This window comes from Magnolia sinica, chromosome 9, assembly GCF_029962835.1.
Source record: "Magnolia sinica isolate HGM2019 chromosome 9, MsV1, whole genome shotgun sequence".
Lineage (NCBI taxonomy): Eukaryota > Viridiplantae > Streptophyta > Magnoliopsida > Magnoliales > Magnoliaceae > Magnolia > Magnolia sinica.
The window spans coordinates 11,049,778-11,121,866 of NC_080581.1; the positions used below are offsets into that span (position 1 = coordinate 11,049,778).

The window sequence follows — 72,089 nt, forward strand, 5'->3', positions numbered from 1 at the left end:
GTAGTCATCCTGCAGTGTACTTGACCCCGATGGATTCCTTATGATGGAACTATACTTGATATGTGGATTGGATATGAGGACTGACATTACTTCGCATTACATTTGCATCTGTATAAACCTTTTATTGCATTGTCTTGGTATGACGTCCAGTACTCACGTATTGCATTGCATAGCCTTGGTACCGCTTACTGCATTCATAGCTTAGCCTCGGTACGGCTAGTGATATTGGTATCATTCATATTTCCTTCTGCATTTTCCCCTATCTTCTTTTGAGCACCATTGTCACACACCTTATACGACCCTCTAAGCTTTCTATAAACTTATGCACGATTGATGCGTGCAGGAGATCCCAGGTCAACGCAGTAGCGGAGGAGCTGTGGATTGGATTGACCCGAGCTGAGGACCTGTTGTAGACCTTTTCTTCCATTCTTTCTATATTATGTATTTCTTTTTGAGTCTTGTACCTGTAAAGTTTAAATTCTTAGTGGATTTTGCAGTGTCTCCCTTGTTTATTTTATGAGATTTACTTGCCATGATCTTGGGTATGTTCAATTGAATTGGAATTGTAATATGGAAATCCTCTTTGTAGAATCTTAGGATCGGAACCTGAGCTAGAAACCGAGAATGGGGTACTACAGAGGCTGTTGCGGCTGGAACCGGCTATCGGGTTCCTTGTGGGTCTGGTCACCGAGTCTGGGGCGTGACATTAGTCAAGTAGCTGATAATCATACATGTAATTTGAGTTTATGCTCATATGCTGGATTCAATATTATATCAGGAGAGGTGTTTTGCAGCTATTCTTTATGATCGACTGTAAGAATCCATTTCTCATTTCACTTTATTTGTAATGAAAAGTCCTTTCATATGGAAGACAAAGGTGTAACCCATCATCAGATGACGAACCCTACTCTATGAATATCGATTGATCCTATTTACACATTAAGCGAGTGGCTAAATAGGCGATCGATCTCATCAAATCTCAGTCACACACTACGTGTCTTCCTATCTTAATGCTTGGGGTCATAACTGTTTGGTTTGAATTGAGTTGCAATTCCAATTATAGGACGCCTGCACACATATAGTCGAAAATCGATCACCAACATGAGATGGTGGTTAACCATCCAGTATAATCTCTATTATGGCATTTGCCCCTTCCATACTTTAAACTCAAGCAAGACCGTCCAAGTTTCAAGGCCTTCAGACAATATGCGGATTGGGTATTACCCTCGTCGAGGCCTAAGCTCGAGACGGTGCTGTTAGGGGCTTTGTGGGTCCAATGTTGATGTATATATTTTATCCATGCCGTTCATCCATTTTGGCATATTATTTTAGGGGACTGGCCTAAAAAGAAGTTCGATCAAAGGCTTGGGTGGACCACGCCACAATAAGTGGTGGTGATTACATCGCCCACTGTTGAAACCTTTATAAGGCCCATCATGATGTTTACTTTCCATCCAACCTATTCATGAAGTCACACAAACATGGTTGAAGAGAAAACATAAATACTGGTATGGTCTAAAACTTCCATCGGTCTTGTAAGAGGTTTTCAATGGTAGGCGCTCAATCCCCACTGCTACCTCTGGCATGGTCCAATATAGCCTTTGATCTGCCTCTTTGTTTTACGCATGCCCTAAATCGATATGTCAAAATGAATAGATAGCCTTGATAAAGTGAATGCATTAAGGTGGTCTCATAGAGCCCTTGCCAAAATCGCCCGTCCCTGGCCATATCTTGGTGGGGGTGGTACCCAACACCAGGCGGATTGCGTCCTACCCTCGCTAGACACTATCCATAAGTGGGAGATCTCGGGGAAGCAACAAGATATATCGGTTTATCCACGCCGTCCATCCCCTTTCTCCGATCATTTTAATATACGATCTAAAAAATGAGACAAATCCAACCTTCAAGTGGACCACATCAAATGTAAAGTTGGGGTTGCATTAAATGCAAGAGTTATTTGTGGGGTGGTCCACCTAAGCGTTGGATCTGCCTCATTTTTGGGCTCATGCCTTAAAATGACTGGAGAAAAGGGATGGCCTCCGTGGATAAACATATACATCACGATGCTCCCCGATAGATCTGCCGGTTCGTGGCTAGAGGTGGGTGGGTCAGGACGTAATACGCATCTGTACCCAATGTGCACCCCTTAATAATATAGCCAAAATGATCATTTCCACGGCTGTTGATGTTCCACAATTTCATTTCTAATAGAGCATTTGGCACATGGTATTATATGGGATTAGGTGGGATGGAATTGTACTTGGTCCGTGTAAATTGCATCTAACATTTGGGGAGGACGGGATGGGTTAGGATTAGGAGGGAGAGAATTACATTTGGTCTCATGTGGGATTTATGCTAATTTTGAAATTCGCTACACATGTGAGCCCACATTGATGTGTGTGCTTGTGTTTTATCCACGCCACACACACACATGCGATCATATATATATATAGCGGAATGCTCACCAGCGAACGAGTTCACATGGACTACCTACGAACTTTTTTGATAACTCATCATATTTGATGATTCTCGAAAATCTGAACAATCCACATGAAGCAGAACCTCATGATACCCTTTAGTACCAATTTTTACTTTGAACCAAAACTTTGGTGGGCCATAAAAATGCAAACAGTTTCTTCCTTTGATTTGAATTTCTCTTTACTATGACTCACTAGAATCTTAGATCAGGGTGAAAATTCACACCCTAAGGTTTCATAGGATTTCGCATCTTATGGACCGTTCGGATTCGACATCCATGACGTGTGGAAAGGTGCGCACGTCTGTTGGTGCGTAGGAGAGCATGCCTCTCTCTCTCTCTCTAACATCTATTGTGAATTTGGTCCGTAGATTACAATTTCATCTCCCACTGAAATGAAAGTTTAATTAACCCAGTGTCTTCCCCATGACAAAGTTTTTAAATTTGCATAACCTAGTATCTTTCCCATTACAAGATTTTTATCCCAAACATGGATCGGAGGTCCCAAATGCCATGCTATTTCTAGACATGCAATCATTAAGTAATAATAGCGTTAATCCATACATGCCCTAACAACGGTACCCACGACTCGGACAGCTCGTATCTCCAATGGTCACGCCACGTGTACACTAAGCGTCACAAAACGGTGATAAACTATCACGGTATCACCTCAACTTGTGAGAGGCTTCCTAATTCCACATGCACGTTGGAGGCGTTCACATTCACGCACGGAGGCACGTGCGAATATGAAACACGTGGCAATATCTGATATTTCCATTCAGTGATCTGTCTTAGCGTAATGGGTCCATTCAAAACCTTAGATGGGGCACACAATAGCAAAACAGATGAACGGCTAGAAAATCTCAGGTGGGCCCACCTGACGAAATTGTCAGATTTTTTAATTCGGAAGATTTTCCAGACTTTACGTCTCATTCACCTGTCTTATATTTGCACGTGTGCTCACGTGTGGAATTAGAAAAGCTCTCTGTATCCAACAAAAAAGGAACGGAAACGGATAAGGACAGCGACTCAAAATTCATCGTCCGTCGCTGATGAATGGTGCCCACATGCTGAGTGGTCCGATCATCACAGCCATCCATATTTTAGGATACGTCCTACAACGTCTATAACGAGATAATTATGTAGGACGGATGATTTTAACAATCAGTATCTGAAGATGAATTTGGGACGGTGAAAAAATCGCAACGACTACAGTTAAACCTTAAAATCAAGGTCAGGATGGTCGACGAAGTGCGATCATATGAAAATAGGTTATTTATCGTAGTAAAGAGGATGTGGACGGTTAAGATCACTGGAGTATATTAGCATGTGGGCCCCAGCGGGTGGCGACTCCTGGATGTCATTCCAACGACCCGATGTCCATATCGAGCGCACCTTATCCGCCAATTTCCTCCGCTTGTACTGGGATGCCTGCCTAAAAATGGGAAGCGGATTGCGTACTGACTAAATTCAGCACGCAAAACTCTGTGTGGCCCACCTTGATTTATTAATTTTATCCACTCCGTCCATCCATTTTACTAGATAATTTTATGCCTCGAGTGAAGAAACAAGTTATAAAAATCTAAAGTGGAGCACACCAGAGCTAGAAATGAGCTAGAAAAACCACTAAAATGAGTTAGAAAAACTGCTAAAATGAGATTTGGATATACTTAAGGTTTGGGTTCAACCACTAAAATGAGCTAGAAAAACCTATGGACGGCGTGGATAAACCATATATATTTATGGTAGGCCCAACACAGTTTACTCAGTACGAGAACCTTAACAGATCACACCATAGGAAATAATGAAGACCAAACGCCCACCGTTGAAAACTTACGGAAGTTTTAGATCAGGTCTATATATATATATATATATATATATACATACATACATACATACATACAGGGAAAAGGTACTATGCGCTCGACCTCACGAGTCCGTCCCATGAGGTCGAGCTGTGTGGCCCCCACCGTGATGCGTTTCGAAAATCGACCCCATCATTCAGATGCACCATTCCATCGTGGGTCTAGGTCTCAAAAATCAAGTCAATCCGTGACTTTTGTGGGCCACACCACATACAGAAGTGGGGAGGGACTGTGCACCATTAAAACATTCATAATCAATTTTTTGGGCCCAAAAAGATGTGTTTTGCAAATCCAGCCCATCCAATATGTGTGTCCCACTTGGATGAGGGTTCAGACCAAGTTTCAGAAGCATTAAAAACTCAGGTGGGCCCCACCAAGTGCTTTTATATGTTTTAACGGTTTCTTCACATGATTTAGATGGTATGGCCCACCTGAGTTCCGTATATGGATGATTTTTGTCATATCCCATAATTTAGAGGGGACCCATCAAATTCACGGTGTTGATGGTCGACACGCATCACGGTGGGGCCCACACAGCTCAACCTCATGGGAGCTTATTGTGAGGTCGAGCGCATAGCACCTTTTCCCACACACACACACACACACACACATATATATATATATATATATATATATATATATATATATATATATGTATATGTATATATATATATACACACACACACACGTACATCTAATTTTGTGTATTATTAACGGGTTGGATGACAATTAGACATCACCATGAGTCCTATAAGAAGGTTTCAACGATGGATGTCACTCTCCATACTTTTTCCTGTGAAGTTTTGGACCGGCTGATTTTTGTTTTTATCCTTCACCACACCCGGAATACCTTATGAACGGTTTAGATGGCATCTAAAGGATCACGGTGAAACCAGGAAGGTTTTCACGGTAAGCGTATCCATCTCCACTGTTTCCTACAGTGTGGCCCACTTTAATCTTGGATCTGACTCATATTTTGGTTCTTACCCTAACATGAGCTGCCGAAACTGATGCACGGGTTGGATTTCACACGGACATCGAGATGGGCCTACAGAGCTTTGGGATAGCGTCCAGCTGCAAAGGAGGGAAAACGATCCAAGGGCGGGCACGGATCCAGTCAGGTCGGGACCAGACCGAGTTCCGTCAGACCCTGATCGCGTGCCCCGCTGGATGTATTTGCTGTATATCCACTCCGTCTATCCCTTTTTTCCAGCTGATTTTAAGATGACTGCAGAAACTAAGTAGATCCAAATCTCACGTGGACCACACCACATAAAACAATAGACATTAACCATTAAAAACTTTTTGTGACCACATAAGTTCTAGATCAAGCTGATGTTTATTTCGCCCTTTCATCCATGTCCGTAGGACCTTATCCGCAGGTTCGATGGCAAATGAACATTATGCTGCCAAAGTTTTTAATGGTAGGCATTTAATGATCACAGTTTCCTATGGTATGGTCCACCTGAAATTTTTATATGCTTCAATTTTAAGAATATACATAAATGATATGAAAAAACGGATGGACGGTGTGGATATATAACAGATCCATCGAGGTGGGCCCCACCGTAAGTACTTGACGGAAGTCGGTCAGGTCTCGACCAGACTGAACCCGCGACCGTCTCCCAAGGCCAACAGCCCTAATAAAATTCTCCCGCTCTCTCTCTCTCTCTCTCTCTATTTGCATTTGCAAAATCCCTCCAATACCTAATAACCTCCTTCAAACCTCGCAACAATCCCTCCAATACCTAATAATCTCTCCGTCAAACCCCGCAACAATCCCTCCAATCCCTGATAACCCTCTCCAACCATGGCTGCCGTTCGTAGGCTCATTCCTCTCCTCTCTCATTCAATACCAGCAGAAGGTCTGTACATACATACATACAGACATACATGCATACATACACTCCTTTTTTTAGGAACCGTTTGATTTCTGGGGGCATTTTGATATGGTTTTGTGGAATTCAGGTATCGTAGTCGGCTTTTTGCGACGGAGCCTCACATCGAGCAGGTTCTCCGAGGAAAATGCTCTGAAATACGATGAAGAAGCCGATGACGGCTTGCCTGCCAGAGGCGAGATCGAGAAGATCCGGCGCGAGTTCCACAACGCAAAACGGAGCTTTCTCAACATCCCCGCCACACTCAAGGAGATGCCCAAGATGAATCCTGAAGGTTTAATTTCTCATTTCCTTTTCAAATGTTATGATTTTAGTAGCGTGCGAGGCCCGCCTTTTCGTGATGCTAACCATTCAGGTGGTGGGTCATGTTTTGGATGGGAGATGCTGAAGATCTCCCCAACTGGATCGCTAGACGTGGACCGTTGGATGTAACTGTCCGTTTGAAAACCGCCAATTAGATGGCTATGATTATATGTTGCTGTATATTGGGCATTGGCCACCACGTGATGTGGCCCACCACATGAACGGTTTAGATTGAAGGGAGCTGGGTTCCCACCTGGGCCATTGTTGGGCTGGACCAAAAATAAAAAAACCTTTTCTTTCAATTGGGTGCTGTAAAAACTGCTATCTCTGTCTGACACACATAAACATTCTTTCTTCTTTTAGATGTTGCAATTTTCTGAATTCTGATATTTGTTTTTCTAATCATGAATTTAGGTATTTACGTGAATAAGAACCTAAGATTGGACACTATACAGGTTTATGGATTTGACTACGACTATACGCTGGCTCATTACTCTCCATACTTGCAGAGTTTGATTTATGACCTGGCAAAAGAGCACATGGTTAACGAGGTTAGTAGTGATGGATATCAGTAATTCAGTAAACGGATCTAGTTTTGTAGTCCGTTGCAATGCTGGCTTCCTTTCTGATGTGCATGCCGTAGGAAATGAAGGAGCGATCAAGCTTTAAAAAGTTGGGTGTTAGTCATTCATTTCTAATGAAATGGGACACACACCCGATTTTTTTAATTTTTAAGTTTTTTATAAAAAAAATTGTTTGGTTTGCTGGAAAGTGCCACCACCTGATGATGATGATGAATAGGCCAATAGTCATGGTTATTAGACTTATCTTAGTTGTTGCATTGGTGGTCTATAGATGGATGATTGGAAAAGGCTGAGCAAAACATGAATATGGTCTGATTTTGATGTGCCAAAATTGTACCAATCGGACAGATGATTGTCCAATCATAGTGGTTTTTGGGCTATGATTTGTTCATGTGGTGTTCCATGAGCAAGTTTAAAATCTTTGCTGGTGCACGTATTGGTTGGCTTCAAAAGGGATGGTTGCGTTACGTATTGGATCATCCACAATTTCTATCCTCCTTATTTTTGTGTATATTTTGATCCAATTTCTCTTCTTGTTCTCTCTCTCTCTCTCTCTCTCTCTCTCTCTCTCTCTTTCCACTTCTTTCTCTTCATTATTTTCCTTCAAAAAAAGAAAAAAGGAAAAAAAAGACACAGTTCACTTATTGTCATTGTTTTTTTTTTTTTTTGGAAGCGTAATGGAATTTTATTAAAAAACCCGCAAGCAGTGTCATTGTTTTTACTGTCTATACAATCCGAGTTTACTATTCTATTCTGTGGTTGATGTCTTTGTGTCAGCTTCGTTATCCTGAGAGTTGCTTGCAATTTGAATACGATCCCACATTCCCCATCAAAGGTCTATATTATGACAAGCTGAAGGGGTGTCTTCTGAAATTGGATTTCTTTGGGTCGATTGAGCCCGATGGATGCTTCTTTGGACGTAAAAAGGTACTACATCTTGTTCGTTTTGAGTCATGTACACATTTCTTATGTGTAATAATAAGAAAAGAAAATTCCTGCATACCCAACTTGTTTATTTGATTGCTATTCCCAGTGATTCATGGAGTTGTGAAACATAAGCGACTGTTGCAAGTTGCGACATAATATATTGTTAAGAGTATCTAGGTGCTATTAATTTGAATCTTATGCATCCTATTCGTTCAACATTTCTTAATTTATTAAATGAAAGAATCCTTTATTGTGGGCCACCCCAGCATGAGAAATTATTTTGGCTTTCAATTGCATAAACTGATTTTGATGCCGTTGACTTTTAATGGCCTAAGCTGATTATTTAATGGCTTTTGTGTGTTCTTCTTCTTATTCTTTCTTGTTTCAAATCTTATTATTTTTTTTCCAGCATATATTTCTGCTTTCAACATTCTTCACCTTCATTCGGGCTATTTAACAATTGCATCAAAAATTTGAAAACCTCCATTCCTCTCTCTATTGTCTTATTTTCTTTTCATATTATTGACAAACAGCTCAGCAGGTCAGAAATAAAAGAGATATATGGCACGCGACATATTGGCCGAGATCAAGCACGTGGACTTGTTGGTCTCATGGACTGTTTTTGCTTTAGTGAGGTAGGATTCGGTTTTAGGTCTTTGCTTTTTTCCATGTAATACATGCAGGCTAGGTTGTTTCATATCGTACGTTTTAAGACATGCTGGGCAATGGTAGAAATAAATCTTGTTTACTTGTCACCAACATGTTTCTTTCATTTGTTCTCTATATACGTCATACAATGTTTTGTCTATTATCTCCATTTGCCAATGGTAGAGGAGAAAAGAGTGCACTTTTAAAGGTTGATAGTTCTTGAAATTAAGCCGTGGATAAAGAAACATGGATCAGATGGGCCAAGTCTCCTTGTCACTCCGTGCTAGGCATATATCTTCTTATGAACCTTCTATTTCAAAGGTGGTCACTGTTCGGATTCTTTTTTCACCACCTAGAATAATGGATTCCTTACTGCCCTCTTAAAGCACTGAGTGTGCCCATTATGTTTCTAATCCTGTTGGGTTGATAATAATGTTCGAAGCACTGTATAAAAAATGATCTTGGTTCATCCATTCCCCAATTAGTGCCTTGTTAAATTCCTATGATCCTATCTCGAGATACGAATTGCTTTGTACAAACTAATGCATTTTGAAGAATATTGGTAATTGATTGGCACAATTGTGTGCATGCATTTTTTGTTTTGCGTTGAACCAAATGAATCCTCAGCCTTTGCCTTGAGAGGGAAACAATGACCTGTTAAAGGTTGTCTAAGAAACCACACCAGACCACTCATATAAACAACAAGCTGCCTTTCTCTTCTCTCTGCAAGTCTAAATGGCTATGAACTCAATAACCTGTTCTCCATTTGAAACGTTGCCCTCTCCTATCATACCTGGCCAGATAATCTTAGCTTTTAGATCTTGACTCTCTTGTGTGAGACATGACCACCACTTGCCAAGATAAGAATTTCTCAAAAGCGTTCAGTCTTCGAGAACGCATTTGCCATTCCTGGTGAGAGATGTTTGCCATATTGTGAGATTTGGGTTTCAAACACGTCGATTCATACCTCCATGGCTGCATCCAATACACATAGATATACTCGAGTAACGTAGTTATCATCATCATCATCATCATCTAAGCCTTACCTCAATGGCTATATGAATCTTGTACCACCATCTCTCTATCGAGGGCTATACCTTCAATTAGACCATAGGTCATCAAGTCTTTTCTTACTACCTCAATCTATGTCCTTTTGGGCTTTCGCCTTACCTTTTAGAGCCTTCGACTTGTACCAACTCACTCCTAACTGCGCGTTTCTTGGTCTCCGTTGCACATCACCACACCATCTAATTATACGTTACTCCTCTTATCACCTATTGGTGATACTTCTAAGTTCCCTCGGATGCATTCCTTCCTAGTTCTGTCCTTCCTCATCTTGCCACTCATCCATCTTAACTTCGTCATTTAAGCTACACTCATCCTATGACCATGTTGTTCCTTAACTGCTCAACATTATGTCCCATAAAGCATGGTTGGTCTTATAGCTATCATATAAAATTTCCCCTTTAGTTTGAGCAGCATACGATGGTCACACAAAACTTTAGTGGGACATCCATTTCTTCCACCCAGCTTGCTAGCTTGAATTCTATGGGCAAAATCCTTCTCAATCTCTCCACTCTCATGAATTATTGACCAATGTATCAAAAGTGGTCATTTTGGGAAACTTCTTGGTTAAAATCTTAATTAATTCCTCATTTTCACTCCTATTGTTACTAAAATTGCACTCATATGCTCTGTTTTAGTCCAGCCAATTTTAAATCCTTCAGATTTTAAAGCATTCTTCCATAAATCTAGCTTTGTGTTTATGTCTCCCTCATCTTGTAAATCAAAACTATGCCATCTGCAAACAAAACACACCATGGGATATCTTCCTATAAATGCCTTGCCAACTCGTCCATAACCAATGCCAAAAGGTACGGGCTCAATGCTGCCCCCTGGTGTGAGCCTATAGTAATTGTGAATTCATTTGTCTTTCTAGTAGTGGTCCTCACATTTGTTACTGGTTCCCGATGCATATCTTTAATCATGTCAATATTTCCTCTTGAAACTCCTTTCTTTCCCAACACTCACTAGATTTCTCCAAGTCAATAAATACCATGTGGAGATCCTTCCTCTTGCTACCTGCGTAATGTAGATAGATCGATAAATATGTTGAACGGTAGGTTGTGGTCTTATGAGAAATCGTCTTAATAGTAGGCCTGGCAATGGGCCGGGCCCAGGCCTGGATTTTGAACTGGTCCAGCCATGCCTTCGCACTGGCCCTGCTCAAAATATTGATTTTGCTGGGCCTAGGTATGGACATTGCCAGCCTTACTTTAGACCTCAGTAAGTACTGTGAGTTATATGAGATTTCATTTGTTAATCTTATTTGTCTCTTGGTCTTGATTCTTTATTGCCTTGTAGGCATGTCTTATTGCAGATATTGTACAACATTTTGTCAATGCCAAGTTGGATTTTGATGCTTCCTATGTCTATCAAGATGTAAATCAAGCAATTCAGCATGTTCACCAAACTGGGTTGGTACATACGGGAATTCTTTCTAATCCTCGAAGATATCTCATGAAAAATGTAAGTGCTACAGCCCTATGCTTTCTTTTTGTTATTGGTTAAATAGTATTTTCATTCATGAAATTCTCATGGGCTCGACTTCATTGTCGAGATTGCAGTTCCTTTACTGTTTGAATTCAAAGAAGCTCTAACAGATGCCACTGTCTAGGAATTTAATTTAATTTATTTCAAAAGGTGTCTTCGAATTTAATATTGTCTCTCTTACTCTAGACTCATCGTTACATGTGTGAATACTCCAGGGACAAGTGCTACGCTTTTTGAGAATGCTAAGGGAGAGGGGGAAGAAGCTTTTCCTGCTAACAAATTCTCCATATTATTTTGTGGATGGAGGGATGCGTTTTATGCTGGAGGTATTTTTATTTTTATTTTTTAACGTGATGCCAAGCTGCATTCATTTCTCCTATTACTTTTGCAAGTCATTTTCGTGTGCGGGCCCCCGTCAATTCCTTTTGAGTTTCATTCTTGCGAACGTACTCCCCAGGGGGGATACTTAACATGTTAGCTACAGCACTGCATGGGTCGATGTGCACAGTGCCTAGTCACTGTTCGGTAAGTCCGTAAGCTCTAACTAACCAGATTACAAGGAAGCCATCAACCCGTCAATGGATTAGTTCGATCCAAAACTTGTTCTATATTCTATTTTATTTGGTGCTTTCGAGGTGCATTCTTGTCTAGAGGAGGAAACATACAGTGTCAGGCTGAGAAAGTGGATCTTTTGATGAAGTAAGAAGCTTTTAGGTTTTGGGACTACCTCACCGTGATATAGATCTGGTGGACTCCACATTAGCTATTCGCAGAAAATATCCCCATTACTATGATCATAACCACCTACCTTTTATTTTCTCTGTTAAATTCAATTATCAGCTATATTTTCGTAACTATCCATGTGCAGGCCATTGTCAGCTATATCACAATCATTTGTTTTTATAGCCTCATCTCAGCTATTTGGGGTTGGCTTTCTCATGAGTACTTGGCAAAAGTTTTTGACCAACTGCCAAATGACATCAGTCCTTTACCATGATTTTAGACCAGCTGGCGCATAGGTTTTGTATATTCTAATGTACCTTGAATCATGGTTTATTTCTTGGCTATCAATTTTTTTTGTTACTTATATTTAACACTCTCACAATTGTTTATTTTGTGACTTTTTGATAATTCATTTCCTTTGATAACTATTCTCTATTATGCTGAAACTTCCTTTGTGTTTGATGTTTTGTTTATCTTCTAAATTGTTTAACAGGATTCTAGTGGTAGTGGCGACTCTTGGAGGGAGCTTTTTGATGTTGTTATTGCTCATGCCAATAAGCCAAAATTTTACACATCAGAGCACCCATTCCGGTTCGTACCTTGAACTTCCTATCTTCTTTTATCTATCCTTCCCAGATTTAGTGCATAACTGCATATCTGACAGAGATAGAGTTCGCTTTCTGCTCCCCTTATGGTCAAGAATGATTTTTTGTCTTTGTAATTTACATCCATTTTCTTTTCCATCATATCTAACTACAAGCGTCTTGAATGCATTTGATGTAGATGAATGTTGGAGCAGATTTTGTTTCTTGGGCAAATTAATTCTGTTGATTGTGCAAAATTGTAACTGTAGTTCCATGTTGTGGCCAACATGCTCTTAAAACTTTTTTTTTTTCTGGTTGCTACAATTTACATTTTACATCTCTTTGCCATGCCTTCTGGTTTATTAAGAGAATTCATTTGATTGATGTGAATGAGACAGTAGGTACAACTTAATGTTCATTTGCAACAAGTCTGGAAGATATATGTATATGATAATACATACAATCCGTGAGACACTCAAATTATCAAATTAGACCTGTGGCAATAAATTTAGTGAATTAAAAAAGAATAAATAGGTAAAATTGCTATATTATATTAGATTTTGTGCTATTGCAAGTTTGCAAAAGGCCATGCTTGAATTGTAATGGCAAAATTATTGGGGTGTTTGAATCAGGCCTGATTCAACATTTAGCATCAGGATAAGGCTTAGTTGTGCAAATCTTCTACCAAAATCCTGCTCCAACTTTCCGCTGGGAAACGACATTATATGCTGCGCCATCTTCTGCTGCAACCTCATGGAGGAAGAGGTTCTGTTGGCTGAGCAGCTGCTAAAGCGACTGCATTTGGTGTGCATTGCCATCTCAGACGTTGACAAAAGAACATGGATGCTTGAATTAGATGACACCTACTCAGTCAAGTCCTTGCTGCAGTCTCCTGGTAATGTTAATACGCATCGGGATGCTGTTTTCTCAAAGATTTGGTCATCCCCTCTTCCCTTGAAAATCAGACCCTTTTTGTTGATTGCATCCCTAGATAGAATCCTCACAATAGACCATCTTAAAAACTAGTCATTTCTCTCTTGAAGAGATGTGTTCTATGCTAGAAGAATGAGTAATTGGTAAGTCACATGCTCCTTCACTGCCTGTTTGCTAGCGTGATTTGGAGGAAAGTCCTTAGCTTTGGCGCTCAAGCTCAATTTTGGAATGTTTCAGGTTGTCTGGTTTATTCGGTAAGAAAGAAATGACAGAATTTTCAAAGGAGCGTCTGCATTAGCTGATGCCACCTTTAGAGAAATACTTAGAAATCTCGTTAGTTGGGCTTCTGTTGATCATAGATTCAGGGTTTCTCTGCTTGTGATTTTGAGTGTAGCTGGTCTGAGATTCTTGGTTGTAGCTGGGAGTAGCCTATGCTTTTGTTCACTGGGTTCCTCCCCCACTGAGCACGTTCAAAGCAAATTTTGATGGCAGCTCCTTGTGCAACCCAGGGCCTGCTGGTATGGGTGTCTTTATTCATTACAATGGTGGGAGAGTGTTGATTAAATTCTCTGGGACTGGACCGTCACACAGACTCAAGCCATGCGGAGGCAGCTGCTGTTCTAAAGTCTATTAAGGTGGCTGTTGATTGTAGTTTGGTCCCTATCATTAAATGGGATTCCGGATGTGCCATATCTTGGTTTAATGGGGGTTCATTCCCTTGGAGATTAGCGGACTTGATTGAGGAGGCCTGTTATCTTGCTGCCATATTCCCATCTCTTTTGCTCAAGTCCCTACTCCCTAGAGAGTTAACGGGGAGGCTGACTTCTTGGCCAAGCTGTGCATGCTCAGAATCGGGAGTGTAGGTCACGGCCTACATCAATCTGACTTATTTCTGTAACGCTGCTGTTTTTTTTTTTCCCCTTCTTATGTGTTTCTGTATTTCCTCATCTTTTGGGTGCTGGCCTTTTGTTATGCCCTTTGTCCTCTTTTTTTTTTTCCTTCTTCTTCTTCTTCTTCTTTTTATTATTAATATATTTTTTTTCTCAATAAAGTTGCATTAATCCATAAATAGGGCTGCTCCCACTTCGAATCATGCTTTAGATTTGTGCTACTGCTCTCGATTCCTAGCTGTTTATAATAATGTTTTGAAACAGACGCGCTTCTTCACTCCCATGAACCTTCCATTGCTTCATTCTTGGTGCAACTATAGGATGGGTTGTAGTTGATTCACCATGTACTGTTTACTCCATGGCTTTCTTGAAGTATTGAGGTTGAAGTATTTGAAAATTATGGAGTGAATTACTATTTTACTAGTGCATGTATTGGTATCCATTGGACGCTTTTGGACAATATGGACTAGAATACCAATTATTAGTCTAATAAAGTGTAAATAACCTAATTGTATTTTCTTTTTTCTTCTTCTTCCCTTTTTTTAGCATTCAGCATTCTCGTTGAGGGCTCCAAATTGCAGTTATGTTGCTTTCAAGTTCGAGTTGAAAGGAATGTGACTGCAATCGTGAGGGCTTCTATGTCATCAGAATTATGGGAAACACCATTATTTTTTGTAGTTCCTCTCGATGAACTTTAAGTTCATAATTTGAATCACCTGTGCATCCTTATACAGCCTTTGTCACATCAATTATTCATGTGACCACCATGATATCAAGTAGGACATAAGCGTTATTTAAATTTTCTTTGAGTAGTCTATGGCTAACTATATCCATCATGCTAATGTTTCATTTGTTGACTTGCCTTTGGGCTTTTTTGTAGCTGCTATGATATCGAGAAGGACACATTAGCTTTCTCAAAGGTGGATGCTTTTCTGCCAGACCAAGTTTACTATCATGGATGCCTTAAATCGTTTCTGCAAATTACAAAGTGGAATGGACCTGAGGTATACCTTGTCTACATTTGCGTTGTGTACTTTGCATGTTTGCATATTTGACATACCTAATTGAAAGAAGACTTGTAATATGAATTCTCCAAAAAAAAGAAGACATCATTTGTTCGTAACTGTTTTTCTTTCACCGTTTACGTGAGATGGCTATATTTTATTAGTTTCCATTGAGACATGGTTCTCACTTCAGATCCTTGATTACATTTTTCTGTGATTATATAACTGCAATTTATTGCTTGTCTTTTACATTCTTCTCCATGCTTTCCTGACACCTTTTAATATATTTAATTCAACTAAAAACCACGGTAGTTGTTTTAGGAAGTCTCATGTGGTCTGGTAGTTAGAAATGTTCTCAGGGACGTGATTGTGCATGCCATTCAACTCAAATTTTTTGGGAGTCTACCATGAAATTCACTTTTGTTCAAAATCTGTAAGGGAGCACTCCTTCCCTAGATAAGCAAATTGTTTGGCCAATTCCCTTGACAATGGTTTATTGGATCTCCCATGTGTTGGGCCCTTGTACCCATTGCCTTGATGGATCCTTGCATCTTTTTGCCTGCTGGCCTTTTTGATAAAATCTGCTGTCATTGGTAGTAGTATTTGTCTCAGCGAGCATGTTGCTTGTCTGAAATGGAACGGGTTGAGCATTGCTGCTGCCCTTTTGGGTGGGTCTTTCATTGTCAAGTATGTTCGCATTTCTTTCACATATTGGACTATATTTGACAAGTTTCAAAATTGTGTGATATTCTGGTTACCCAAGTGATGTTGCTTGAAGGCGCTTCATTTTCTACAACATTGCCATGTTGGACATGTTTAAAAAGGTCGCGTGATGGACATTAGTTTCATCTTCCTTGTTGTTTGTATAGTTCATTTATATGTTGCATTTCAACAGATACGCTGTTGGAATCTGACATTGGCGTGGAGTGTGAGGTGCACATGGTGATTGCAAACTTGATAGCTCAGCTTGGGTGTAGTTGATGATTGCACGTGACTGTAGGCATCACAGTTTTTGGTTGTAATACCTGTATTCTTACACAACACTAGGATATGCTAGACAAGTTGTGCATGTTCCTTCAACAAAACCAATATCGCAGTCAATTTGTCGCAGACGAACTGCTATCTTTGGGAAGTCAAAGTCTGGATCAAGGTATTAAAAAAGGTTAATGGTAACAGTGGGACCTATTATGCTTTACGGGGCTGATACATTTTTTTTTTCCTTTTCTTTTTAAACTGGCCATAAAGTAATGGTGATTACAGTGGCCGTTACGGCCACCGTTACCGTTATTGAATACCTTGGTTCAGATGGTTGTGTTTTATAACAGAAAATTATTTTCATATTCTATATGATCGCAAATGGCTTTTCTCAGGTCCACTGGCTTTTTGAGGGTCTTTACAGACTTTCCTTTCGAGCTTTATAGTGCCACTTAATATTTATGATCGAGGACAATGTATTACTGAGACTCAACTTCTAAATTCACATCACTTTTCAGCAGCCCCTCTTTTGTTTGCGTTTTCTCTCTCTTTTTTTTTTTGTTTTTCCCTTCTGTTTTTAATGATATCTTCTTGCCTTTCAAAAAATAAATAAATTCACATCACTTTGGAGGAGATAAGAGATGCATGGTCATGGAGCATTTCACTTCATGGCTGACTGGAAAAAAACATTAATAGCTGAAATGAACTTTTGCTAGTAAAATTGTTTCTGTTTTGATCCAAACAGATGTGATTTTTTTTTTTTTTTTTGCATATGGGATGCTGAATCTGATGATTAGCGTCTCTAAGTGGTGCAACCTGGTTATTGAATTAATGAGATACCAACATTGAATCGCAAAGAAGTAGACAAGAATTGCACTCACAAGAATATTTGAGTAGAGTGGGAGAAATAACTTTATTAATATCAAAATTTTTATTACAATGCATAAGAAGAGAACTCGCACAGAGAATTTTTTTGGAATGAACACTTCCTACACCATCTCTCCTTTATAACACTAAGTGAATCCCTAATAAGAATCCTCCAACGAAGAGATCGTTTTCAAATCAATCATAGCTGACTTCAAATCAATGTAATGTACCTAAGATGGTAAAAGCCTAACAATGGTAAAAGCATTTATAGAAAATCCTAATTACATCTCTAAATCAGCCCCATATCTAATCACATCAACACGTCCCCCTCATATCTTCAATCACATCAATCATATTCCCCTCACATCTTCAATCACATTAATCACACCCCCCTTACATCTTCAATCACATCTTTAAATCAGTTCCCATATCTCAAAAAAATAGTAAATTGCAATCCTTGATTTAGGCCCCCAAATTTATAAATAAACAATAAAACATTAGCACATGTTAGGCCTTACGGTAGGCCATGGGCCTAAGTGGTTTGGGCCATACTTTGGGCCTAGATGGGCTTTAATTGGCTATGGGCCTGCATTACTAAGTTTATGCTATGCATAACGTGGTTAGGACTTAGGAGTAGTGTTACCGTATTGGTATCGCGCTACATATCACACCCACGTATTGGTTATCGCATGGGATATGTGGTTTGGATTGTGAAATTTAATGCACTTTTTGGGAAACATGGGGAAACACTATTGAATTTTTCAATGAAACTTCATGGATTGTTATAAAAGACATCAATACACACTTTTAAATCATAACATCATAAAAAAACAAGTGCAATCAATTTGGGAGAGATTGTCGAAATGTTGGTTTTTTTTTTTCAATTTCCCCTAAATCGGACCGCCTACCCCTAAATCCTAAAATTAGAGTGTATGTGATGATGATTTCATTAAACACTCCTACATACTTAGAAATTGGGCCCAATTGACCGCTGATAGAAGTCGAATTTTGAAAAAAATATTTTAAATATCTTTTTAATTGAAATTTTTTTTTTAATATTTATTTTAAATCTCCAAAACTACATGAATCAGTAGATCAGGCCTCATACATATTTGATTTCATATTTGGACAGTAAGTTGCAACAAATTTGAGAGAAATTGCAGATTTTCTCTCTCTCTCTCAATTTCCCCCAAATTGGACCACCTACCCTCAAATCTCAAAATCATGGGTTCAAATCCTTAATTTTCTATGCAAAACATGAAGAATCGAGCATTTCTAATCTTTTGGCATTGATTTGATGTGGTTTAAACAAAAAAAGGATCAAAATAAGAAAATACTCACCAAATCGAAATTGGCCCCAAATTCGCTTTGATCTTGATTCCGGATCGAAAACTTTAATTTTCTCCCTAAGGATTCAAGAGGATGGACCGAAATCCACCCTGTAGGTGTTTAAAAGAGGAAGGAAAAAAAGGGAAAAGACAAGAAATCAAAGTTTTTTGAGTTTTTTCTCAACACAGCCATGGTTCCCTGACGATATCGATGATATCTATTGATGTCGACAGATATTGTTGATAAATAGGAAAAAAAAACAAAAGAAAGTATAACGATATCTTGCATTACATTGCGATACATGGGATTTTTGATACTCCACAGGGGTTTCATATCGCGGAGCTGCAATATCGATAATATCGGCCGATATTATCGATATTGCAAACATTGGTTAGGAGTAATGGGCTACATGATTTTCTTTGATATATTTTGTTATGCTAATATGCATTACATCTCCTTAGAGAAGTCCTTGCTTCTTTCGTTTTCAAGATGCTGGTTGTCGTATGCCCATTTTAAACTATGTATGATTCACAAACTTCCATTTCAATTTTTTTAGGTGATATATTTTGGCGATCATTTGTTTAGCGACTTGAGAGGACCCTCAAAAGCTGGATGGCGTACTGCTGCTATCATTCATGAGCTAGAAGTAATGCATTATACCCCAAAAACCTTGTTTTCATATAGTTTTTATTTTGTAGAGCGCTTCTAAAGGTAGATTGCAATTTATATTGAGATTTGTTGTATAGAAGGTTGGTTTGCCTTGTGTTTATCATGGTCGATTGACTAGAATTCTAGCCATTGGAAATTCCATTGACCAAAGTCGTGTCATTTCCTTCATGTCTTAACGATAGACTCTCCATAACAAAGTCTATCATCGTATTTGATGAATGTAAGAAGTAGAAATTGCAAATCTTCAAGGAAAATTAAATCTTAGGGAGATGGTTTCCAACCCAAAACTTGAAAAGAAAAATGTTAACAGGGGATAAAAAAAAGAAAACCTTTTAGTTGATCGTGCAGATGTTATGACCTCTTGAAGGCTGGCTAAATTCCGTGAGCAAGTTTGCAGTTATGTCATCTTCTCACCATCATCACTATAGCCTTGTCCAAGCTATTTGGGGTCAGCTTCTGTTATCTACAAACATCAATAAGAATTATGTTTTACTCCAGATTTCTACCGAACTGATAATTACAGCATGATGTATTCAACAGCAGGAAGTTTCAACTGTCTCACACTAAAATTACAATGTAGAAAAAGAATAGATATTTCGACCCATTCATTTTTGCCGGATACTCCCCAATTTTCCTACTTTTGGCAATATAATGGTACAACTCATTAGTACTGTATTACCAGAAGTATGAAGAAGATGCAACTATTAAAAAACGATGGGCATAGGTAGTGGCTGCCTAAAGAAAATAAAACAATGTACTTACCTTAGAAACCCCACTTCATCCTTTTTCTATACTATGTTAGAAATTATGATGTCACATCAAACTCCATGACAATGACACTGTTAGGTTCATTAAGATAAATTCTTTAAATGTATTATTCAATATTAAATGATGTCCTTTTGGTGTTTCTAGATCTAAGGTGTCTAAAAGGTAAGGGCAGATGTCCTGGAGTCTCTTTTTCTTATATTTGGAAGTGATGCCATTGTAAGGGCGAGGAAGCGAATTCCTTTGGGGCTTCATCTTTTATATTTCTATCCATCCTCTTCTCATGCTGAGGTTGTTACTTGTGAGATTGTGTCGTGTTGAGCAAATCTTATACATGGGATAGTCAAGAGATTTAGATGTAGGAGCAAATGGATGAGATGGATGATTGAATGTGTGTAATCCGCTTTATTTTCGGTCTTGATCAACGATTCTCCAAAAGGCTTCTTCCAAGCTTCGTAAGGCTTAAGGCAAGGCGGTTTGCTCTTCCCCCTTTTGTTCATAGTGGTAATGGAAGCATTGGGTAGAATGCTTGTTCAAAGTTAAGAGGTGGGTCTTTTCTCGGGCTTCCGTGGTGTGCATGATGGGGCTCGGATAACCCATCTTCAATTTGCGGATAATGCACTACTTTTTTGCGATGTGAATAAAGCTATGATAGATGATCTTAGAAAATTTTTGGGGTGTTATGAAGAGGTTTTGGGGGCTAAAGGTACATTTCTAAAAAAGTGAGATGCTTGGCATCGGGTTATCCAATGAAGAGGTATCCATCTATGTAGGGATCTTCTGATGTGATGTTGCTTCTTTTCCATCTTCCTATTTAGGTCTTCTGCGTTGTTTGGGCAAGCCTCCCAAACATTTGTGGAATAGGGTCATTGGAAGATTTGAGAGGAAGTTGTCAAAGTGGAAGAGTAGGCACTTATCTATGGCGGGTTGCATTACTCTTATCAAATCGACCCTTTCTCATCTTCCTATTTATTTTGTCATTGTTTAAATGCTCAGAGTCAGCGTTGGATAAGTTAGGATAAATGTGGAGGGATTTCTTATGGTAAAGGGCGAAAGATAGGCATAAGCAAGGTGTTCCAAATTCATTACGATACGGTCGTAAAGGCTGATGCGTATAGGTAATGGCCGTGATTGTTACGTGATATAGGGGTGAAACGGGGCAGTTGGTTTTTTGGGGCTGTATCGGCCGTTATGTGGCAGAACAATCGTTACCCTCCTAATGGTAGAAAAATGATCACTTTTTTTTTTTTTTTTTTCCTATTTAAATCCATTTTCCTCATTTTTTCACTTTTCTCATTTAAAAAACTCTCCTGGATGATTCTATAGTAAATTTCGACCATTTTTACCATTAGTTTTTAGGATTAAAACCATAGATTGAAGCTATTTGAGTGAATAGAAGTTCTAAGGGTCATTTTTTTCAAAAATTGCAAAATGTGGTATTTATGCATTTTTTTCCGATTTCTAGCTCTAATGCTCAATTGTGATGTGTAAACATTAAAGACATATAACCATATTCATAAATTCACCAGACAGCCCGATATAACACTCTCACCAAAGAGTGAACTGTTACATTACTATAAACATGTTCAAAATAAAAAATGAATACATATTTGGAATATATACATTATACTGGATTTTCTAAATATTTTTCAGGCAAAAAAAAAAGCATTATTTTTGCTCTTGTATCGGTTGTTACAGCCAATCCCCGTATCAATAATGGTGGTGACCATTACTAATATAGAATAACTTGGGCATAAGTTCCATCTATTGAAGTGGGAAGATGGATGCAAGTTTTTAGCTGAGGGAGGTGTAGGCATAAGAGAGTTGCAATCTACGAACATTGCTCTTCTTGGGAAATGAAATGACAATGGAGATTCAGTTCTGAAGAGGGCAAGCTTTGGAGAGAAGTTGTTGGTTCAAAGTATGGAGACCAGGATGGGGATTGGGAGATTAAGAGGCCTTCATACTATCAAGCCTTGAGATTTGGAAGGCCGTCATTTCAGTAGCTCCTTTGGTTAAATTGAGTGTGAGGTTTGCTCTAGGAGATGGTTGTAGGATTTACTTTTGGAAGGATCCTTGGTGTGGCGAGAGTCCTTTGGTGGTGGAAGTCCCATCCTTTGCATCTCCTTTGAAAATACGATAGTGGCTTCTTGTTTTTCTTTCATCAGTGGATAGGGGGTAGTGGTCCCCCCCTTGTCGTAGGAACCTATTTGACGAGGAGGCAGTGGAATATGCTAAGCTATCAGAAGGACTTCATATCATCCAATCTATCCCGAATTCTAAGGATTTTTTAGTTTGGTCCGCAACTCCATCCGGTAAATCACAGTCAAATCATTTTATTTGATGCTTCAAGAATCGGCAACTTCAAGTACTTGAGAATTCTTCCACTTCTTTTGGTTTTGCAGTACCCCCCTTGCAGTCTTTTGGTAAAATTTTTCAAGAAAACTATTTGAGAAGTTATGCTATATGGGAAATGTTGGGCAGTTAGCTGGCAACATGTGGAGAGAATGTGTTGTGCGGATGAGGATGTTGAGCTGGATGTGTGGAAAGGCAAAAATGTGAGAAATACTGCCAATATTTTGAATTTTCCAGCATTTTTATTAGATGATAATATTATTAAAATACCACGACATTATGACAAAATATAGTTGTTTTTAATTTCTTGTGATAGTACCGTGATTTTATCGTGGTAATTTCTTTTAACAAAACACTTCCAATTAGAACTCTTCTTCTCATTTCACTAAAAGGCTGCTCTGCATCTCTCTCTCTCTCTCTCTCTCTCTCTCTCTCTCTCTCTCTCTATTATGACTGGTCGTGAAGGGCACTACCCCCCCTCCCCCTTGCCGTCTATTTGTCTCTCTAGCTCTTGCCCTTTGACGACAAGACTGCAAGTGATAGTTCACCTGTGATTTATACACCACACACATAGGATTCTTGCATATCCATCTACAGTGTCCAAAATTGTGGGCCTGTTATGGATGGATCATAGCCTAAATTCTCTAATTTATTTATTGCCTAAAATACCATGAAAAGGAACCTAAAGTTGGAAAATAGCCCAAGATATTTTTGAGCTAAGAAATATCTGGGAACAAGATTTGTGATTATGGCTAGAAAGGATGCAATCCAGAATGAGGACAGCAAACTAATCTAACAGTAGCCCCAATAGGAGATTAAATTTAGGTTTGAAGGGCTTGAAAGGAGGATTAGGGGAACTGTGGAAGAACTCAAAGGAATTAACTTGAGGTCGTGAGAAGGGATATGAAGGGTTGTACTTGTACACTCTCAAAGATATGACATTAGGAATGATTTGTGAAACAAGATATGTAAAGCTGGCCTCAAATAGCTAGGACAAGCCCATGAAATGATTGCTACTTCTTCTTCTTCTTCTTCTTCTTCTTCTTCTTCTTCTTCTTTTTTTAATTTTTTTTTTAAATTTTTTTTAAAGCTTGCCTTCCTGTGGCAGGCGGGGTGTGAGGACCTCTATGATGTTTTTATGCATGTATACAAACTAAATGCAGGAATGTACCTTTCTCTCCATGAGTGGGTGGTCTTTTTTTTTTTTTTGAAAGGTAATTTCAATTTCATGAAAAACAAAACCATAAACTGCGGGTACAACAGCACAGCGACAGCAGCTGCAAAGAGAAACATGATTGCTCACAGCGCGCTCAAATAACAGAACAACTCAACCCAATGTTATGGATTTCTATAGTCAAGAATTCTGAGATACTGTCTGGAAGCACCTGCTTTCACCTCAGAGTCAGCAAGATCATTTGCTTCTCTCCCCTACTGGCCTGAAAGTGATAGGCTGACCTCTGCACGAGTCATTTATTTCTGCGACCATTTCTGCCACCCTGCACAGATGCACACCTGAGATTTTCCCCAACAGATTGCATTTTTGAAGTTGCCTTCAATCATGGCACACCGAGCTGTTCCCCACCAGCAGATTAATTGCTTGAAGCACATCCGTGGGTGATCTCCCAGCTCTTATACTTCAAGTCTTCAACAAATTAATCCAACCAGATGTACCAGATTGCTTCAATGGGTATGGTATGAAACCTACTGCCCCTCTAGTTGATTACTAGAGATCACATGAAGACGCCCTCTCTCCCTCTTCTACCAAGCACACAAGGAGAACTCCGAAGTAACTTTTTTTTTCCCCAGTTACCAAGAAGGTATCATATAGTATGGGAATTACACAAAATGCCCTCACTAATGGGCTACCTTTCACACATGCTTTAAGTGAGGATATTATGGTTTTCGTCTTGTTATAAGGCAAAAACATAATGTAACTACTTGAATGTCAAACATCCCCTCGCTTAGCCATGTGGAACCTGCACATGAGATCATGTGGACCCACTTTGGTCCTCTGCCTATATACTTGTGAGTAGGACCAACTTGCATCACAAATCCCTGGATAAAAACTGCACTTCGTCTAGCCTTCCATTAGCAGTGGACGTCAGTATGCTTCAATCCACGTTTTATCCCAATTAATTGGGGTTGGCATCCTTCCAAGTGATTTGACCATGAAAACATCATCTCAATGTGAAATGACCACAAGTTATGTGGCCACAGAAACATATTTCCCAATTTTAGCTTTTTGAAAGGACTGCAAAAGCAGTTGGAGCCTGATTGATTTCCTTGTATAAATTTCATCAAAGATTTTAGGCCTGTGGAAAGTTAGGAATAAGTGGGTAATAGATGGTGTTGAAGTCTTTTTACATGTGCGTATTGATCATCAAGCTTTGCCTTATTGAATGGGCATTTTGTAAAAAGGAATTTGCTGGTATTCCGGTGGCTGATTTTTTGAGAGATTAGAGAACAATGGTGGATAGTCAAGCCCAATGCTACTCTGGGATTAGAGCTTAGATGCCTCCTCCAAATGCTGTTTGGAAGCTCAATTTCAATGCATCCTCGTTGGGTAAATAGGGCCTTCTAGCATTGGAGGTGTCATTAGAAATGTTTCACGATATATGGTAAATGTTATTTGGGGCTGATAAGTAAGAGGGTTTTGAGTTCCACACAGACATTGGTGCTTAGAGTATCTGAAAATTTTCTTTTCGTTTTTCTTTGGAAGGATTATTGTGGAGGGAAATGATATAGTAGAGCCAGTTGAACTGTAATAAGGTGGATCACCAATCAGAAATGGGCAATTGGCATCTACAAGCATTTTTTTTTTCCTGATTTCTTTGAAGTATGCTCTTCGAATGCCACATGGCATGCACCAATTAGTGCTCTACCTTGTGATGGTTCAACTGGCTCTACTATATCATTTTCCCATTGCAGAAAGCCATTCTAAGAATGTTATTGAGACTCTTTTTGAATTCTGAGCCTTGGAAGTTTGCATTCATTTCCAATGAAATTTGGACTTCTCTTCGAGGTTAACTGTTTCATTGAACCACGTTAGCAGTGGAGGGAACAGTTTTGTGGACCCCCTTGCTAAAGATGGGTATTTAGATCTTCGCTTTGTATTTGGATTCATGGTCCAATATTTTTCTATGCCTTTCTGTTAATAAGATCTTGTTATTCATAAAAAAGAGCATATAATCAAAGACGTCTTCCATGTATAGGTTATCAACATCTCATGTTGCTTCTGCTTTTGTCATGGATTATTTCTTTTTCGTTTACTTTAAAGCTCATATGCTGGGAACTGATGATTATTCCCATCTTCTTTATCACAGTTGACATATTCATCCCAAGTTCTTAACTATTCAAATTTGTTTTTATATGAATAACAAAAGTAATTATCTTGATAGTTGAGCATGCAGTTCAGTGTCTTGGAATCCTGTAGTTTTGTTTACTGGTTTTGGCTGCTGTATGCTCATGCCCATTTCAGGACTGTAGAAAAATAGTTTCTGATTTTGGAATTTCTAGTTGTAGTAGAATTCCACAATCGAAAAATGGGGTTATATTGTGCTGAACTGCAAAGAAAGAGCTCTTTCATGTCCACATGAGTATCATTTCATGATTTTTGCAAATTCTAATAAGAGTGGAAACCCAAAAATTGCGATTTATTTTTCTCATGGCCCTACCCAAACTTAAGAAAAATTACATGGTGATAATTCATGGTAAATTCATTTCCTTGTTTAAGAAATTAGACATCGAAATTACCACAATGCGTGTCCTTACGGCTGGTTTCCTATTTAATGCAGAGTGAAATCCGGATACAAAATGATGACAATTACCGATTCCAACAGGTATGATTGTTCGCCTGAAACTTTTATCTCTCCTCTAGTTGTTACGTAGATTTGGCTCTAATTCAGGGTTCACCTCTAGTCACTATGCTACAAAGAGACGTCAATTTGTAAAAGAGTGCAACACTGGACTTTTGAGTTAGGGATACATTAACCAGAACTCTAGGAAATCCCCTATTTATGTTCTTATGTGTCGGCAATGGGCCGGGCTAGGGTTGGCCCTAGCTTGTTCCCTGGTCCCTTGAGCCTTGACACTGGCCCTAGCCTTGGTTTGGGCAAGTGCCAGCCCTCAAAAGGAAAATAGAATAAAAGGTACAATGCGAATTCCCTACTGAAAAGTCGTGCCATCTCACATATTAGGTGGGCCATAGTTTACAGAACAAGTTGACAACTGAGAAAAAATTAACTAAGTTTTCTTTGATGTTCATTTGCTTCTAACACCGTGGCCCACAACACGCCTGACTTTTGGGTCAAGGCATCTACATGGCAGGACTAGGGGTGTACATCGAGTTGAGCTGGCCTCAGCTCGACTCGGCTCGGCCACTAGCTGACCTCAGCTCGAACTCGGCTCGTCTCGGTCATTGAGCTTGACTGGCCAGCTCAGCTTGGTTCGGTCAGCAGATCGGGCCAGTTCGAGCCGAGTTCGCCTGTGCAGCATTTTCACAAACACCAGGACTGCACCTTCAAAATCTAACTGTATTTAAGACAACAGCAATGGTTTTTACAGGTATTTTATCAAACACCTTCTAAGCAACATAAAAATCAAGAAAAAAAGGGTATTGGTTTCATATACATACCTTCCTTGACACTTCGTTGGGTCATTTCATCAAACACTTGGTGAGCAACATCAACATCAAAGTAACCGAGTCACCGAACTGGTTCGATCCGAGTTCGATTCGAGCTGGGTTCGATCCGAGTCGAGTCGAGCTGGGGCTAGCTCGAACTCGGCTCGAACTCATTTTCGAGCTCAAAAAATCAGCTCGACTTGGCTCGAACTCGGCTTCGAACCGAGTCGAATTGAGCTTTTTCAACTTGAGTTGAGCGAGCTAACCGAGCTAGCTTGGTTCGTGTACACCTGTAGGCAGGACCCTCGAGATGGACCGTCATTGTGTAACATGCTGTATGTCTTGGTGCCCAGGCTGGTTCAGGTCAGGCCATTGATCATTGGCTGGGCACCAGGTTTGGATTTCAAGACCTGGCCGGACCCTCAGGCCAAGTTTAGGGATTCGGGCCCTATCCTATAGTGCCAGGCCGCCCGACCCTTTGTCACCCTGTTTGGTATTCCTGTCTCAGTTTTCTATATGACATGTGCAATGCACGTGGGGAAGAATAGTTAGGAATGTGGTAATCAGGCTTGTGACTGAGATAAAAAGGGCCTTGCTGCTCACCTGCCAAACATGGCATGTATCCACGAGATCCAGGCCATTCCTTAGATGGTCCACAAGGAACATAATGTGGCGTGAAAATCAGGCTGCTCAACCTTCCTGTTGGTGCAGACTTGAATTAGAGAAATGGGACAGATAAAAGAAAATATGCAAAAATCTATGTTGAACGTATATGCACAGCAGCCCATCTTATTCGTGGACTGGCTAGATTGAGTTCAAGGTGGCCACAACCTGGTGATGCCTTGGATCTAGCACGCACGTGTGCCACAAAGGAGGGCACTACTCTCTACATGGTTTATATAGTTTCAACAATTTAATAGAGGGAAGTTAATGTTTGAGAACTTGAAAATTGCAACCTAAGTATTTATTTATTTTTTGTTTATACAATTAAAAAATAATTTTATTTATTTATTTATAATATAGACTATATGCTGAATGTGGCCCTTGATAGAATGGAATGGCAAAACAAGATTCATGTAGCCGTGGCCCTTGATAGAGTGGAACGGCAGAACGGGATTCATGTAGCCGACCCCAATTAATTGGGATAAGGCTTAGATGATTATGATGACCATGACTGGATGTTTCTTATACCATATATGAGCGTATGTATCCATGTGCGCGCGCACACATGCATGTGTTTGTGTGCGAGTCCATATATGTGTAGATGTCTATGTCCAATTACGCCAGCTCAGCCCCATCTGGCAAGTTCAGTCCCAAGTCTATAAGAGAAAATATACAATCTGCATTTGGCTTGGCAACAAACCACACGTGTGGGATCTAACTTGTTCATATGGTGCTCCAAAGGTGGATGGGATACATCTGCAAATCTCATCCTTCAGATGATCCTAGCTGTCTGATTGGGCCCCCATTAAATTTGGACCATTTCTAATTATCATTTCCAGCAAATGGCAAGGTTCATCTAATCATTGATACCAGAGATATCAGGTCATGCAGCATACCATGATGTGCTCTGCTTGATCAACAGCATAGGTTACTGAAAGGCAGGCACTTGTACTATTGCTAGCTTGAATAAAAAAGAATAGAAAAAATGCTGTTTCATTTGATGAAGCATCGCATGGACTGTACCTCCTCATAACGATGCCTTCATCACACTAACTATACATTTTATAGGGTTCCCACTCCCAGTGCTCGATTGTTCTGATTTTTAGGAGCCTCTTACCTTTGCCACTTTAAGTTGTATTTGGATCCTCAAAACTTCTCGTTCCCATGTCTTCTCTTTGTCCACAGGCAAAGTTTCACATAATCCAAGAACTTCTTGGGAAATTTCATGCAATTTCGACCAGCTGTGATAAAGGAGAAGCTTACCACTCGCTTTTGAATGAACTGAACGACGAGAGGGAAAGGGCACGTTCTGTGATGAAGAGCATGTTCAATAGTTCTTTTGGTGCCACCTTCCTCACTGACACTGGTCAGGAATCAGCTTTCGCATACCATATCCATCAGTATGCAGATGTTTATACCAGCAAACCGGAGAACTTTTTGTTGTATGCCCCCGAAGCATGGCTTCATGTACCATTTGATGTCAAAATCATGCCCCATCATGTCAAGGTAAGAGGGCTCCTCATATTTTTTTGTGACTTGTTTCATCTAAAAACTTTTCACAATGTGTTATCCATCTTACAAACTCTGCCTCTTGTGAGGTTTTCTCATCCACATGCCTCTAGATCCCAGCACATCCTTGATGCTGCCACATGTGATGATGCGGCATGGGCATGACATGAGATCCATGCCGTATTGCCATCCACAGTGGAACCCCCAGTGTAGGTGACGTGGTCCGGGGTGTCAAAGCAGTCCATGCATGGGTGAACCAAGATATTTGAAACAGATGATGGGTACAAAAGCTCAGTCAAAATTACTTCAGACATCCATTTGTTTCATATACTGCAGTCCACCTGATGTGTGGACCAGCCTGTTTCTCAGCCATGTCATCTTCATTGTGAGCATCTGATGGATGGTTCAGATGTCCAATACATGTGCCGGCTGGTACATGTGGTGTCATGTAGAGGTGCTGCAGTCTACACAGGCATGGAGTTGCCAAATGTTACCTTTATATCCGTTAAATTTCCCGTCAACCTTTAGACACACACACACAGATATATATATATATATATATATATATATATATATATATATATATATATATATATATATATATATATATATATATATATATATATATATTACCTAAAGATCTGTATCAGGCTTATAAGTGAGTACTGGTGAATTGCTCATATTTAAGTTAGTCATCAAGCACTATATATATGTGGCGCACCTACAAGATCTGGATGTTCATCTTTTGGGCCTTACCATGGACGTACAAATGAGCAGTCCGGAAAAAATGTCCAACCAGCAGCTGAAAAAATGTCCTACCAGTGGCTGACCCTCAATGAGCAGAAGTCCTCCAATCTGCCTTTGGTATCAACTGAGCAATGTGATTTTTGGTGTACGGGCCATCCAAGGTAGGGCCAACAGATGAACGTTCCGATATTATACATGTGCCTACATATATTGATGTCATTCATGTCTAGCAGTGAATTATTTCCCTACTTTACATATATGGGGAAGGATCTAATAGAGCTAGTTGTATCATAGGCTTATGATACAACATACAGGTAGTTGCTTTTGGACACATGGGAAAGTCCATTTATGTCCATTTATTGATGTGAAGTTCAATTATTCCATCTATCTCTTGGCCGGTGACAATGAAAGAATCATTCTAATCAGACGGTCCTGACATCCGTTCAATCAGATGCGAGAAATGGATAGCCAAGATTGAGTAGATAAAAATAGGTCCAATTATCAACTTGAAACATCTTATCGATGCACCCCAGCTTGGTTTGCTTATCATTCTAAAGAAACATGTTCTTTTGATGACGTTAATAATCCTATCCATGGTGTAAAATGGAAGGCAATAATAAAATGATCAACATTCTGAGGGCTGGGATAGTTTGATCTGTATAATTTCTGCATCATGCTTCCTGCTAGTGGTATGTAGTGAATGGATTGCTCCCATAAATGATTGGTTTGTCGAGCATATCTGAATCAACTACTTGTATAGTAAACCTTACAATTAGTTATATTAGATCTTTTCCCGTACATATATTCACTTATCATCACCAACATAACCTTTCTCACAGCAATTTCGGGTTGGCTTTTAAATAGTAAATCCACAAAAGTTTTACAATTAACTGCCCTCTGAATATTGACCTTCCTCCTTTATCAGGCTCTAGAACTGACATGGCAGAGGCTTATACTTATAATGCTCGCATGTCAACAAGGTCCCACATAGTACTAACCCCAGTGCAATCAATACACACGCAACCCAAATGGCAAGAGAAGAGGAGGGTTTTTATAAATGGAGACTTGGATGGGCATGTATGGAAGGATACCAATTAGTATGGCTATGAGAGGGATGGGGGATGATTGTTTCAGGAAAGAAATGAGTCGGTAGTGGCGATCCTTGAGTTTGCAACAATATCTGACTTAAGAATGGTGAATACTTATTTTGAAAAGGGATATAAGCATTAACTGATCTTTAATAGTGGTCTCACCTACGACACGTATACTTCCATGCTTAGGAGGACAGCGATCAACATGTAATTACTACAAGGTTCTACCATGTAAATCCTTACCATGCGACATGGACTAGTAGTTTTAGATGTGTTCATTGAGAGCTGGAAAGAGGAGACACGAGAGTAAGATGGCGGAATTACAAGGGGAAAGACTGTTATTCAGAGAGTAATTGGAGAAGACAAGTGGAAATGTGAAGAAGAGGTTGTGGAGATCTGGACAGAAATGGTTGAAGGTATAAAAGAGTGGGGGGTAGAAGTGCTTTGAGACCATCTCCAAGTGTTGGAGATGCCTGTCATTCATAGTGTTTGGAAGCTTTCTCCAAGTGCAATGCGGAAGCTTAATTTTGATGGTAGTTCCAAAGGCAACCTGGGTCCGGCAGGGATCGGTGGTGTCATTAGTGATAGCCATTCTCTGGTATGATTTTGCCTGTACAATTGGGAGGACCGGCTCTAATGCGGTAGAGGTGCATGCTTGTTAGCAGGGGTTTCGGAGCTAGTCCTTGTACAAGCTCTACCCTCAGTTATTGAGGGTGATTTGGCTAATGTTATCAGATGGGTGTCATCCTTGTCATTTCTTCCGTTGGATGCAAGAAATTAGGATTTGAAGGAGGCGATTTCGGTTTCCTTTATTCATGTATGTAGATTGTGTAGAGATGAAAAAGAGAATAAAGAGAATAAGAGAGAGAAGAAAGGTTGAGAGAGGAAAAGGTTGGGTTAGGGTTGCACATCCCCACCTTCCATTCTTTATATTTAAGTATTAAAAAGCAAAAATGGCAAAATTGTCCCTATTACATTAAACACAATGACTAGCATATCCAAAGACCAAAAAGACTAAGAATTAAGTGGGTTGTAGGCCCACAACCATAACCGTTAACGCTCCCCCTCAAGCTAGTGCATATATGTCTTGCATGTCCAGCTTGGAAACAAGTTTGTCAAACTGAGATTTGCCAAGAGCCTTGCTGATATCCGTGATTTGATCATGAGATGAAATATAGGGTGTGTGGATCTGTCCCTGAGATATCTCGTCTCGAATGAAATGACGATCTACTTCTAAACATGGGATTATTGGCAATATATATCGTATCTATGATTTTTGTAATTTAAAGACATTGGAATATGAACTTTGAATCCCAATTCTTCGAGAAAAGATTTCAACCATAAAAGCTCACAAGTCGTATGCGCCATTGATCTATATTAAGCTTCAACGCTTGACCTGGCAGCCACGTTATGTTTCTTACTATTTGAAGTAACCACATTATCACCTAGGAAGGTACAATAACCTATAGTTGGCCTTCTATCATGTCTTGATCCGGCATGATCTGCATTTGAATAACCGACTACCTGAAGCTGACCATGAGCTCTATCTAGGATACCTTTCTAATGAGGACATCACGCGCACACGCACGCCCCCCTAGGCACGTACGCAAGGAGGAGGAGGACCCCACCATCGATCTGGATCGATGACGAAGTCCAGGGAGAGCCTCCTAGTTAGAGGACTGCGTTTTGGTTTGTTGGAGTGGACTCGATAGCCATGTAAAGCCCACCATGGGTTCTCATGATCGTGGCCCACTAGTCTACTTAATATTGTATTTTAGGTTTTGCTTATTATTGTTAGTACAAGTGTCATGAACGATTTAGATTACTTTGATTAGTTGTTATTTTTTATTACTTCATCGCCAAGTAATAGGTTGCGCACATGGTGCGAGTTTTGAGTTATAGGGTTTTATTATAAATAGGCACCCCTTGTAGTCTTTTCAATTAATTGAAGATTAATAAAAATTCCTGCATTTTTCTACTCCTCTGAGCTTCTGAGTTGTGGAAATCCAATTGGGTGTGAAACCCCCTCTTCCTCGAAGGGCTGACTATCGTGGTGCGATGCCACATCTATCCTGATTCGCCCCCACCTTCTACAATCTACAAATCTCTTCTCCTACAACCATCTACGCCCCAAATCTCTTCTTTATTTCAACAGTTTCTCTCTTTACAGCAAAATTTCAGAATCTGGCCCTGCAGGAGGGCTAAAACTTCGACGGAGCACCACGCATAGACCATATGTCGGATCGGCCTGAAAATTGGAGGTTTTGGAGCCCACCCCTGGCCGACTAGACCCTAGAAGTCGGTTTCCAGGTTCGGGGCCCACATGCACGTGCGGCCAGGCCCCTGCGCACTTGCGTCAGGTCTGGCTCGCTGTCCGCGCACGTGAACTGTCGCCAGTGTCCGTTTTCTCCCTCTCATTTCTCTCTTGCTTATGTTCCGTTACCCTAACCCTAGATTGCATTAATCCTAATTTATTTACCCATTTTCCTAACCCTAGGGTTCCCTGGAATTGAAGCTTGTGAAGCCTTTGGATTGGGGACATATTTCTATACATGTGTGGATGAATATACCTCCCTTTGAGCATTGTTTGGTCTGTAATTTTTTTTTGAGATCCAGCCCTAACATGTGTAGGCCCGGACCCGCATAGATTCCCCTTGCTTGAATGTTTGAGCTTTTGTGTGGGATGTGGAATTTTTATGTGATTGTTTCTGAATTAGTATGATCTAAAGCCTGAGATCTTGCATATCATATTTAATTTTCATGTCTTGCATCAAATTTGGTATCAGAGCTTAGGGTTCTTAGAGGGGAATGCTTTACATGTTTAGGGTTTAGTTTGTTCATGTCCATCATGCATCAAGTCCCATCATATAGAACTGTTTAGAGGTCTATAATTCCTAGTACAAGCTGCTGAATTTTCTGCTATCAGAAAATCCCCAATATCTCTTTTTTGGATTTTCTGCTGACAAATTCTTTAGACATGTAGGTTGCTGAAAATCGGGTAGTATTGTGTCGTTTTACTCATATAGAGTCCTATAGGAGCATTTAGTCCCATTTAGGCGCATATAGTCGTAGTAGAAGGTTCGTAGGTGAGTTAGTAGTTGTATGCCTACACGTACGGGTCGTGGTTTTGGTTTGTACCCTACACTAAACATGGAACAATTGCAAGAATCAGCGAACAAGTTGACCTAGCAGTTTGAGTCTTTGGGTAAGCGCTTGGAACAACGTATGGACCAACGCCTTGAGCAATTTAATGTTCGCGTTACCCAACTAGAGACCTCCCTCGGGGCAAACCCCACCATTGGGGAAGACGCCCAATCTCAGGCATGTGGTTAGGTGGTTAGACCAAGGAATGGAGGTGGCCAAAGAATTGGTCATGGGCGCGCACCTGTGCACCCACCCCGCTAGGGATTTCATGATCAATATGACCCAGATGCACAACTCCTCAAGGGAGTTAGAGTAGATGCCCCTACGTTTGATGGCCACTTGGACCTTAAAGCCTTTTTAGATTGGTTGGCGGATATGGACCACTATTTTGAGTGGTATGACATGTCGGATGTTCGTAGAGTCCGATTCGCCAAGATGAAGCTTGTGGGCTGAGCAAAGAGGTTTTGGGCGACGGTAGAGCGAAAAAAAGAAAGAGCGAAGAAGCTCCTAATAGTCCATTGGGGAGAAATGAAAGAAACGCTTAAGGAGAAGTATCTCCCTTTCTCTTATCACTTACGGTTGGTTGAGGAATGACAGTCTCTTCGACAGGGTTCCATGAGTGTTGCTGAATATATTGAGAAATTTGAAGAGTACTTGACCCGTTGCGAGGTTGACGAGGACCCCGTACTCACCCTTGCTTGCTTTAAAACGGGCCTGTCCTGACATTAGGAGAGAATTGCTCATCAAAGACATATACACCATTGAACAATTGTATCAAGTAGTGTTAGACGTCGAGCAATACCTCAAAGCATTTGTGGGAAGGCGGTTTGACTTTCGCGATTCTAGTGCTAAGGCCAACCCCTCTGGGGCTAAACCTCACACTGGATACCAAAACAAACCTTCTAACAGTTCTTAATCCAGGCCCAAGGATGATAAGGGTAAAGAAATTGTTGGGTCTAGTTCACGTGGAAGTGGAGCAACTAGGTGTTTTAGGTGTCATGGGTTTGGTCACTTTGCCCACCAGTGCAGTACGAAAGAGGGCACCAAAGTATTCCTTATTGATGGGCAAGTAGAAGTAGTGCTCTCAGAGAGTGAAGGTGAGGAGGAAGAATATGAGTCAGTAGAAACTCCTAGTGATGAGGAAGTGGGAGTGCAAGAGTCTGCGACCCTTGCAGTTGTGCGTTGCGCCTTTGCTCAAGCCAAGAACACTGATGATTGGCGCCGCAATACAATCTTCTACACTAATGCAAAATATGGGGAAAAGAGTTGTGAGATGATCGTGGATAGTGGTAGTTGTGCTAACGTGGCATAGACTAGCACCGCGAGCCGTTTGGGCTTAAAGTTGGAAGCCCATCCTCAACCCTATAGTCTCCTGGGTTGATGAAACTTCTATTCCAGTCTTGCACTGTTGTCTTGTTCCTATTCAGTTTGGATCATATAAAGACACTTTGGTGTGATGTTATTTCCATAGATGTTAGCCATATCATTCTAGGTAGACCGTGGCTCTATGACAGGGATGTTATCATATGTGGTCGATCAAATGTGTGTACATTCTGGTTCGAGGGCAAAAATGTTAAGCTAAATCCATTGCCACCCAAGAACACGATTGGAAAGGAGTCCACCACACAGAGTGGTGTGAGTGGCTCAAAAGAATTGAAGGAGTCGAAGTCCAAGTCCAAACCTCTCCATATTTTAAATGCCAAAGACTTTGAGCGAGAAACAGAGACTGACTCAATGGTATATGCCCTTGTGGCTAGGGAGAGTGTACCAGAGGCTAGTGTAGAGTTACCCAATGAGGCCATTCAGGTAGTGCATGAGTTTCGTGATGTCTTTCCTGGTGATCTACCGAATGAGCTTCTCCCTATGAGGGATATACAACATGCTATTGATTTAATCCCTGGGGTGAATCTACCAAACCTCCCGCATTACAAAATGAACCCAAAGGAGCATGCTGAGTTGAAGAGGCAGATTGACGAACTCCTAGAGAAGAGTTTCATTCGAGAGAGCATGAGGTCGTGTGCCATGCTCGCCCATCTTACACCTAAGAATGATGACACATGGAGGATGCGTGTTGATAGTAGGGCCATTAACAAAATCACAGTCAACTATCGGTTTCCCATATCGTGTCTTGATGACATGTTGGACATGATGGCCAATGCTACTATCTTCTCAAAAATTTACGTCAAAAGTGGTTATCACCAAATCCGTTTACGCCCTGGTGATGAGTGGAAGACGGCCTTTAAGACGAAGGATGAGCTATACGAGTGACTAGTTATGCCTTTTGGGTTAACTAACACCCCAAGTACTTTCATGCGTGTGATGACCCAAGTGTTAAGGCCCTTCATGGGGAAGTTCCTGGTTGTATACTTTGATGATATGTTGATTTATAGCATGACCAAGGAACAACACCTCAACCATTTGAGGCAGGTTTGTGGGATCTTTAGAGCCGAGAAATTGTACGCCAACCTAAAGAAGTGTGCATTTTTGTCTAGTAGTGTTATCTTTTTAGGTTTTATTGTGTCAGCTGAGGGCGTATCGGTGGATCCCGAGAAGGTCAAGGCCATCGTCCATTGGCCTAAACCCCGCAATATTCATGAGGTGTGCCGCTTTCACGGCTTAGCCACCTTTTATAGGCGGTTCATTTGAGATTTTAGTTCCATTATGACTCCCATCACGGATTGCATAAAAAAAGGAGAGTTTCAATGGACAAAGGCAGTCTCGAAGGCCTTCAAGGAGATAAATGTTAAGATGACCGAAGCTCCAGTCACGCGATTTCTGAATTTTTCAAAAGCTTTTGAAGTCGCATGTAACGCGTCAAAAGTTGGCATATGAAGAGTACTTACTCAGGAAGGACACCCTGTTGCCTTTTTTAGTGAGAAACTGAATGAGGCGAAACAAAAATTTTCCATCTATGATAAAGAGTTCTATGCGGTAGTGCAATTACTGTGCCATTAGCGTCCTTACCTATTGCCGCAAGAATTCGTCTTATTTTTAGATCACGTGGCCTTGAGATATCTGAACTCTCAGAAGAAATTAAACCCTAGGTACGCCAAGTGGGTTTAATTTCTTCAAGGGTACACTTTTGTGCTTAAGCACAAGGCCGGTATAGAGAATAAGCCCGCCGACGCGTTGAGTCATTAAGTTGTGTTACTCAATTCCATGAGTGTCGAAGTCACGGGCCTCGCGCGTGTCAAAAAAGAGTATTCCGAGTGTTCAGATTTTGGAGTTGTGTACGCGTCGTTGTTAGAGAGTCCGTCAGGAGCTAGCAGTGAGTACTTGATTTTAGACGGCTACTTGTTTATGAGTGACTGCTTGTGCATACCGCACACCTTCCTCTGCGATTTTCTTGTCTGGGAGTTACATTCAGGAGGGGTTGCGGGTCATTTTGGTCGAGACAAGACTATTACCCTAGTGGAGGATAGGTTTCATTGGCCAAGCCTCAAGCGAGACATGGCCAAAATTATAGGGCAATGTCGTACTTGTCAACTGGCAAAGCAAAAGAAGTAAAATACAGGATTATACACACCGTTGCCAGTTCCATTCATCCCTTGGTAGGATATCAGTATGGACTTCATGCTTGGACTCCCCAAGACTCTTCGAAAACACGATTTCATATTTGTTGTCGTGGACCGTTTTTTTAAAATGACCCACTTCCTTCTTTGTTCTAAGACCTCTGACGCATCTCATGTTGCCAAGCTGTTCGTTAGTGAGATTATCAAACTGCATGGGTTACCAAAAACCATAGTGTCTGACCATGATGTGCGATTCATGAGTTACTTTTGGAAGACACTATGACACATGATGAATACTAGGCTCCAATTTTCTTTTGCCTACCACCCTCAGACCGATGGTCAGACTGAGGTGGTCAATAGGAGCTTAGGGAGTTTGCTCAGGTGTTTAGTGGGGGAGCACACCAAGACATGGGACACCGTACTACCTATAACCGAGTTTGCGTTCAATAGTTCTGTCAATAGGTCCACAGGTGTAAGTCCTTTTAAAGTCGTTACTGGTTATAAGCCTAGGAAGCCTATTGATCTTATCCCTATTTCATTGTCCCATAGGCCATCAGAGTCTGCAGAGTCTTCATTCATTGCATCAAGAAATCAGGCGAAAGATCACTACTAATAATGAACATTACAAATTTTCTGTAGATCAGCATAAACGTTTCAAGGAATTCAATGTAAGGGACTTTGTGATGGTCCGCATTTGGCCCGAGCGGTATCCTTAGGAGGCCGTTTGTAAATTACAAGCGCATAGCGCTGGACTCTTCAAAATTATAAAATGAAACGGTCTCAATGCGTATGTGGTAGATCTTCCACATTCCATGGGAATTAGTTCCACATTCAATTTGAAGGATGTAGTTACTTTTCAGGGGACCACTGATACTTTGTCCAGGCCTTTGCCCACCCATCCCGATTCCCCAGATTTGTCCCTTGATCCATGGCCTCTTCTCGACCTTTCTTCCCAGTCTCTACCTCTCGTACCTAATCTACTCACACCCATAGAGGAAATAGAGGATATGTTGGACCATCAGATAGTATCAACGTCGGACGGCGGGTTTTAGAAGTACCTGGTTCAGTGGAAGTCACGCACAGCTTTAGACATTACGTGGCTCATTAAGGAGGAGCTTCAGAGACTTGATCCTGACATCTTGGAGCAGTTCAGGAGTTTTGTTTCGTCAATGGCGAAATCTTCGCAGCCGGGGAAAGTTGATGGGGACATCATGCGCATATGCACGCCCCCCTACGCACGTATGCAAGGAGGAGGAAGACCCCACCATCAATCTGGATCGATGATGATGTCCAGGAAGGGCCTCTTAGTTAGAGGACTGCGCTTTGGTTCGTTGGAGTAGACTCGATAGCCATGTAAAGCCCACCATGGGTTCTCATGATCATGACCCACTAGTGTAATTAATCTTGTATTTTAGGTTTTGCTTATTATTGTTATTACAAGTGTCATGAACGGTTTAGATTAATTTGATTAGTCGTTATTTTTTATTACTTCATCGCCAAGTAATAGGTTGCGCACATGACGCGAGTTTTGGGGTATATGGTTTTATTATAAATAGGCACCCCTTGTAGTCTTTTCAATTCATCGAAGATTAATAAAAATTCCTGCGTTTTTCTACTCTGAGCTTCTGAGTTGTGGAAATCCAATTGGGTGTGAAACCCTCCCTTCATCAAAGGGCTGACTACCATGGTGCGAAGCCACATTTATCTCGATTCGCCTCCGATTCGCCCCCACCTTCTATCATCCACAAATCCCTTCTCCTACAACCATCTACGCCCCAAATCTCTTCTCTATTGCAGCAGTTTCTCTCTCTACAGCAGAATTTCAAAATCTGGCACTGCAGGAGGGCTGAAACTTCGGTGGAGCACCACGCACAGACCATACGTTGGATCGACTTGAAAATTGGAGGTTTTGGAGCCCACCCTTGGGCAACCAGACCCTAGAAGTCGGTTTTCGGGTTCGGGGCCCACACGCACGTGCGGCCAGGCCCCTACGCACGTGCGTCAGGTTTGGCCCGCCGTCTGCGCTCGTGAACTGTCGCCAGGTTCCGTTTCCTCCCTCTCATTTCTCTCTTGCTTATTTTCTGTAACCCTAACCCTAGATTGTATTGATCCCAATTTATTTACCCATTTTCCTAACCCTAGGGTTCCCTGGAATTGAAACCTGTGAATCCTTTGGACTGGGGACATATTTCTGTGCATGTGTGGATGAATATACCTCCCTTTGAGCATTGTTTGGTCCATAATTTTTTTTGAGATCCAGCACTAACATGTGTAGGCCCGGACCCGCATAGATTCCCCTTGCTTGTATGTTTGAGCTTTTGTATGGGATGTGGAATTTTTATGTGATTGTTTCTAAATTAGTATGATCTAAAGCCTGAGGTCTTGCATATCATATTTAATTTTCATGTCCTGCATCACTTTCCCAGTTAACATTTCAAATACCTAAGAATCCTCATTACTGCTACTAGATGTGGTATCCTTGGATTTTGTATGAACCGACTCACTAAAAAAAGCAATATCAGGCCTGGTGATGGTCAAATAGATGAGTTTGCTAATAGGTCCTCATTATATAGCAGAGTCTTCTAATAAATCTCCGTCAGCTTCAAGTTTGAGATTAGGGTCCATTAGTGTATCAATTGGTTTGGTACTCAGCACACCTGTCTCTTTCAACAAGTCACACGTATATTTTCTCTGACATAGATTTATTCAAACTTTCGATCTTTTCACTTCAATGCCCAGAAAATATCGAAAAAGACCATGGTCTTTGATATGAAACTGAGATTGAAGATACTTTTCAATACGCTAGTCACCACCAATCATTGTAATATTGTCCAAATATACAACAAGTATTATGTAGCTAATGGTAAAGTGCTTGGAAAAGACTAAATGATCTACTTTACTAATTTTTTAATCCAAATTATACAACCACATAGCTGAACTTCTCAAACTAAGCTCCTGGTGATTGCTTCATAATGCAGGGGCATTTTCACATCGGGCTCGAGTGGCGTCGCCTGTGGGATGCAGGGGCACACTCGGGGTGGGCGGGGCCCACGGGGGAGGTCTCGTGTTTGAGACTCCTCACCGGGAGTGATTAATGCACATGTCACACCGGACTCGAGTGGGGTAGCCAGTGGGATGCGGGGACACACTTGAGGTGGGCGGCCTGTGTGAGGCGGTACTTATGTGATTTGGGGTCCACAAGGTGGGTTCGGCCGAGGTCCTAACCCATGAGATGTGGGGCCTAAGCTATGAGATAAAGGGATTAATTCGCCATGCTCTAATAGTTCGAGCTTTCAGAGCAAGTGGTTAATTGTCCTGCATCAAATTGGTATCAAAGCGGGAGGTCTCCTGTTTGAGACTCCTCACCGGAGGTGATTAATATAGGGGCATTTTCACATCGAGCTCGAGTGGGGTCTCCTGTGGGATGCAAGGGCACACTCAGGGTGGGCGGGGCCCACATGGGAGGTCACGTGTTCGAGACTCCTCATCGGGGGTGAGTAATGCGCATTTCACACTGGGCTCGAGTGGGGTAGCGTGTGGGATGTGGGGACCCACTCGGAGTGGGTAGCCCGTGTGAGGCGGTATCTGTGTGATTTGGGGCCCATGAGGGGGGTTCAGCTGAGGTCCTAACCCATGAGATGTGGGGCCTGAGCCATGAGATACAGGGATTAATTCGCCATGCTCTAACAGTTCGAGCTTTTAGAGCAAGTGATTAATTGTCCTGCATCACTTCAACTCGACCTTTTCAACTTAAATACTTTAAACAACCCCCCTTGAGCAACATACCATGGAGAGGTTGCTCCATGTAGACTTCTTCGTGTAGGTCTCCATGCAGGAACGCGTTCTTTGCATTCAATTGAAAGATAGGCCAATCATGATTTGCAGCTAGTGATCTAACAGCTCGAATCGAATTAAGTTTAGCCATTGGTGAAAATGTATCTAGATAATCTACTCCATAAATCTGAGAATACCCCTTATGACCAACCTAGCTCTGCAACAATTAATTGACCCATTAGTCAAAACTGTACTGTTTACACTCATCTACACTTGACTGGAGTCTTACCTGAAGGAAGATCAGTCAACTTCCAAATATCATTGGAGTACTTGGTTTCCATCTCTTCATCCATAGCTCTTTTCTAATTTTCATTTGACAATGCCTCTTGGATTAACTTAAGAATGGATACAACAAACAAGAGGAAGTCGGATGACAATGCCTGTGAGATTGAGTTGTCGGATGACTTGTATATCTCGTTGACTTTTAAGATAGTGGATTTGTTCGAGCACCATGTGGAGGTGTTTGACGTGCAAGATTAAGTTATTATCAATATGGATAAACAACTCCGTAGAAAAGAAGAAGGAAGAAGTTGAACAAGTGTTCCACATGGGGACTACTGACACCCAATACTTGGTGAAATGGAAGAACAAACCCTATTCTGAATGCACGTGGATCACAAGTGACAAATTGAAAAGATTAGATTTGAACTTCCACTACTTGTATGAAATGTCCAACAAAGTCAAATTTTTTTCCAACATGGGGGAATGATGCTGGTCCACAACCCACCATAAGTGCTAGCATATGCTGATTTTGAACTGTTTGTTTATAGATTTGGGGCTAAATATCAAGAACTATAATTTACTATTTGTTGGAGATATGGGGGATGTGATTGATGATATGAGGGCTGATTTAAAGATTTGATTGACGATTTTGAAGATTATTTCCTAGATTTGCTTTTACCGGTATTCGGCTTTTACCATCTTAGGTAGATTAGATTGATTTGAAGTCAACTATTCAACTATGATTGATTTGAAATCAATCTCTTGGTTGAGGAGATAAAAGAGAGTGGTGTAGGAGGTAAGCATTTTCCTCTCTACTCAAATATTTTTGTGGGTGTACTCTTGTCGATTTCCTAGGTGTCCCGTAAATGTTACGATACGGCCCTAAAGGCTGATACGTATAGGTAACGGCCATGATCATTATGTGATACGGGACAATTGTTTTTTATTTTATTTTATTTTAATTTATTATTATTATTTTGGACTGTATCAGCTGTTATGGGGCATAATGACCGTTAGACCCCCATAACGGTCGAAAAATGGTCATTTTTTTTTTTCTATGTAAATTCATTTTTTCACTTTTCTCATTTCAAAAACTTTCTTAGATCATTCTACAACAGATTTTGACCACTTGTGCTATAATTTTAGGATTAAAACAATAAATTGAAGCGATTTGGGCGAATAGAAGCTCCGAGGGCCATTTTTTCAAAAAATCGAAAAAGTAGTATATATGCCTTTCTTCTTCTTCTTCTTCTTCTAATTTCTAATTCTAATGCTTGATTGTGATGTGTAAACATTAGAGGCACATAACCATGCTCATAAATTCACCACACGACCAAATACAACACTCTCATCAAAATAAAAAATGAATATAGATTTAGAATATTTACATTATTATGGATTTTCTAGGTATTTTTTCGGGAAAAAAAATCAACCGTTACAAGGGTCGTAACGGTCGTTACGCTCCTATATCAGTAACGATGGTGACCGTTACAACCACTGTTACCGATATGGAATACCTTGTCAATTTCTTTGTGATTCAGGTGTTGACATCTCCTTGACTCAATTACCAGGTTGCACCACATCATCCAGGGACATTAACAAATGAAGTTGTTTTTTCTACTTAGAAAATTGATTGGAAAGTATGGAGATAAGAGAGAATCCACACATGGTTTTCATAGGATCTAGAGAAAGCATACAATAGAATACCTTGGGAGATTACATTTTGGTGACAATGAGGATGGGTGTCCCAGGAGGATATACCAACGCTATTGAAGATGTGTGATGATCTTGTTTTGAGGGCACGATTAAAAGACTAGATGACTGGAATTGACTCTTTTGGTCCTTAGTTGAGTGGGGCTTGAATTGGCCCAAGCCACTTGAGTCGAGGATGATTTGGGAGTGGGGGGCGGGGATCAAATTGGATGGTCTCCAACCAAGTCCTAGTTGGCTCGAACAAGTCATATTAAACTCGTCTAGTCTTAGAACTATGTCCAAGGGTGAGAAAAGTTGTGGTGAGATCTGACGAGTTCCCAATAGCAATGGGTCTTCACTGGGGGCAACAATAAGATCTCACCTTCTTGCACTTGTTATAAATGAATTAAATGCTAGTATCCAAGATGATGTCCCTTGGTTATATGGTTTGCAGATGACATGTTGTTGGTCGATGAGACTAGATGGGCCAGATCGGATTGTCTCCACCCAAGTCCAAGTTGAGTTGGGCAAGTCATATAAAACTCATCCGAGACTCTTAGAACCATGTCCAAGGGTGAGAAAACCTGCGGTGAGATTTGATGAGTTCCTAGTAGCAATGGTTCTTCACTGGGGGCCGACATTATGCTAGTATCCAAGATGACATCCCTTGCTGTATGTTGTTTGTAGATGACATGGTGTTGGTCAACGAAACTGGATGGGCCAGATGCTAATATTGGAAATTTGAGGAAATGCTTTTGAGCCTAGAGGCTTAAAAATTAATAGATCCAATACGGAGTATATGAAATGCAACTTTAGTGAGGTCAGTTAGAGCCTACACTTTGGTTAAAATCACTGATCAAGAGATCCCTCAGTGCAGTGCACTGTGTTTCCTTGCCTTGGCTTTATGGTTCACAAGGATGGGGAGATTGATCAGGATGTTTCCAAAAGAATTGACCCTGGGTGTTTGTGATCACCATATGTCCATGAAACTTGAGATTTTATATATATATATATATATAAGAATGATTTGATTGGCTATGCTTTATGAGGTGTTTGGCAGTTAGAAAGCACAATGAGCAGAGAGCACTTGTTTTAGAGATGAGGATGTTGAGATGGATGTGCAGGAAAAGTAAGGAGGATGGAATCAAGAATGAGGTCATTGGAAGCAGCCTATGGGCAGCCCGAATAAAAGACAAAATGATGGAGAGTAGATTGAGATGGTTTGGTCATGTGCAACGAAGATAGCTCTAGCAAGGAGAGGAACATGGTTAGGGTTGAAGGGCCTGAAAAGAAGATGAGAGGAAGACTTAGGACTTGGCTTGAGGTGGTGAGAAAAGGCTATGATGAGGTGGATTATGACATGGGAATACAAACATCCAAACCTTTATGGGGACATTAACAATGTCCCCATAACCTTTAAGCGACACATGGACGGCCAATCATCATCTTGATTTGTCCCTTTGTTACATAGCACCATCGGCCATGGTGCACAAATCACAATGATGGATAATCCTAATCATCCGATCAATTGCATGAAAAATGGATAGTGAAAAAATAGGTCCAATTTCATGTTGAAGCGTCTATCAAGAGGCCCAACATGAATTGCTTATGATTCCAAAGACGTGCTTTGGATGTATGAAGCTTTGGTCTATGGCTTGTAAAAAATGGAAGGTTATCCAAAAGTTCCCCTACATTTAAAGAGTAGGAGATCATCACATTGGTGTGATTTTTTGCATCATGGCTTGCACCTAGCAGTATGGAATGAATGGACAGTCCAAATCAATGATGCTAACCATCCGATCCAGACTGTCCAATCATTACATATCATCATTGGTCCATGATACGAATTGCACCGATCCTATTATCTGTAACCCTTTGAATGTTGGTTACTTTATTATAACCATCCATTTTTTACAAGCCATAGATCATTACATACATAAAAGACCACTGACCGTGCGCCATGTAATGAATGGATAGCCAGGATTGGTGATTTCATTGAAAAGTCCCTACCTGCATGCCTGGTACCAACATGCCAACTGGCCACGTGATGTCAGGTCGGTGGCCAGTTGAAAATTTATCAAGCAATCGAATCTTTTCGTGAAATTGAAAAAAATCGCAAAGTCAACCCAAATAGCTGTATAAGGATCTGAAGAAAATGTCAATGGTCTGCTCAGGAGGACGAAGGCTGCATCTTCATTTTGTAGCTTGTGGAACTTTGATGAAGCCAGGCAATCTGAACCCTTGAAATTACGATGAAACTGTAGTACTCGACCCAAACGACAAAAAATTGTATATTTTCAGTATGCTATTTCTGTAAAAAATACATGCATACATAAATATAGACATGCAAACATAGATGTGTTGCGTCCATGCAGAGTACATATTAATTGAAATTCATTGCCGTGCAGGTTCCTTCAAGCTTGTTCGAGACTTGATTGTGATGGGGTTCTGTCCTCTACACATTACATTCAGTTGCAATTCATTTTTGGGCGTTCATCTCGGGCCGAACAATGCAACAGTGGGGCCATTCATTCATATGGTTTCGGTAATGAGAAGGGTGAGATTGTAATGCCCATAGGGTGGCTGTTGATTGAATAAAAAAGAAGCCATCCTCTGTAAATCTGTGACTCTCTCTCTCTCTCTCTCTCTCTCTCTCTCTAAATTTTGTTAGCGTTAGGCATTTCTAGGCTTTTATCTTGCACGTTTAAAGGAGCTTGTGTTCGTTGATGTGAGTCATCCAAATTGATGGGGCAACCATGAAAGGGCTACGGCTTAAAAAAGTTCCATTGATTAGGACAGCGGGGGCCTAGATATGGACGTTTGAAAAACTGGGGTAAGGTTTCACTTGCGTGAAGGTTCAATTGTGTTTTTTTTTTTTTGGATGGTTAGGATCGTTCGCCATCATCAGATGGCTATCATAATCTGATCAATGTTATCTTTCTTCTATGGCCTATCTGGGACAGGCTCCTCATCTTGAAATTTGAATGGTGATCTGCATTCATGCATGCTGACGTGTGTGGTATCCGAGTATCTATCTACATTGATACTCTGCTTGATTGTGGGTGGAAGTTCTCTCATTGAATAAGATTAAATGATTCTATGAGACGTCCATCCATGCGATGCGCCAGGTTGGGACCACAAATATGATGTCAGCATGTGGGCCATTCATTTGGTGGACCCTGGTAGCCTATAAAAAACTCTGGCCATCAGGTGATCGTATCGTTCACATCTAATTGAGCAATGGGCCATTGATGAAAAGAGAAATCTCTGTACCTGGCCTTGATCATGTGATAGTACAAGTTGAGATTTTTAGTCTATGAAGCAAGGTTTTTTTGAGGCTGGGACAGTCTGGTTTGGTCCTGAGTCGAGTCGTTACTCGAGTTGAGTCTGTGTTGACTCACTCACATATTTTCAATGCTTACTAACGGTGTTGAACTGGATCAGACTCGATAAAAACCGAGTCAACTCAGATGAGTAGTCAATCCATGCTATGTAATGAATCAGCAGGCTATGTACTGGTATTGGCTATGACTCAGCTGGCAATGGACGGTCCGCCCTAACTATGGGCACCGCTGTTTGTACGGTCACCGAACGGCTGGTGTGGCGTGGCGCCCTAGTCCCGGCACATCGAGCCTCTGTACCGTAATTACCACGTGTTCGAGTTGAGTGGGGTCCATCGGGAGCGTGTTTGTAGAATCCAAACCGTTCATCTGGTGAGCGAGGCGTTCACTGCACGTCCCAAGAATCATCATGGTCCAAAACTCGCGTGGGACACCACAACGATTTACAATCTATTGACGTGGGAACGTTCCCATCTGAGTTTTGGAATGGCCTCTGTTCTGGTATCTCTTCATCCTAGTGGGATGCACGTGATGACTGGGTTGGATAATGGATTACATACAACAATTTTCTATGGTCACATTTCCTAATACCTCTCATTGTTCCGTTTTGGTGTGGCCCACCTGAGTTATGGATCAGTCTGGATTTCAGGATATTCATATCAGTGGAGGGAGCGTATCTAATGGATATCGGTATCTTGAAAACGCTGGGTCCCACCACGAAGATCACCTGACACAAAAATCAGGCCGTTCATGCCGTTGAGATCAACGGACAAACCACGATCTGAATTAACGTACATGTGTGGCCAACTAGGGAGGAGAGGATGTGCCTGATTTTCGAGAAGGTTGATCATCATGGTGGGCCTGTAGTTTTAGCGGTACTGATTTCCTGCATGACTGTCATCTTGGAGGGAAAGATGGTATGGCACCAATACGGCAGTCAGTAGGTAATCCTCTACGGATTATATGCAAACACACTCCAAAATCGACATAAACAGCTTCAACAGTCTGCACAAGTGGGTCCCTTTGCATGAATATCCAGACCGTTCTTCTGATGGGCCTATCCATGGATCGATTGTGTCCCCAAAAATCTTTCAGTGGGAGAATCTTGCTGTTTGATCGATGACGTCCAAAATAGATGGTTACAGATTTTCTAGGCTCGGGAGCGTGGAGCATTGCTCATCTACATGCAAGCACACGTGGCAGCAAGGGTGATGTATGCGATGCCTGCTGCTTCTATAAGATGGGGCACGCAGTTTAGGTCTTCTTAGCCTACAATCAGTCCGCTTCATTTCGCAGGTGGGCCACAATGAATAGAACAAAGGAACGGCTAAAACAAGCTTTTGTAGCAATCCGTTTGTTTTGTCAACAGTGGCCCTCGTGAGTGAAGCGGCTTGACTGATAGATGTAATGGAAAAAGAAAAAGAAAGAAAAAGCAACGGCCCATATTCAAAGATGCAAATGTCGAAGATTGGATGTCTGTGATCTTCTAGCCTTTGAGATCTGTGGAGCATGATTTGTCCATAATGGGGCGCATCAGATCAACGTTTGGATCAGCAAACAATGGGACCCCTTGTAAAAGCTGACCGTTGGAGGGACGCAAATTTTCTTACAACAGTTGGTTATAGGGATCCCGTGCAACGAAAAAGTTCTATGACGCCAACCATGACTGTGCATGACATCCACTCCAATCATCGTTTATGCAAGCTCATGTTAGGATGGAAGCTCAAAAATAAGGCCCACCAAAAACTCAGATGGACCCACAACACTAAAAGGTGGGGATGGGGACACCACAGAAACAGTGATCGTTGAACGCCCACCATTAAAAGCTTAGTAGGGTTCACAGTAATGTTTATCTGCCATCCAACCTGTTGATAAGGTCACACAGACCAGGATGAAGGGAAAACAAAAATATCAGCTTTATCCAAAACAAAGTTTTTAATGGTCAATCAGCACTGTTTCCAGTGGTGTGGTTCACCTGAGATTTGGATCTGCTACATTTTTGGGTCCATGCACTAAAATGAGCTGGCAAAACGGGTGGACGGCTTGGATATCAACAAATACATCGAGGTGGGTCCCACGGTCAGTACCTGAATGAACTCGGTCATGTCCCGACCTCGCTGATTCCGCGCCCGTCTATGTCCCATACAAGAAAGATGATCCGACAATCGTAACCGTTCAGTCAAAATAACTGTTAAAGAAAAAGAAAGAAAAAAAGATAAAGCAATATGGGCATCAAAATCAGAGCCGTTCAACTCACCTGTAGATGGCCTAACACTGTATTGTTTGGTAACCAAACCCTTTGGTTTTGAGTCTTTTCAGATTTATACCGTCCACGTTAGCTTCGCTTATCTCACACGCGGGTACAGCCAGCTAATGTACACGCCACACCTCTGCCAACGTGGCACGCTTGTATGAGATCGAACCCCTTTTCCAATAATCAAGTCGGTCCACTTGTCAGGTTGACTATAGTTAATAAATATATACGGCTGAAAAAATTTGGCTGATGTTTTTTTTACCTGTCCAACTTCTGATAAAACCGTGGCCCACCTTATGAATGGACCAGGTTTATCTTCACATATGAACATTTACACAGTCAAACCCACATGATGGACGGCTTGGATATTTTACCTGGACACCACGCTGGGAAACCTGATGGCATGTGCATGAGCTACCCTGTACACGCGTGTGAACTTAGAAAAGCTTCTCTACACGTATATCACTTGTAGTTTTATACGCAAACAATCTCCTACTCTACCTTCCCTGTTTTAGACGATCGACTCTCGTGTTAGTTTCGCAAAACTTAAATAATGGTGGAGATTCTTCAACCGTACACGTGGCACAATTTTACTGCGATCCAGACTGTCCAAATCGCTACCCAACGGTGGATGGAGCGTAACTTTAAAACTTACATTAGTCAGATAATATTATCTAGATTTTTTTTTTTTCTGTCAAATTTAGACAGGCTATTATTGTATTCTTCACCATCCATCCGATAGCCATAATTTGGATGGTTAGGATTATCCGATCAGCATGATTTTATACATATGCTTCATCTACAATTGGACCCACAATTGGGATGGTCAGGATGGCTGTAAATCAGCACCACATGTGAAGAGAATAACTCACAACCGTTTAGTAAATTGTGCAAATCTAGCATTGGAGTTTGCCCAGTTTCGGAAGTGAGAAAATAGAAATGATTAGGTAGCACTGGTCGTACCGTAAGCTAACCGTAGAGCGTGCTGACCTTGGTGGTGTGTTCACGTGGCAAAGTTGCATTGGTCCTACCCTGACGTATGTCTTATATCTACACCGTCCATCCAACTTTTAAAATCATTGCACCCACCGTTGAAACTTTCTCACGGCCATCGCAAAATGAATGGATGGTGTAAGAAGGAAGCGGATTAGCTGGTGTACCACACACCACCAATGTACTTGATGTGTTGACGTCATTAAGTTATGTGGGCCTCACTATGATGTGTGAGTTATATTCAAACCGTCCGTGCTTGAGCTGACGAATAAGACAGGTCCAAAAATCAAATGGACGACACTGTAAAAACGCAGTGGGCCATATAAATGTTTTAATGGTGAGAATCATTGGATGAACAGTTTTGATATGATAAATATACCATTGTAACGCCATGTAACTTTGATCTCCCTTAAACTGTTCGTACAACTTAGAGCTCAAGGAGCGTCTGGTCTTCCCACGACCCATGCCGTTTAAATACAGTCGCGGATTCTTCCCACGACCCATGCCGTTTAAATACAGTCGCGGATTAGATACTGACAAGGTCAGTATCCGAATGGCTGCTGAAGTGATGGGCCCACCATGATGCATGTGTTATATCCATACTGTCCATTCATTTGGAGAGATCCTTTTATGTTATGATAAAAATAATGAGATGGATCTAAAGTTCAAGTGAACCCCACCATAAAAAACAGCAGGGAGAGTAACATTCACCATTCAAAACTTCTTAGGGGGCATGGAAGTTTCTAACGAAGCTTATTTTTTTATTTTTACTTCATCTATCTCTATGTTAATTTATGAATAGGTTGGATATAAAAGATACATCATGGTGGGCCCTATAAATGTTTCAACGGCGAGTGTGACTTGAGTGTGACTGATCCCATAATTTTCCATGGTGGGTCCACTTGAACTTTGGATCAATATCATTCTCTTTCTAATGCCATAAAAAAATCTCTACAAATAGTTGGGTGGTATGCACACATCGCATGCATCACGGTGGATCAACAAAGCTTAGTGACGTCACTTTCGTAGCAATTTGGCTAATGACCTTGTCAGTATCTAGTCTACGCCTATAACACAGTCTACGGAACTTTGCCATGTCAACACACCACCCAAGTCCGCGGTGCTTAACACACCACGCCATCCACGCCCTTCCTCCAATGTGCTCCAATGTGTTACATGCGCAAAAGAGATAAATTAGGTAGATTGTAATTGTAGGGCTTAATGTAATATATGTGTTTTATATATACTCCCCTCATCCATTTAAAAATGTAGTAGATCAAAATTTCCCGATCAAAATCTCACAAACCAAGCCGTGGAAAGTAAAGTTGATTGAACGCTCATCATTAAAAACTTTAAAAAAAAATGCAATTTAGGGATCTGTGTAACTCAAAGCTTCGTGGGCCCCACCCTATGTCCTCATCACTGCACCAAAATTGCTAATTTGAAACTGTTATGTTTTTGGTATAGCCTATGCTAGCCTCTCCGTCCAATAGTTTTGGTAGCTCTTGTTAAGAAGATTACCCAAAATGAAGAATATCCAAAACGTTAATGGTCCACACCACAATAAATAATAAGAATTTCACGTGTATACCTTGAAAACGTTCACGTGGTACTTAGAAATTTTTTACTATGCTGATATTTCCCCTATCATGTAGGAATCGCCTTATGAAGGTGTTTATATACATCATGGTGGGTCCAAGAAATTTTAGATGTTGGACGTTTTAATCCTCACTATTTCCTTTGTGGTATGGACAACTTATTCTGCCTTATATTTTGGTTCAAATTCTATTTAAATAATTCAATAAAACACGAAGTCACGCGTGTTTTCGAGGGCACAAATCAATATCAAGCTTTAAACGCCTACTTATTCCTGAAATGTGGTCCACTTCAACTTTTAATCTACTTTCTTTTTAGACCCAAGTTGTAGGGATAAAGGAGAAGGGAGTACATACTAATATTTGTTTGGGCGTGGAGTCACTCGGCAGGGATAAGACTCAACAAATGATTTTTCAAAATAGATGGAGGGTGTGGATAAAACATATAGAGCGCTGACAGGATAGTCCTGGTAGAGGTAGTCACCCAGTCTGCGCCCTCATGTAACATCCAGTCCGTCTGTCATTTTCGTTATATCATTTTAGGACACGAACCCAAAATTCAGGTCGATCGAAAGCTTATGTGGGACACACAACGGGGAAGAGTGAAGATGGACGCACACGCCATTGAAACATGCCTGACCACACCAAAGGTTTCAACGGTGGGTGTCCTGGATCGGAAACGGATTGGCTACTCCCCGTGCCACCACCAGCCAATGGCTTGTGATTGGTGCTCTGTGGGCCCCACCTTGATGTATCTGTTTCATCCATGCCGTCTGTATATTTTTCTTAGATTATTTTATGGCATGAGACTAAAAATGAGGTATATACCTATTTCAAGTGGACCAGGAAACAGTGTTGAATGAACATCTACCATTAAAAACTTTTTGAGGGCCACAAAAGCTTTGGATCAATCTAATTTTTGTTTTTTCTCTTTATTTGGGTCCGTATGACCTAATCAACGGATCGGATGTCAAATAAACAATACAGTGGGCCTTACGAGGATTTTAATGGTGGATATCCGATCACTATTGTTTTCCATCGGTGTGGTCCACCTTAGATTTATATCCCTCTCAATTTTGGGATAGAGCTCTAAAATGGTCTGTAAAAATGGATGAACGGAACAGATGAAACACATACATCATGGTGGGCCCACAGAGCACCGACCACCAGCCACCGGGTTGGTGGCAGCGGAGTAGCCCGTTTCCTCCTGGTTCCACCGGTGTGGTCCACCAGAACTTTGTATCAAACTGGCTTTTGCTTGTATCACTTAACGTGACCTGGCGCACCTGATGGACGGATTGGATGTCACGTCACGGTGGGCCCCGCAAGTGTGTTTTTTAGCTCCAGCGAATATACTCACGTGGAAAACGTACACGATTTTCTGGTCACTGACACGTACCCCACGGAATAAAATTTCCTTGCAATCAGAACAGACGGAATTCACTTTCCACGTGGCACTTCTGTCGGTACCTCCATATTTACGAAAATTACGAAAGCACCACTGCTACGTGTGAGAATGCTGGCCAGTGGGAAATCCCTGCTCAGATTCCTCCGTCTAGCAATTGCACTCGTGTTCACGTGTAAACCATCAAAATCACGGACATCCATGTCACTTAAGTAATGAAATGTGACTTGATTAGACCATAGGCTACTGCGAGAGCTAATTCGCGTAGCAATACTTTACTCCCGTACTCGACTGCGTACGGAGTAACTCAATATCTACGGTCCATATTCATTGTTGATTGGAAAGAGTTTCAACAACAGGTCAGGAGCTCGAGTACTCATAGATTATAAAATCTCACTCCAATGTAGATCCACCCTAACAAGCAGCAGAGATAATAACATCCACGGTTGAAACATTTCTATGCCTAATCATAAGATTACAAAGATATAGATGAATAAAAAACATAAAAATCATCTTCATACGTAACTTACGTGGACCTAGTATACTTTCAATTTACATTGTTTCCTGTAGTGTAGTCCACTTGAGTTTTGGATGAAGGGAAAATACAAATACTAGCTTCATACAAAACTTCCGTGGACCTCACAAAATTTTCAAAGTAGTTCACTTAAGCTTTGGATATTTTTGAATCTTGGAATCATGCCTTAAAATGATATGAAAAAAATATATGGATAGAAAACATACAATACAAAGGTCCCCCAAGGTTTATTGAGTTAGTTAAGCGTATTGCAATTCCGATTTTCTTTTGTACATGTTTTATATAGCCATTTAATATAATATCAGCTGTCCAATCAAATCCTGTCACGGTATATAAAGGCATAAGCATGACTTGGGGAGATTTGTTGAGAGTACAAGCATGTTTGGTAGTTGATGGAGGGAGTACAAACTCTAATTAACTCATCTCTTACACTGACACATGACCAAATTAAACTTCAACACAAAGGGATCCCTGACTTTATTTAAAGAAGAGGATTTTTTTTTTCTTTTTCTCTTCTACTGTATTAGAAAATTCCACCATTAATAACTTCTGACAAAATTCTACTACTCACAAAATTCCTTCCCAGTTGTGCGACGGCCCAAATTGTGTAATGGAATAGAGGCTTCTAAATGGATGGCCATGAAATGCAAGTATTTCACAAGATGAAGGCATCCCACACGGAAATGGTAGGAGGAAAGTGAGGGGTAGCTTGGATGCTTGTAACTTTTTAAGTTGTAGAAGTTATACTTGAAAGAGAGTTTAAGGTCTAAGCTATTTATAGATGTGATGTCACTTTTTTCCCTAGATTTCAAATGCATTGGGAAGTTATAAGTAAACAATATGCTATATCTCATTTAGATGTGAAAATTTCTATCCGAATACTGCCCGTAAATGATTAACTTAGAGATCTTTTAAGACCAATAAAACTTATAGGTATTTTCATAGAAGCACATTCTTTCCATTCATGCCCTGTTGGAATTTACGTTTGGATACACCGAAAATATAAAAAATAAATAGAAATAAAATATTTTACTAGGCTGAATCACGTATAAAATATGCTGTCCTTAAAGCGTGATTCACCCCTTTATCAACTGCTGATGGGTTACAGGCAAATTGCTTCTAAGATAAGACAAGCCTTATCTGGATCCAGCGTGTAGCAATCATGATAGGTCCATTGTAGAACAATTTTAACGGAGCAGATTCCTTCTGACAGACTCAGACGATGGAGATGTTCTAAATATTTTAGAATGGAGCTATGGATTGTCTCTGATTTGATGGGAGAGATGATGTGTTGAGATGATGAAATCGGACTAGAATGGTTCAGTTTATATAGGCATCAGGTATAGTACCGTTGTTGTGTGGTATTCAATGGTCCAGAACATTTGAAAAACGTTTCTGGCCGTTGTCCATTAATCCCAGACGTTTCTGGTCGTCAGATCAAAAGATCTGACCATTGGATCATCTTAGCCCGTTCATTTTCGGATCGTTGTGGCTTTTAAGGTAGTTATCCATTTTTAGAAACGGCTAGATATTTCGGATTTAAGATTCGATCGTTCTCAGTCACCTATAAAACTCAGGCTTATTTTGAATTTTCAGATCCACCGCCCTAAGGCTTTGACTAGACCTATCGCACCGCGATCGCACTGAAGTCTCACCGGTTCGCGTAAGGTCACGAGGGAGTGACCACTCTGTGACACGATGCGCTCGTGCGAAGTGCGCCATCTAGCACCATTACAACCACACTGCCTCACTGCCAACGCCTTCGCTCACGCCCGTGCCAGAGCCCAGCGCGCCCGTGTGTGCATGCGTCTGTGTTTCATCTCCTCCAAAAACTCTAAGTAAGAATACTCTTCACAAGTCCACATATAAACCACAAAAGTTTTGTTCACATTTCTGATGTGGGATAAAGTACACACACCGCACTTTTTAATTCAAAAAATTCAAAAAGCATTTTGGCGGGAAAATCCCAAAATTTTGAAAAATTTGAATTTTTATTTTTATTATTTTAAAAACCATTGATTTTTCAAAAATCTCCCACTGGTTTTTTAAAACAATGAAAACTCTGCCAGAATAATAACAATTATTATGCATAAAGAAAAATATCCAGCGATTTGAATCTTTTCTTAGTGTAAGTATTTTAAAATTATTTTGAAATTTTTGGTTGTCGTAGCATTGAACCAGTTATTTCTATATGATAGAACCGAAAATACCACATACATAATAGCTCTTGCGTTACATGTTCCTTCATAATCTCGCTTAGTACTTTTAATGGCCATGTGCTTATCCTGTTTCATGAACGATCCCGAGATAACTCTAACTCTCATGAGAAGCTGCACCACTTCTACGTTCACATAGGTGAAATCCTTCCAGTGTTTCCGTTTAAAGCACTTGTCCTGTTTGACTGGACTTCATTAAGAGTTTAATACTCATCCCTCTTTTATAACGGCCAGCACTATCATCCTGTATGAGGTTATTAATTTATTTAGTGCTGAAACTTTTCACTTATCAGTAAATTGTTGTTACCCATTAAACTCATTATTTAGAGATTTTCTAATTTAGGGTTGAATTTTTTTCACTAGTGAAACTTTGAGTAAAGAGTTTCAACCCCATCCCTGTAGATGTTGTCCTTACTATCTCTCTCATTAGAGGTTTAGTAAAAGGATCAGTCAAGTTATTACTTGACTTTACATATGAGATCACAATGATTCAATCTTGAATCAATTGTCTTACATAGTCATGTCGCAAACTTATATGTCTGGACTTCCCATTATAGGTCCCGCTATAGGCTTTCGCTAGAGTGGCTTCACTATCACAATAAAGTGAAATAGTCGGTATAGGCTTCGCATAGAATAAGATTTCTAATAGAAGATCCCTTAACCACTCAGCCTCTTTGCCTGTAGCAGTCAAAGCTATGAACTCAGATTCCATAGTTGAGTGCGTTATGCAAGTTTGTTTCTCGGATCCCCAAGATACACATGTACCTCCTAAGGTGAATATCCACCCTGTAGTGGACTTATTGTCCCCTGCACTCGATATCCAACTTGCATCGGTATATCCTTCCAATACTGCTAAAAATTCTGAGTAAAATAGCCCTAGTTCTTTAGTTTCTTTAAGATAATTTAGATTTCTACTTACTGCTTTCTAGTGTTCAATACTTGGATTACTCGTAAACCTGTTTAGTTAACTCACAACGTATGCTATATCCGGTCTTCTACATTGCATTACATACATAAGACTGCCCATAACACTAGCATATTCTAGTTGTGCAACTGCTCTTCCACTGTTTTCTTTTAACTTGATACTTGGATCAAACAGAGTCTTTGCCTCTTTAATTTTTAAGTGATTAAACTTATTATTTATTTTCTCAATATAATGAGACTGGCATAATGCAAAACCCCATTATATTTTTTTAACTTTGATACCTAATATGGTATCCACTTGTCCAAGATCTTTCATTTTGAAAACTGAAGAGAGAAACTTTTTTATTTCAGTTACACCTTCTATTTTATTACTGATTATTAACATACCATCTACATATAAGCATATGATTACAACATAATCATTACAAACTTTTAAATATATGCAGTTATCAACAATATTATGTTCAAAACCATAAGACAACTTTAGAATCAAATTTATCATGCCACTGTTTTGATGCTTGCTTTAAACCATACAAAGACTTAACAAGTCTACATACTTTTCTTTCATTTCCTGGTAGAACAAACCCTTCTGATTGCTCCATGTAAACCTCCTCATCGAGATCACCATTCAGGAATACTGTCTTCACGTCCATTTGGTGGATATGAAGATAATGTATAGATGCTAGAGCGAATAAGATCCTAATCGATATTATTCGAGCTACTGGTGAATAAATGTCAAAATAATTGATTCCTTCTTTCTGTCGGAAACTCTTAGCAACTAATTTTGCTTTAAAGGTTTGAATTATACCATTTGTGTGATATTTTTTCTTAAATACCCACTTACAACCAATTGATTTAGAACCTGGAGGTAGATCTACTAATTCGCATGTTTGGTTAGATATTATGGAATCCATTTCATCATTAATGACATCTTTCCAAAAGGCGGAGTCTATTGAAGTCATAACTTCACTTAAAGTTTTAGGTTCATCTTCTATAGTTAAAACTATAAGTATTTTCCTAATCACCTTCTCTCTATCACCCTCAACTAGATGAAAAAAGAGTCGCTGAGAGTCTATTTGATCAGGATCAAGACTCTTTTCTACTCTTGCTCTTTGACTCCTACGAGGTTCACTAGGAGTTTTTTCTTTTATTTGTGTTTCTTTTATAGTTTCATTAAGAGATTGAATCTCAACATTCTTTTTCTCTGTGAATACAGAATTCTCAAAGAACTCTACATCTCTAGACTCTATGATTACAATAGAGTATAAGTCTAGAAGTCTATAGGCTTTACTATGTTGTGCATATCTTACAAGGGCGCACTTGATAGCTCTTGGTCCTAACTTAGTTCTTTTAGGTTCTGGAGTTCTGCAATATGCAAGACACCCCCACACTCTAAGATACCCTATGTTTGATTTTCTTCCTTTCCATATTTCATACGAAGAGGTCTTGATTTTCTTAGATAGAATTCGGTTTAAAACATGACATACAGCTAATAGTGCTTCTCCCCATAGGTTTAAAGCAACTGTGCTTGTATTAGCATTGAGTTGACCATTTCTACTAATGTCCTATTTTTTCTCTCTGTTACACCATTTTGTTGTGGTGTATAAGGTACTGTGCACTGATGTATTATGTCATGTTCTTCACAATAGTTAGAAAATTCATTAGAAAAATATTCTCCTCCTTAGTCACTATGAAGAATTTTAATATTTTTATCTAATTGATTTTCTACTTCAGATTTATAGATCTTGAATGTATTAAATGGTTCATCTTTCAATTTTAACAGATATACATATACATATCTTGAGCAATCATTTATAAATGGTATAAAGTACCTTTTACCTCCACATGTAAGAATGCTATTTAGTTCACATATGTCAGTATGCACTAGGTCTAATATTTGAGATGATCTCTCAACGTTAGGGAATGATTTCTTGATTATTTTAGACCGTATGCACACTTCACATTTATCTTTGTCACTATCATTGTATGATATTATGTTGTTTTTAACCATGAGTTTTATGGTACTGTAGCCAATATAGGCTAGTCTACCATGCCATAGCGTTACAGACTGAATCATGTAAACAGAAGAATTCTTTTTATTTAGAGAAAGTTTGATTATCCCATTACAAGCATAACCCTTACCCACAAAGTTCTCATTCTTAAACAAGATCAGCTTGCCTGATTCAAACACAACCCTAGTTCCAGGCTTGCTTAAGAGATCTCCTGAGACAAGATTCCTCCTTATGTCTGGGACATGCAGTATGTTGGTCAGGATTATCTTCTTTCCAGAGGTAATGAGTAATTTCACGATTCCTTTTCTTGCAACTTTTGATAGTCCTTTATTTCCCATTTGAACCTCTCGACCATTGGTCTCGTCTTCATAGGTTTTAAAGGCAGATCGATCGTTACATACATGAATTGTGGCACCTGTATCATACCACCAACTAGGAATTTTCTCTTGAACTAGGTTCACTTCTGTGACCATGGCTACAATTTCATCGTCTACTGCATTAGCCTCTTTCTTAGGCTTTTGTCGGTCCCTATAGACTCGGGTGAAATGCCCGGTCTTGCCACAGACATAATAAGCTCCCTTAGGCTTGTCGTTTTTCTTCTTTTGGATTTTCTTGAATTTCCCTTAATCTTTGTTAGGTTTAAGGGAATCAGCTTTCTCATAAGAATTATTTTGGGATGACCATTCTACTGCGTTCACCTTCGATGAGGATGCACCATTAACGTCATCATTTTTGTCTTGGTTACGGGATTCTTCTTCAATACGAAGATGCTTCTGGATTTATTCCAGGGTGAATTCTTTGGATTTATGCAGTAGTTTCTTCCTATAGTCTTTCTAGCTCTGAGACAACTTTGCGATTATAGCTCCGACTTGAAAGGATTCAGGAAGATCAATTTTTATAGCTTTTATTTTATTTACAAAAAGCTGCAGTTCTTGGATTTGGGCAAGCAACGATAGATTGTCTACCATAGTGAAGTCAAAATACTTGGCAATTAGAAATTTCTGTGTACCTTCATCTTTAGCCTTGTATTTGTATTCCAGCGTGATCCAAATTTCTTTCGCTGATGTGGTCCCCATGTACAAATCGTACAAACGATCAGAGAGAGCATTGAGGATGTGGCCACGACACAACAGTTCATCTTCTTGTCGCTTGATTCTATCAGCAACCTGTTCTGGAGTGTCAATGTCCTTTGCTTCAGGCAGAGGTTGGAGAGTCAGGTCAAGGATGTAGAAGATCTTCAGAGCGGTCAGCAAGAATTTCAGTTTGTCCTGCCATCTAGTGAAATTTGAACCAACGAATCAGTCTAATCGGATTAGATCCTGGTTCATCAGTTTGACTGATACAACACTTTCGGTGTCCATGAAATCACACTTTAAGAATGTTGGAATTTATGTTTAGATGCACCGAAAATATAAAAAATAAATAGAAATAAAATATTTCACTAGGCTGAATCATGTATAAAATACGTTGTCCTTAAAGCGTGATTCGCCCCCTTATCAACTGCTGATGGGTTACAGGCGAATTGCTTCCAGGATAAGACAAGCCTTATCTGGATCCAGCGTGAAGCAATCACGATAGGTCCACTGTGGAACAATTTTAACGCAGCAGATTTCTTCTGGCAGACTCAGACGGTGGAGATGTTCTAAATATTTTAGAATGGAGCTATGGATTGTATCTGATTTGATGGGAGAGATGGTGTGTTGAGATGATGAAATCGGACTGGAATGGTCCAGTTTATATAGGCATCAGGTATAGTACCACTGCTGTGTGGTATTCAATAGTTCAGAACGTTTGAAAAATATTTTTGTCCGTTGTCCATTAATATTAGACGTTTTTAGTCGTCAGATCAGAACATCTGACCGTTGGATCATCCTGGCCCGTCCATTTTCGGACCGTTGTGGCTTTTAAGGTAGCTATCCATTTTTAGAAACGGCTGGACGTTTCGAATTTAAGATCCGACCGTTCTCAGTCACCTATAAAACCCAGGCTTATTTCGAATTTTCAGATCCACCGCCCTAAAGCTCTGACCAGACCTATCGCACCGCAATCGCACTGGTTCGCGTAAGGTCATGAGGGAGCGACCACTCTGCGACATGATGCGCACGTGCGAAGTGCGCTATCTAGCGCCACTACAGCCACATTGCCTCATTGCCCTCACCCATACCCATGCCTGAGCCCGAGCCCCCGTGCGCGCGCGTGCGTGCGTGCGTTCCAGTGCGTACCCGTGTTTCATCTCCTCTAAAAACTCCAAGTAAGAATACTCTTCACAAGTCCAAATATAAACCACAAAAGTTTTCTTCACATTTCCGATGTGGGACAAAGTACACACACCGCACTTTTTAATTCAAAAAATTCAAAAAGCGTTTTGGCGGGAAAATTCTGAAATTTTGAAAGATTCGAATTTTCATTTTTATTATTTTAAAAACCACTGATTTTCAACAGGCCCTCATCGGACGCTCTACTTCAACAACTATAAGATTAGAACTATGTGACTGAGACCCCTTTTGCACCATGAAACAAAACCCATCTCTTGCTCTCTTCTGCCTCGACAACAAACCTAGGTGTAGATACAAATCTAGATGCGAGATGATCCTAAACCGATTTCATAACTATCATCCATCACCAATCACATTCCACATCCCACTTAAGGAATCTCGACGGCTTAAACATGATTATTTTAGATGGGCAATGGCAAATAGGCTAACTGAAAATTCAAGTCCTTTTAGTTGTTGCGTAGAGCGTAAGAGCTGAGGATTGATGCGATATATCAACTTGAATTATGTTCGGTCCGAGTTTTGGACCTAACTACAATTCATAAGAAAAATTGGACTTTTGAGACATAAGGAAATTTCCAAATGATTAGCCAACTTAGGCACCTAAGGTTAATGGTCTGGATCTCCTCATCATAGTAATGCTCAAGGAATAACTTGAAGCAATTCTTTCGTAAATCCAAGTGATCTTTTCATAGGTGTTTGCTCCCAATTGAATTGGAGTTTTTATGACTTTGTTTCCTAGAAAATCTGTGCACTAGAAGATCTTAAATTCATTCTATGTTGATGTGGTTTTCGTCACATCCCATTTTGAAGTTTGCATGGTTTTTTTTTTAAAACCACACACACACACACACACCCCACACGCTCACGCTGTAGTGGAATTTCAGTGCCTATGGATACTCGAACCCTTGACTGGGTGTTGAAACTCCTGAGAGAATACAACCAGAGCAAGAGTAAGGATCCAAGTTTGCATGGTTAGGTTGTCCATTATCTTTAGAAACATATTAGATGAATAATTATCAATGAAATTCTATTGTAAAACAGATGTCTTAAATCTTGGTTCACCGAGATGTTCGACCAGTCGAGAGACTGGCTCGACTAGTCGAAGGTCCTTTCGACTGGTCGAAGACAGTTCGACTCGAAGTCCAGCAACGATATATTTAGGATTTCTAGTACGCTCGACCAGTCGAAGCCCTGGCTCGACTAGTCGAAGGTTATGTAGATGGTGCGCGGATTCCCCGCGGACTGCGTAAATTTGAGGCGGTTTCTAGGGAGGTGCGTAAGTGGGGTTTCTCCATCTATGAATAGGAGTCCCTAAGGACATTCTAAGGTATGCTCAGGCTTTCTAAAGGGGTTCTAAGGGTTCCTAAAATGGTTTTAGGGTTTCTACAGGGTGTAGCAAGGGTGAGATTCGAGGTTGTTCGAATCGGGTAAATGCTTTCTCTTTGTAATTTCTATTTTCATAGTAGAATTTTATCTCTTTGTACCGTGGTTTTTTTCCGAAAGGGTTTTTCATGTTAAATCTTTGTGTTCTCTTGTGTTTGCTTGGTGCTATTGGATTGTTATCCTAGATCCATATCTGTGTGATTTCGCAGCACAAATCTTAACAAGTGGTATCAGAGCAATCGTTGGGGCACAGATTTGAATCTGAGGGATAAGCAATAATAGTAAGCACTAGGTATGATATTGAGAAATACTTAGGGAAAAATAACTTTGAGTTATAGAAGATCAAGATGATCAGTTCCTTAATCAAACAAGGCAAAGAAGGTGCTCTTGAGGAGCGAAAGTCTACTATGACTAATGATAATTGGAATACACTCGATAAGAAAGCCTTATCATCGATCCGTTTATGTCTCATGGATGAGGTTCTCTACAATGTCATGAGAGAGAAAACTGCGGCTAAGTTGTGTGCGAAGTTAGAGGATGACTATGCGAAAAATTCTCTGAAAATCGCCTACACATGAAGCGGCAGTGGTATAACTTTAAGATGGTAGAGGGTGGAGATCTGGAGGCTCACATTAGCAACTTTAATAAATTGGTTTGCAAATTGTTGGATATGGAGGAAGTGATGAAAGATAAAGAACAAGCATATATGTTGCTGAATTTTCTTCCGGTGTCGTTGAGTCATTCAAGGACACAATGTACACCACGAATAAAACCCTAAGTGTCGACACCGTTATCTTAGCCCTTCAAGGGAAGGTTATGAGAAAGCTTAACGACGACATGGGGACATCTTCTGATGCACTGTTTACGAGGGGCAAGAATTCTGAGCAAGATACGGAGTCTTCGAGGTCAAGATCCAAATCCAATGGCAAGGGCAAAGGAAAGTTAAAATGCTGGAATTGTGGGATGGAATGACATATGAAGAATGATTGTATAAATCTTAAATCTAAGAGAGAATAATCTAAGGCTTTATACAGGGAGACTAATACTACCACGTCAGATGGATCGAGTGGATGTGATGGTGATATTTTGTCTGCGTCTACGATTAGACACTTTTACGATGATCATAAGGACGAGTGGATTCTAGACACGGGCATCTTTTCATATGACTCATCATCGGAGTTGGTTTAGGGAGTGCGATAATGGACAAGTGTTTATGGGCAATGACATTACCCGTAATGTTGTGGCTATTAGTACAGTGCGCATCAAGATGTTTGATGGGACAGAGCGTACCCTGGCTGATGTAAGGCACGTTCCTGACATGAAGAAGAATATGATTTCTCTTGGTGTACTTGAGGTAATGGGCTGCAAGTTCACAAGTATTGATGGTGCTCTTAAAGTATCTAAAGGGGCGCAGGTAATCATAAAAGTGCAACGACTCGGTAACATGTACAGGTTGATCGAGAGCACTTCAAAAGGTGGAGTTGCAGTGGCTGTAGCGGATTCCACCTCTGCACGTGTGTGGCATGTTGGGCATGACCACATGAGTGGGCAGGGCATGAAGGCTGAGACACGCGGACAGAGATACTGAGCAGGTGGAGCAGTCACCTGTAAGAAGAATCATACCGCATAAATCATAAGTTATCGGCGAGGTACATAGTTGACTCAAATATCGCATATGCTCTCATTATAGGCGAGAGGAATCTGTCTTTTATTCAGATGACTCTAGGTGAGCCTAGTGCTAAAAAGTGGAAGGTGACTATGGGTGAAGTGATGAACTCATTGTATCAGATCGACACATGGGAGCTAGTGGAGCTTCTAGTGGGCGGGGAAGTGGTTGGATGCAGGTGAATCTTTAAGAGGATATAGCATAGATACAAAGCGACGTTGGTAGTGAATAGTTATTTTCAGAGAGAAGGGATCGACTTCTCAAAGATATTCGTGTCGACGGTATAGCAGGTGTCTATTAGATTCGTGATTGACACTGGTTGGCCAATGCGATTTTGAGCTAGAAAGGATGGATGTGGAGTCTGCACTTCTGCATGGAAAATTGGAATAGAAGATCTAAATGAAGCAACCAGAGCAATTCGAAGTTAAAGAGGCTGAGAAAAAGAGTTTGTAAGGGGCCGTGGTACGACTTGTCGCCTAGGCAGTGGTATTAAATTTGATTCTTTCATGGTGAGTCAGGAATTGTATGTTGATGACATATAGATTGCCAATCATGATTTGTCTAAAATCAATGTACTAAAGACTAGGTTAAGTGGGACATTCAGGATGAAGGATCGAGGGGCTGCAATGATGGTTCTCGGCATTGAGACTGAAAGAGGAGCAGATTTTGGTAATCACAGGTAGAATACCTTGTATAGGTATTGATTAAGGATGTGATGGACCAGGCAAAGCCGAAAAGCGTTCCCTACGTGTCTCTCCTGAAGTTTTCCTCATGACTTGTCCCAAAACAGATGAGGCAAAATATGTCTCGTGAGCCTTATTCGAATGCGGTTGGCAGTGCATGCCATGGTCTGTATTAGACCGGTTATTTCATAAGCAATCGGTGTAATGAGTAGAGCTGGGCATCGGTCCTGATCGGATCGGATTAGGTATAACTCGATCCTATCCGATTTTCCAATGGTTAGACCCGAATCTGATCCGATTTAAGACTAGATCTGGGTCACTTGATTTGGACAGACTCGATGCCTAGTTGACATTACCCGAACTGAGTCCGCCTCGGTCAGAAAAATCGAGCCAGATAAGATTAGGTACGATTCGAATAGTATAAATTAAATCAAATTGTTTCATATGGTGTGGTTTAAGTTAACCTTTAATATATCTCCTTTTTGTGCTCAATGACTAAAATAATATTTCAAAATGTATAAACGGCTTAGATGAAATATATACATCAAGGTGGGCCCCACATGGCTATGAAAGAACATTCAGCTTTCGTGTATATGTTTTCATTTAACTTTTAAAGTTACTTCCTCTTCACGGAACCTTTTACTTGCTTTTCACGCAAGCATGGGTAAATTCAAATTGTGTATCCACCTTAGTGATTTCTGTGGATCTGATCATGGGGTAGGTGTTATATCCAAATCATTCATTCATTTGGCAAGCTCGTCTTGAGGCTTGAGATGAAAAATAAGACAGATCTAACTATCAAGTGGACCACACGAATGGTTTAATAGTGAAAATCATTCTTTGCTGCTATTTGTGGTGTGGTCCATATGATCTTTGGATATTATTCATTTTTTGAATAATGCTCTATAATGATCTATAAAAATATATGAACGGTGTAGATATAATAAATACATCATTGTGGGGCCATATAACTTTGATCTCCTTTGAACCGTTCGTACAACTCGGAGCTTGAGGTACCAAATGCATCACGCGCCAGTATAGCTATAGCGCTATACTGGAAACGGACGGGCTACTCCCTTGCCACCGGTCTGTCACTGCTCTGTGGACCCCACCATGATGTATGTGTTTCATCAATGCCCTTCATCTATGTTTATAGATCATTTTATGTTATTTGTAAAAAAAATGAGGTTTATCGAAATCTCAAGTGGACCACATTATAGGAAACAATGTTGAATGAACGTTGACCATTAAAAACGTTTTGAAGGCTATAAAAGTTTTTTATCAAGCTGATATTTATTATATACCAGACGTCAAAACCGGGTCGGGTCTGTTCGGGTCAGTTCGGACCCATTCGGTCCGGGTATTCAGACCGTATCTGTTCGAATACAATGCTATCCGAACCTGATTCGAAATACTCTCGGATCTGGACTATCAAAATCGATCAAGTCCGATCAAACCGTCGGTTCTGTTCGGAACGGTACCGAGTCGAGTCTGGTCGGGTCGGATCCATCGGATCGGGCCTAAGTTGCCCACCTCTAGTTATGAGCAAATACCCTGGCAAGCAACATTGGATGGCGGTGAGATAGTTACTTTGATACATTCGAGGTACAGAAGACTACGTCTTACTTTTGAGAAGACAAGAGCGAAGGTGGTTGAGCATGTGGATTCAGATTCGGCAAACATGCTCACCAAGATCGTTCCTATAGAGAAGTTTAACTTCTGTGCAACTTATCTGGGCTTGACGATGGCGTAAAAGAAGGACGGAGTGTGCACAATGAGGGTTGATTGAAGCTATGATACGATGCAGAGATAAGAAAAGAGATCAAAAAGTTACATGGTTAAAGATTGAAGACATGGTAGAGATTGTTCTAAAATAGATGTCTTAAATCTTAGTTCACCGAGATGCTCGACCAGTCAAGGGACTGGCTCGATTAGTTGAAGGTCCGTTCGACTGGTCGAAGACAGTTCGACTCGAGATCCGGCAATGATGTATTTGGGATTTCTGGGACGCTCAACCAGTCGAAGCCCTGGCTCGACTGGTTGAAGGTTACGCAGATGGTGCGCGGATTCCGCGTGGACTACATAAATTTGAGGTGGTTTCTAGGGAGGTTCGTATGTGGGGTTTCCCAATCTATAAATAGGAGTCCCTAGGGGCATTATAAGGTATGATAAGGCTTCCTAAAAGGGTTCCACAGGTTCCTAAAAGGATTTTAGGGTTTCTAAAGGGTGTAGCAAGGGTGAGATTCGAGGTTGTTCAAATTAGGTAAGTCATTGCTCTTTGTAATTTCTATTTTCATAGTGAAATTCTGTCGCTTTGTGCTGTGATTTTTTTTCCGAAAGGATTTTTCACGTTCAATTTGTATTCTCTTGTGTTTGCTTGGTGCCATTGGATTGCTATCCTAGATCCATATCTGTGTGATTCAACAGCATAAATCCCAACAGATTCTATTCGGTTGGAATTCTTGTCACTACCAATACCAACTAACCGCATGCCGCCTTTATCTGCTTTTCTTTTGAATTTCACAATGTTTTTTTTTCTTCACATGAGTGAAGCTGATGAATTGATCTTAATGTCATGCTAGTGTTGGTTGTTTAAATATATTTTTTCTTGACATTGACCATAGGTTTTTTTTTTTTGTTAGCTTGTTTAATACACCCACTGTCAGTTCACACTCCACTGTTAGCCACCCCCATTGGTTGTTTGTTTAGTAAACAAGTATCCTTCAATTTCAACAAAAGTGCTTGATTAATGGTTTTATTTTTCTAATTCCCGCAGGCCTGCTGAAACAATTCCAGTTCATAAAGTTTGATTAATAGATGGATTAAAAATTGTTAATTGGACCATTATTTTGTTTAAATGATATTGACCACCCATATTAAAAAAACCATTGATTGAATGGTTAAGCTTGCATGATTGCTGATGAAATGTGAACTAATGGACAATCTAAATCAATGGATTGGATGCTCCAAGTGCCTCGATGTGACTAAATGCAACTATGAGTTCTATAATTCATAGTGCTTTGCTTTACAATAATAAGTATTAAATTATTTTTAGTATAGACAGTACACACTTGGTTAGTTTAACAATCCGGCCTTTCGGGCCATTATATTAACATAATGGGTCAATTGTTTTATAATTGTACGTTTATTGCAAAGATTATGGGTGGCTTGGGCTTGTAGGCCAATGGTTTTATAATTGTATGTTTATCAAAGATTAGGGGTCGTTTTTTTAATGGTGGATGGCCCAGCCAGATCTATTCACTCGATCTAATCTAGTGGGTCACTATTAAATAGAAGGAATGGACAATTTAAAGATATTTGTGAGGAGACTTATAGTCAATTAACGAGGTATCCTAAGGAATTTCTTAAGAGTTGTTTGGCATCTCCATTAATAAAGGTTTATTTGCTTATTTCTATTTTTGTTTCTTTTTAAAAAATAGATTATTTTATGAGTCTATTTTACGTTTATTTATTTTAGACGTAAGAGATTTTACCTCTTAATTATTTAGAAATGCAAAATAATTTATTATTTTTTTTAAAGAGTTTATTTCACAGAAGTGGTAAGCATATTTGGACTTTCGAAATAGTTTGTCCTAAACTTTTTAAGTAATTCCCATCTTACTCTCTTCTCTTTTTTATAATCTCTCTCATAGGTGGGCCCATATGATGAATGACCCATATTGAAAATGGGACCCACATGATGAATGGTCCACATCAAGGTGGGCCCACACAATGTGTGATTCACATTAAAGGTCACAAGATGCATGGCCCACACCAAAGTGTGGGCTGGTATGATGGACAATCCACATCAAGCGGGCGCCCTGATGGACTGTCCACATCAAAGGTGGGACCCACATGATGGATGGTGGACATCGAAGGTGTTGCCACATGATGGACTACTAACATCGAAGGTGGGCCCATATGATGAATGACCCATATTGAAAGTGGGACCCACATGATAAATGGTCTACATCGAGGTGGGCCCACACAATGTGAGATTCACATTAAAGGTCACAAGATGCATGGCCCACACCAAAGTGTGGGCTGGTACGATGGACAATCCACATCAATTGGACCCCCTGATGGACGATCCACATCAAAGGTGGGACCCATATGATGGATGGTGGACATTGAAGTTGGGGCCACATGATGGACTACTGACATCGAAAGTGAGCCCACATGATGAATGACTTATATTGAAGGTGAGGCTGCACCCACATGATGAATGACTCATATTGAAGGTGGGGCCGCATATAATGAATGGTCCACATCAAGATGTGCCCCATATAATGGACAGAGCAGACCTCACATGACGGATGGCTCACATCAAAGTGTGGCCTCACATGATGGATAGTCCACATCAAGTGATATGCACCTATAGACGGTCCACATCCAAGGTCTTGCATGATGGACAACCCATATCTAAAGCGTACTCACATGGGATCATAGAAGATGCATCGCACACACACGATGGAATGGAAATCAAAAGTGACCCCATATGATGGGCGGCTCTCATCAAAGGTGGGCCCTATATGATGGATGACCCACATTAAAGTGTGATGCGGCATGATGGACGACCCACATCAAGTGGGCCTCACCTGATGAATGATCTACTTTAAGGTGGGCCCCATATAATGGACAATCCACATCAAAGGTTGGCCCCAAATGATGAATAGCCCACATCCAAGGCGGGTCTCGCATGATAGACAACCACCCACTTCAAAGGTGAGGCCCACATGATGGACAAATCAAATTTGGGCTCCACATGATGGACAATGGACATTGAAAGGCCCCACGTGATGGACAATGGACATTGATAGTGGGTCTCACACGATGGATGACCTACATCAAGGTGGGCCCCACATGATGGATGATCCACATCAAAGATGGACCCCTAATGATGAACACTTCACATCCAGGGCTGGCTCATAATAATTGACGATCCACTTCCAAGGTTAGGCCTACACAATGGGCAGTCCACATCAAAGATGGGCTCCACATGATGGACGATCCGTATCAAATGTTCAACATGATGGACGATGCACATCTAAGGTGAAAAAGACATGAAGGGGTGTGCTTACCTGAGACGGAGTTATTGTAAATTTTTAAAAATATTTTATCAACCATGTTTATTTTAAATAAGATTTTTTTTTTACTTTTTATTTTCAATTCTAAAAAATTAAAATTTCCAAACGAGTTTATTGTAAAATGTTAAGGCTAAAGCTCGTCTTGAGCCCAAGTATAATAACGCCTAGCTATCCTGTACCTAACATGCTTATCTTTACATAAAAAATTTAATAAAATACATCAATTCTACGCTTCCAAAAAGAAACATCAACCCTAAGTGAACTTCACATCCAATGAATCGAATCATTGAGTTTCAAGGCCGCTAGCCTTTTGGAATAATATGCAATGGTACCGAAAGGTATTTTTGAACCCTTTGACTATTAAAAGGTTAACGAGACTATGCATGCTCAAAGTAAAAGGGTCATATTATCATAGGGTCCAGATATTCTACGACGTTCTTAGGTTTTTTATACCCCATCCAAGGTGAGTCCCATCAACGGTTTGGATCATTAAGAAACTCCAAATCCAAATAATAAAATTCCCACATATCCTGTTAAAAGAAATATACAAAATCGTGACCCCACTTCCCATAAGGGCCCACCATAGATTGAATGTGGCCCAAAAATCAAACCTATTGGACCATCCTAATTTCTTGGTAGGAAAACTGCCCCAACTGGTGAAATTCATTCTTTTTTCTCCCATCAAAATGAGTGGTTGATATTGTCCATGTAGACTTACCCGTGAGTCATGGCCAATCCATCATGAAGCCAGCCACTTAACGATCTAGATCTTTTACAAGTCCAAAATATGTTATGGGCCATCCTTTGAATTTGGATATTCATTTTTTATCGGATGGCATGCACAAATCATCATTTGGTTGACGATCATAACTATCTCATTTCATCCACTGAATTTGGACTACTTACAAATACATAGAACCGGTTATCCCAAGTGTCTGGTATTGTTGTCCGTTCATTCATCTTTTTGTTCTCCTCCTCTGTTTTTTTCCTTTTCTTTTGTCTCTTCTTAGAATCCATTTCAAAGACGTCGAAAGAAAAACACGTTTTTGTCTACCATGATATATATATATATATATATATATATATAGTGGGAACTTCCCATGAGGTCGAGTTGCGTGGGCCCCACTATGATGTATGTCGAACATCAACACCTAGCATTTGATGGGTCCCCTTTAGGTTATGGGATATCTAAAAAAATCAGCTGTACATGGAACTCAGGTGGGCCATACCATCTAAAACCATGTGAAGACATTCATAAAATATATAAAAGCATTTGGCGGGGGCCCAACTGAGTTTTGGATGCGGATGAAACTTGGTCTGACCACTCATCCAAGTGAGACACACACAATGGATGGGTTGGATTTGTGAACCGACTCAATAAATGATTATGAATGTTTTAATGAGAGGATAACTCCTCTCAACTGTTGTATGTGGTGTAGCCTACTCAAGTCATGGATTGACTTGATTTTTAAGCACCCAACCCACCATGGAATGGTGCATCTAACTGATGGGGTAGATGTTGGACACATATCACGGTGAGGCCACACAGTTGGACCTCATGGGAAGTTCCCACGATGTCGACATCATAGTACCATCCCCCCCACCCCCCCCAAACACACACACACACACACGTGGGAAAAGTTTCCATGCGGGGGGCTCATGGGAAGATCCCGTGAGGTCGAGTTGTGTGGGCCTACTGTGATGTGTGTCAAACATCTACCTCATCATTCAGATCCACCATTCCATGGTGGGCCTAGGATTTAAAAGTCAAGTCAATCCGTGACTTGTGTGGGCCACACCACATACAGAAGTTGAGAGGGGCTACCCTCCATTAAAACATTCATAATCATTTGTTGGGCCCACGGAGATGTGGTTCGCAAATCCAGCCCATCCATTATGTGTGTCCCACTTGGATGAGCAATCAGTCCAAGTTTCAAACGCATCCAAATTTCTAGTGGGCCCTACCAAGTGCTTTTATATGTTTTAGGCATATTTTCACATGATTTTAGATGGTATGGCCCACCTGAATTCCGCATATAGCTGATTTTTGAGATATTCCATAATTTAAAGGGGACCCATCAAATGCAGTGTTGATGTTCGACATACATCATGGTGGGGCCCACACAGCTCGACCTCATGTGAAGTTCCCATGTGCTCCACCGCATAGAACCTTTTCCCATATATATATATATATATATATATATATATATATATATATATATATATATATATATATATATATATATCGAGATATATATAGAGTCATGCTATCTTGCGCACCCACGCATGTGCGCCCCTTTGCACACGTGTCATGGGTGTCTAATCTGAACGGTCCA

The 72,089-nt window shown here is 40.5% G+C and overlaps 1 protein-coding gene across 2 annotated transcripts; it reads left to right on the forward strand.

The window, feature by feature from the left end:
• The first annotated feature begins 5,929 nt into the window (after positions 1-5,929).
• LOC131256879 (uncharacterized) lies at positions 5,930-46,362 on the forward strand. 2 transcript variants are annotated; one of them, XM_058257959.1, is made up of 13 exons: positions 5,941-6,206; positions 6,310-6,513; positions 6,957-7,093; positions 7,904-8,053; positions 8,587-8,688; positions 11,066-11,230; positions 11,470-11,580; positions 12,471-12,568; positions 15,265-15,388; positions 19,116-19,205; positions 26,143-26,187; positions 28,818-29,138; positions 45,792-46,362. In XM_058257959.1, the coding sequence occupies exons 1-13, from the start codon at positions 6,152-6,154 to the stop codon at positions 45,816-45,818; spliced, it is 1,629 nt and encodes a 542-aa protein (XP_058113942.1). In that variant the 5' UTR covers positions 5,941-6,151; the 3' UTR covers positions 45,819-46,362. The 2 variants fall into 2 exon arrangements, with proteins under 2 accessions (XP_058113943.1, XP_058113942.1); XM_058257960.1 differs by lacking the exons at positions 26,143-26,187; positions 28,818-29,138; positions 45,792-46,362 and adding an exon at positions 23,457-24,130 and having other exon boundaries at positions 5,930-6,206.
• The last annotated feature ends 25,727 nt before the right edge of the window (positions 46,363-72,089 follow it).

Coding starts and splice junctions, on each gene's coding strand:
- LOC131256879 (XM_058257959.1), top strand. CDS start 6,152: ATGGCTGCCGTTCGTAGGCTCATTCCTCTCCTCTCTCATTCAATACCA. Junction 7,094..7,903: donor AAGAGCACATGGTTAACGAG/GTTAGTAGTGAT, acceptor TCTTTGTGTCAG/CTTCGTTATCCTGAGAGTTG. Junction 29,139..45,791: donor TCATGCCCCATCATGTCAAG/GTAAGAGGGCTC, acceptor ATTGCCGTGCAG/GTTCCTTCAAGCTTGTTCGA.